This window comes from Panthera tigris, chromosome A1 (genome assembly GCF_018350195.1).
Source record: "Panthera tigris isolate Pti1 chromosome A1, P.tigris_Pti1_mat1.1, whole genome shotgun sequence".
Taxonomy (NCBI): Eukaryota; Metazoa; Chordata; class Mammalia; order Carnivora; family Felidae; genus Panthera; species Panthera tigris.
The window spans coordinates 200619344-200691432 of NC_056660.1; the positions used below are offsets into that span (position 1 = coordinate 200619344).

General features: G+C 37.4%; 1 long non-coding RNA gene across 1 annotated transcript; it reads left to right on the forward strand.

Moving 5' to 3' along the window:
• The first annotated feature begins 19568 nt into the window (after positions 1-19568).
• Positions 19569-35205, forward strand: LOC122231797. Its single transcript, XR_006209044.1, has 6 exons — positions 19569-19639; positions 22753-22814; positions 24612-24768; positions 26476-26577; positions 26926-27029; positions 34988-35205. It is a non-coding gene; the product is annotated as an uncharacterized LOC122231797 (long non-coding RNA).
• Positions 35206-72089: the final 36884 nt, after the last annotated feature.

Consider the following 72089-nt stretch of genomic DNA (forward strand, 5'->3'; position numbering starts at 1 on the left):
ACTTAAAAAAAAATAAACTAGAGCATCTTGTCAGGCCAAGAATTTAGAACATAAATCTATAATAATAACAATCAATATTGGATGATTATCTATTATATGCTAAGCAGGTGTTATCTTGTTCCAACATGAGAACACTATGAATAGGCACTATTATTGTCTCCATTTGACAGATGTGAAAACTGAAGCAAAGAAAGATTAAGTAATTTTCCCAAGTTCACTCAACTAGTAAGTGATAGAGCTGGAATTCAAACTTAGGGAAACTGGCCTTAAAGACCATGTCCTTAATGATCATGCGAAACCTGCTTCAGTGGAGGTGGGTGATAAGAAGTGGAGGGAGCATCAAATGTCTGTGAATAGTTGAATAATATTGACAGAACTGAGGGATAAGAAATTTTTCAAAAGTCATGTTTAAGGAAGATTTAAAGAGGGGAAGAGATTAAAAGTGTAGAAACCAGTTCACAGGCTTTTAAAATAGTTGGCGGTGGGGTGGGGGACACAGTCACAAAGATCTCTATTTAGGTCATGGCCAGGGAAAGTATTGAGAGCAGCCTGGAGCCAATTTGAAAGTAAAATTGGTAGTTGTTTGCAACCTGTTGTTGAACGTGAGGATGAGGAGAGAGAGAGTCAAAAACAACCATGAATTTAATACTAAGAGCCTAAATGTCCATCAACTGATGAATGGATAAAGAAATTGTGGTTTATATACACAATGGAGTACTACGTGGCAATGAGAAAGAATGAAATATGGCCCTTTGTAGCAACGTGGATGGAACTGGAGAGTGTTATGCTAAGTGAAATAAGTCATACAGAGAAAGACAGATACCATATGTGTTCACTCTTATGTGGATCCTGAGAAACTTAACAGGAACCCATGGGGGAGGGGAAGGGAAAAAAAAAAAAGAGGTTAGAGTGGGAGAAAGTCAAAGCATAAGAGACTCTTAAAAACTGAGAACAAACTGAGGGTTGATGGGGGGTGGGAGGGAGGGGAGGGTGGGTGAGGGGTATCGAGGAGGACACCTGTTGGGATGAGCACTGGGTGTTGTATGGAAACCAATTTGACAATAAATTTCATATATTTAAAAAATAAATAAATCAAAAAAGAAAAAGAAAAAATACTAAGTGGCAGAGAATATGGGTTTTCTTTACAAAAATAGAGAACCCAGATGGGGGTGCAGGCCCAAGAAGATTGATGCTTGTCGAAGTTTGTCACCTAACTCTCCTGAAACATAACACAGTCAGTTGGAAATGTGGGGTGTGAACTGTGGAAATCACTTGGTGGGGTATACAGATTTGAGACAGGTCCTCAAAGCCTTGAGTGCTAAAGCTTTGAAATTGAATGTTCTTGCCAATGGATAACATAAAAAAGAAGAAAAAGTCAAAAAGCACGTGGTCTGCCACATTCGAGGAAAGTGGAAGACTGAATGAGGGAGGGAAGGTGCAAGGGAAATGATCAAGAAAAACAAGGGAAGAGAAAATTTCAAAAAAGATCCACAGGAAGGCTTGAAATGCTGTAAAAGGCTGCATAGCACTGGGAGGTTGTCATTTTATTTAGTGACTACTTTGAGGCTTTAGAAGGTGTTGGGGGGGGGGAGGGTTGTAATGCAATAATGCAGACAACGGGTAGGTGGCAAAGGATAAAGGGCAGAGTGAAGGGTAGAGGAGGTCGCAGTGCAGAAGGCAACCCACCATTCAAGGTGGTTGAGAATGAGAGAATAAAAAATGGAGGGCATGGCAAGGTCAGAGGGAAAGGCCTTTTAAGGATGGGGGGCTTGGAGAATTGCAGGATGAGAAGAGGAGAAGTAGATAAACTGGCCTCAAATAAGGGATAGCAGCCACTAATGAGCATTTCCGGGGTCCCAGATATTACTGTGATTTGCATGGATTTCCCCCTTTTCACAACAACCTTAATAGGTTGCATTTAACACAAGAGAAAACAGAGGCACCTTGAGGTTGGGTAGTTGTCCAGGGTCAGTGGGACAGGAGGGCTTGGAGGGCAGAGACTCCAGAGCGAGAGCCTTTCCCCACCTGGCACCCCTCTCCTCAGGGCAGGTGGAGGAGCCCGGTCAAGAGCAAGGAGAGCTAGACAGGGGAAAAAAGGATACTGGAATATTAACCTTGATTGTTTCCAGGTAATGGCGTCGAGACACTCACTGGGAAGAAGGAGGGGGTCCTTTTAATTTTGATGTTATTTTTATTTTACACAATGAACAGAATAATAAACAATATTAAAGTAAAAGTGCCAGCCTGAAATTAAGCGATAAGATTTTAGTTCAAACCCTATCTCATCAGCTATATAAATAAATAAGGTTTTTTGTGTTATGAAAACAACACAGCAAAAAATGTAAACTGTAATGCAAAGAGGAATCTTATGAAAGTAAAATCTTTTGATGGCCCCAGCCTTACTCCTAAAGGTATCTCTGATAGTAATTTGAATGTATCCTTTGGAAATCTATGCATGTGTGAGTGCTGTGCATGTATATACATATTTCTGCATTTTGATTTTTTTAAAAAAGCAAAACTAAAAGTGTTTCGGAACATCTTCCTCATCACCACCTAACTTTTCTGAGAAACTTCATAGTATCCTCTTATATATACAATAATAATATTTTTAGTTAATCCCTTATTACCGGACATTTACTTTTTGATAGCTTTTTTCTTGTTATTACCGACCATGACAATTGAGTCTTTCCCCAATAGTATGTATTTCTGTGGGAAAAATTCCTAGACTTTTAAGTGCATTTTAAATTTATGTAGATACAGTCTACTCCTGAAGCCAATATTACACTACATGTTAACTAACCAGAATTTACATAAACATTTGGAACGAATAAATAAATAAATAGATAAATACATAAATAAATAAAATTTGTGTGTAGGTATTGCTGAATTTCTATCTGCAAAGGTTGTACCGATTCCCATGTCCACTCTGAGATGGCCTGTTGACCTATCTCTTGCCAAGTTTCTATATCGCCAAACTTTTTAATTTCTGATGATCTGGTATGCATAAAACTGTAACATTTTTGCACTTATAAAATTATGAGAATGGTTGAACATTTGTCATGCATTTATAGGAACTGTTGGGTTTTATTTATTTTATTTTACTTTTTAATTTTTTTAATGTTTATTTACTTTTGAGAGAGAGAGGCAGAGAGACAGAGCACGAGTCGAGGAGAGTAGAGAAAGAGAGAGGGAGACACAGAATCCGAAGCAGGCTCCGGGCTCCCAGGTGTCAGCCCAGAGCTTGATGCAGGGCTCGAACTCATGAACCGCAAGATCATGATTTGAGCCAAAGCCAGAAGGTAGACCAACTTGAACCACCCAGGCATCCCGGATTTAATTTTTAATTATAGTAACAGAGGTATAAATGTACTGGTGGAAAAAGAAGAGAGAGGGGGAAAAAACTTGTATGAGTTAAAAGGGGCTTGATATCTAGAGTAGAAAAAGGAATCACACAAGTGTATGAGCACCGACCTACTGAAGTCGACACAGAGGGAATACCTTCAGAGAGGAAGCACAGTCCTTTTTCTGAAATGACAGGACAGGCTGGGAAGACTGGATGAAGAAAGGGTGGTTATGAGGTAGAGAAGAATAAAAGTTAAGTTGCGGTTAGAAAGGGGATTTTTCTCGTGATTGTTAACTCCCATGGAAGAAGTTCTCATACATCTTATAAAAGCCTTGCAACTACTTTAGAGTCAGACTTTCTTCTTGTCCATTTCCTGGTCTTCCCCGTCAAAGACTGGGCCACATTTCTGAGTTGAATATTTGTGTATCTGAGGAGTAAAATAGCTTCTCTGTGTTGATAAACTTCTAGATGCAAAAGGATATGGATGCCTATGTGCACATCTAGTTGGAATATAGTAGAACCTTATAAACATTAGCCCTTATAGTAAATTTTGTTTGTTCCCAAATATTGTAAAAGCCTATAGGAAATTTACTCAATGGATTATTCTAGAAATGCTTGCACTGTCATGTATGTATTGTAATTTGATAATTACAGTCCCATGTGAAGAATAATATGAGCATTAACATATGTTAATTTTATGTAGCCAAGAAACATAAGTACAATATAATTTACCTCTGTTTATTATCCTGCACACTTACCACGTTCCTACCGGTCTGCAGGTTACTGGGAATTCAATAATGAAATGGTCACAGTCCCATTGTGGACAGAAGCAAATAAATGCCTAATTAATACTAAGTGTGAATTATAAGGCCAGATCTTTATAAGAACACATGGAACGTATGACTCTTCCAGTATCAGGAAAAGGGAAATATTCCTGTAGAATCTGAAGGCGAGTTACAAGTAAAAGATAGTAAGTCATTAATTTTTAAGCACTAAAAACTTAATTCTCCCCAATATAAATCACAAGGTGTGGTAGCTACAACAAACCTACTCTTGTACCAGGTACAAGATCTGAAGTTCATTACTGGTCACAAGACCTTTGAATTTTCTGAGAGATTCTTGTAAGTGCTGAAACAGAGAAAATGTGGAATTCATAGAAACCCCACCGATGTAAATATTATGTTCTTCCAATTGCCATTATGCCTCATCAGTAATTTGTATTAATCTCATCAGCTTTAATGATTTAACGAATTCTAGTGCTATGTTACGTTATGTTACTAACGTATGCAGATGTACTGTAGTTGTCCTGTAAGCTCATCTATCTTGTCAAGCAGTACAATCAGGATATAACCTATATTCCCTTGCACTCTTCACACCTGGCATTCTTGGTATTTCCTTTGAATTACAGACATTTCCTAATAAAAGAACATGTATTATCATTCCACGGTTGTAAAGCCTTATAGAGTGTACATTTGATCAAAGCAATTTTTAAATATCAGGCCCAAAGTCAGGTTAGAAAGGGAAAGCCTTAGTGATGAAATCAACATTAAAAAAAAAACACTATTAGAAAACCAGTAAATCTAATTAAGGTGCAATTGAAACTAATAATCTTTATTTTTGGTGATATTGGAAATGGCTGAAGGATATATCATTGTGGAAAAGAAATACCAAAACAAGGGAGGGGTAGGGAGTTCCACATTCTCTGTAAAAATCACCAAAATGATAGATTCAAATCCTAAATGGGATGTTTCAGCTTTAAGTTGCTAGCCACAGATAATGAGAATACACCCAAGTCATTCAGAGGAATCAATTTAAAGAAGTCTACGTCCTGAGGGATGTGAGTGGCTGCAATCAGCGATGACACTGTTAGAAACAAAAGCAGCTTAAAATTAATGATCTTGATTTGACCGGACTTTATTTCACTGGAATTAATGAAGTATACATTTATTCATATGGTATGGGTTATCTATCCCTTCAATTCATGAGTTCTCCATTATCCTGGGGATTTGTGTTGTGGGTCTCCCTAAAAATATGGCCACTTTACAATAAATTTGCTCAGTTTCTTAATATGGCTTTCAAGGTTTTCTCAGGGTCTCATAATAGTCTATAATGACCTTTCCAATTTTCTCTTCCACAATTCCCTGCCCTAAACCAAACAGAACTATTCACCCAATAAACCTGAACTTCCTTCTCCCCGGAAACCTCTTTCTCCTGTCCCTATCTTAAATGTTTTATGCCCTCTCCTAAGTGTCAGTGTCCCTAGGAATACTACCTGAAACAAGAATTCATGTGCAAGGGATTTATTGAGGAAGCATTCTGCTCCCAAGAGAATTCGCTAAGCAACAAGGGGAAGAAGATGAAGTCAGGTAAGATGTGATCTGAGACAAAGTCTCAGCCTCAGCCTGATCCTCCAGGTGAGCTCTGGAATGTGAATTACACCTAGGAGTTTGTCTTGATTTTTCCTCCACCAGTCATTGGCAAAGGACTTGGCAAGGGGAGGGACAAACCTAAATCCTATGAGCTTGCAGAAGTCAAAGAAGCCAAAAAACACAGAAGCTGGGAGAGAGGCACAAAGACATGGTCAAAGTCTTCCAGGATCTGGGCAGAGCACCAACAGAGACAACTATACGTGCCATACAAATGCCACTTTTCAAATAATCCATGAAGTTGTCCTCAGACAAGCTTATCAGGATCCCGGTAGGGGGTTGAATTACTCTTGTGGCACAGTTCTTATTCTGCTTTGAGCTCTGTGGATTTGGGTTACTTGTCTTCTAATTACCTTAAGAGCAGTCGGTGTTTATGTCTTATTCATTATTTCAGTCTTTCAAGTATCTATCCAAGTGGCTTGCATTAAGTACATAAGCAATAAAAAGTCACTGATTTGAAAAAGGGAGAGACAAACACATTTGAATGGGGTCCACGATGGACCCATCTTGTTAGCAAATTCTTCAATGTAACAAATATTCTTATAATAAAATTTCATTATTATTTCTAGATAAGGGAATCAACTAGAAACTAAAAGTAAAGAATCACTTATTAAGTCAATAAATGAAATCATAAGCTCAAAGAGTGAAACTCCTAGAAGAATTTGGGTTCTAAGTTTTTCAGAGCCCAAAAGAAGGATGAGCTGACTTCCTGGTAACTCCCTTGGTAAATACCTGCTCTTTGCATACTTTTCATAAAGTTTACGGAGTGGGAATTGGTCAGAAGGGTTTTGCCACTGAACCACTGCCTACAGGGCTTATTCACCATTACTATGGGATCTGCTGGTATGTCTTTGCCCTAGTGCCCAAATTACCTATCACTTGACTCTCTTTTCTTTGAATCACTATTCTTTTTCTTCATCGGCCATGGGTAAGAAGTTTGCATGTGGACACTTGTGACTATGGAAGGAAAAAAAAACAAAACAAAACAGGTTTAATGTGAGCTAACCCAAATAGGTCATACAGCTAACACTGACCAAAGAGTGGATCAAGGGCCCATATTAATGCAAACTTGGGCTCCAAGCAGAATGTGCTGATAATGGTTTGGAAGTAGCTGCTCTCTGTTTTTCAGATTAGAGACTCTCTAAGCTCACAGCAAAGGTTTCCCACCTGTTTTCTACTGTTTATCCAGGCATTTACCAGATGGGCTGATACAGCAAGTGCAGATTGGAAGCTTCACTTTCTCATGTATCCATAACCTGCTCTGTTCATGGGAGTGATGAAGTGAACCTACGCTTCATAGAACCAGTGGGTTCATATACTGTTAGAATTCATGGAGCTACAGGATGATCTAGTCACCTTGTCCCGTCTCACAATTTTCCGCTGAAAGAATATGGGCCAATAGTATTGATGAGCTATCCAAAACCATTCTAATAATGTATCCTGACTCTCAGGACAGCATTCTTTCTGGCATGCCATACTATTTCTTAAATTATTTCAGGAATTCATAAATAGTCTGATGAAACTGCATCTTCAAAATATAATTGCATGTAGTAAAAGTTCTCACTGAAACAGTCTCCAATGTTAGGGGCAGACAGATCATGAATTATACACAATTTTTACTAAAGCAGTGAACTGAATTTTAATATAAGCTTATATTTCAGATTTAATATAAGATTATATCTGTTTATCATAAACTGATGCCATATTTCACTGAAATTGAAACTTCAATGCTATTAATAGGAAGATATACCATTAGTTTATTCACCACTAAGAAAAAATCTGCCAATTAAATTATGCTTCACAATTTCAGAGAGGTTGCAATGTTTAAAAGAAAAGTTAATCCTAGAACCAATAAAATATATTATATTTTTGTATATATTATGTATATATAAATTCATTAAACCATTCTATCTTTGAAACAGAACCATTAGCGAATAAATGACCAATAAAATTTTTAAAAGAGATAGTTTAGGATTCTGAGACTATATATAATAAGTATATATTAATTTTATTGCTTTACTATTCAGGATGGAAAAGAATTTAAATTTGGTGGTCATAGAACTAAGTTTAAAATTTTACTTTTTAAAAAATGTGCTAGTCACACGGGAAAAGTTAGAAGGAACAAAAGAGTAAATTTTGGAGACAATCTGGTATTAGGAACAAAATTAAAAGCATATTTGCAACATGTTAAGTAAAAAAAAAAAGTAAAACTGAAATTGCAAAGTATTGGCAAAGTAATAATACAGAAAACTCCCACAAATTAGAATCTATGGGCTATCACCAACATTATCCTTAGAGAAAATTCATAGTCTTAAAATTGTATGTAAAAAGCAATGAAAATAACAATTAAGTATTCAATTCACTACCAAGAAAAGATAAAATGTATTGAAAGAATGAACTTAACAGAGATAAAATAAAATTTAAAAAAGTGTGAAAAAAAAGCAACCCAACAGCCAGTTGTTTGCAAGAAAATATGATGTAATATGTAATTTAACAGCCACCTATTCAAAAACTATATGAGAAACCATAACTATACCAAGTTAAAAGTACAATTAGATATGATAAATGCAGCACAAAAGACAATTAAACTAAATAAAAAGGAAAAGTAAAGAAATCAATTGACATAGGAAAATAAAAATATATTGAAAATATAAATTTTGCTCTATGCAAAATGGATAATTTTCTATGAAACTATAAATGAAAAAATAACAAAAAAATTAAGCAAACAAATTACTACGGAAGAAACTGAGAAAATCACAAGTCATTCTCACGTCACCAAAAACATGTTCCTCAGACAGTTTCACAAATCAGTTCATCAATAATTTCAAACCTGCAAGGAATATGTAGTTATCCTAACAATTTTAGATCATACATAAAAAAGGAAAAAAAATTCCAGTCTTCCAAAGTCAATGCCAAAATCTAATAGTGCAAAATAGAAAAACTACAGAATATTAGTAAATTATATTCATGGATCTTAATGGTAAAACGCTAAGTATAGTATTGGACACGTGAAAATGGTAGAATGGAGTCTATCGCAGGTATGTAAAAACGGTTTGACCAGAGAAATTCTGTAAGTCAAAGGAGAAGTATATCATCATCCTAACAGATGATCTTTGCTTGCTACCCCTCCATGTCTACTTGGGTTCAGCCCTCAAGGACACCAAGAAGGAGAACAGAGAGGAGCAGTGAGGATAAGAGTGTTTACATCTTTCATATCCTCAAATATCACAGCTTCTCCCAAGGCCGCCCTCACTACATTATTGTCCCTTTCAGTTTCATTAAATAATCCTTTTCTTTGCAACTCCAAGTATAAGGGGAAACAGGGACTGAGCTCTACCCCGTAGATTTCTTATATCCTGACCCATACTTTTGAACCCTCCTGGATTATCTTGGCTTGTAAAACTCAATATTGTTATCAAATTTCCCCCAAATTAATCTATACATTCAGTGTAATCCCAATGAAAATCTCAGTAGCTTTTCATAGAAATTGGTGAGCTACTTCTTTTTTTTTTTTTTAATTTACTTATTTATTTTAAGAGAGAGAGCACGAGTGGGGTAGGGGCAGAGAAAGGAGGAGAGAGAATTCCAAGCAGGCACCACACTGTCAGCGCTGAGCCGAATGCGGGGCTCAAATTCAGGAACTGGGAGATCATGACCTGAGCAGAGATCAAGAGACAGACACTCAACTGAGTGAGCCACCCGGACGCCCTGACAAGCTACTTCTAAAATTCACACAGTAATTCAAAGGACCCAGAATATATAAACACCTTTAAAAAACATGAACAAAGTTAAAGAACTATTATTTCATTACAAGTCTTATTATAAGAGAGCGTGGTATTGTGGTAAAGACAGGCAAAATGCAGTGAGACAGAATCAAGACTCTAGAAAAAGACCCAGCAAAAAAAAAAAAAAAAAAGTCAACTGATGTCTTCTGATAAAGAAGCAAAGAGTTCGGTGAAGAAAGAATGATCTTTTTGAACTGGTGCTGGACTAACTAGGTATTCAATGGGTTAAATAGGAAATGGACATTAGGGAAGGCGCTTTTACGGATGAATACTGGGTGTCATATGTAAGAGATGAGTCATTGAGTTCTACTCCTAAAACCAAGACTACACTGCATGTTAACTAACTTGAATTTAAATTTAAAAAAATATAACTGAAAGTGAATCGTAGACTTAACTCAAAAACTAAAATTTCTACAATAAAACAAGAAAAAAAATTGTGACCTTGGGTTAGGCAAATATTTCTTAGCTAAAACACCAAAAACACAATCCAACAAACTGACACATTAGACTGTATAAAAAGTAAGAAAAACATATTGGAAGAAACGCCTGGGTGGCTCAGTCAGTTGAACATCTAACTCTTGATTTCACCTCAGGTCATGATCTCACAGTTGTTGAGACTGAGCCCCCACATTGGGCCCTGCACCCACAGTGCAGAATCTGCCTAGGATTCTCTCTTCCTCTTTCTCTTCCCCTTCCCTGCTCTCTCTCTGTCTCTCTCTCTCTCACGGTAAATAAATAAACATTAAAAAAAAAAAACAGATTGGAAGAAAATATTTGGGAAGCATATATCTGATAAAAATTTGTATTTGGAATCTATAGGGAACTTGCAAAACTCAATAATAAAATATCTTGATAAAAAATATGCAAAAGATTTGGACTGGCATTTTACCAAAGTTAAACAAATAGCTAAGACATGAAAAGCTGCTCAATGTCATTGGTCATCAGGACGATGAAACTTAAAACTACAAGGAGCTACTTTTCCACATCTATGAGAATGGTCATTTCTTTTTAACTGCCAGTGACAAGTCAGGGAGAGGACGTGGACAACTGGAACCGTCCTATGTTGCTGGTGGCAATAGAAACTGGCAAAACCACTTTGGAAAACAATCTGACACTTTCCCCAAAAAGTTCAACATACACCCACCAAACTGACCAGCTGTTCCACTCCTAGGGATTTGATCAACAGAAATGAAAATATATGTCCATGCAAAGACTTCTACACAAATGTCCATCACACCTCTGTCTATAATAACCAGTAACTGGAAAAACTTGACTGTTCATCAGCAACTGAACAGAAAAACAAATTGTTGTATATTCATACAATGTAATACCACTTAACAATGAAAGGGATGAACTGTTGATAAATTCCACTACAAGAATGAATCACAATATACCCACTGTGAAAGAAGCCAGACAAAAAAGTATATACTTCATGGGCCCTATTTGTATAAAACTCTAGAAAATGAAAGCCAATCTGAAGTGGGAGAAATTAGATCGGTGATTGCCTGGGGATGGTGTGAGTGGGGTCAGGACAGCAGAGGAATAAAAAGGGGCAAAAGGAAACTTTTCAAGTGAATACATCTATTCTCTTCACTGTGGTGATCATTTATCAGGTGTATACGTATGCCATCTTATCAAACTGCACACTTGAAATATGCACAGTTTATTATATGTTAAATACGCCTCAACAAGCCTATTCAAATGATTTCATATAGACCAAATAGTCAAACAAAAAATAATGGTAGCATAACAGCACTAGATGCAATCATGAGGACATTTCTTTATGTTTCTGCAGCGTGAAAGCAAACCTAGAATTCGTAAAACAAAAGCATTTATAAAACGTAATCTAGAAATAATTACCATTTCCTGTATAGTAAAAAATCAAACCTGGTAAAAAGATAAATATAAGTCAGCAAAATATAGGCCCAATATATATCGCAAAGGCAAAATCTATTAATGCATTCTGACTTACTTCAGATAAACAAGAAAAAGAAAACCAACCCAGAAGAAGAGGCAAATCACAGAGAAATAACAAACTTTGTTGACATTCCCTTTGTATACGTCGCTGATTCTTCACAGCGGCTGTGTGGATTGGCACTGTTGCTCCCATTTACAGATGGGAAACTGAGTCCCAAAGAAGTCTTTTGCTCAAGGCCACACTGTGTAGAGGGAGACAGTGGGATTTAAACTCCGATCTGTCAAGTCCAAAATGCCTGACATTTCCCCTGCCTCCAAAGCTTTCTGCTTTATGGAGGCTTTTTATAGCCTCCCTCATCTTTGATCCTTCAGGGCTTCTAGCTATGATATAAAACTTTATTCGGGAAAGGACAGGACAGACACTGGGTCAGGGGGACCTGAGGCCCCAAATAAGGGAGGGAAAGTTAAGGGTGCCCAAGCCACTCCATGTATGTCTCTTCTGCCCAGTGCCAGGGGGAGAAGCCTAGGGAGAATGCCTCCTAGAACTCCAGTCTTTGCAAAGTCATGGAAGTAGGATGGCCGTGCCTCCTGCTTCACCTGAACAGTTCCGATCCACAGCTGTACATCTCCACCAATACTTGTTACTTTCATTATTCATAGCTGCCCTTTCACTCTCCGGTGTCCCTGTCCTGACAATGACATACGCGGCCATTCTCAGAATAGGAGGGATGCAAGAGGACAGAGATGGGCAGAGTCCTAAACTTGGCGAGGGGGAGTAGCAGGGAGAGAAAAGTTTTCTGCTTCTTAGCTTTGAGTATCCCAGTCCTGAGAAACCCGAATGGGATTCTCAGGCAGGATTAAGAGCAGAGAGGGAGGGGCGGGTGTCACCAGGGGTCCACATGGGTCTCCTCAGAGCTATTTGACGTCACCACCTCTCCGAAGGAGGCGAGTAATGTGAATGCCAAGGGACAGACTTGAACATACATAGAGCCTGGGTTCCAAATCTGCGACCCTGGGCTGCTTCCTAACCACCTAACCACCAGGTCCCTCAGTTTCCCTATCCGTGAGTGTCACTTATAATGGTCTCTCCCTCACTGGGCTGTTAAGAGGGTTAGATGAGCTAACATTTGTAGAAGACTTAAGCAGTGCATGGCACAGAGTCAGTGCTTTACGAGTGTGGTTAAATAAAATAAAATGTAGTCACTGTTCTTGTGGCTCAGGAGAAACCTCAGTAAGTCGTCCACGAATCTGCAAGGACTCCCCACACCTTCCTGGGGTGCAGATGGAAAAAGAGACTAGCAGAGAGGGGGTCCCCGGGCAGGAGAGATTGTCCTGAGGAGCATGGCTGGAGATCAGGGGTCTGTACCAGGAAGGCTGCTTCCTCCACTGGGTGCCTTTCACTGTGCTTGTGATTTGGAGGGAGGGAGGCAAGGAAAGGGGTGTCAAATTTGTGGGAAGAGAATAGTTTTTTTTAAAAAAATATGTTAAAAACATACATTATTTATTTCTTGTATTTAAAGGAACACACACTAAACAAGATGTGATTTATCCTATATTCATTTGACAGAATTGCAAAGTTTTATGATACCTAGTGTTGGCAAGGGTGAACCGGAAGTGATGTGGAAATATGAATATGCACATATGATGCAAATTTGGTAACTAACTTTGCAATCTACATGGTCATCCTAATTTCTCAATGGTCGTGGTTTCCACCCAGAATTTCCACTGCAGGAATTTATCCAATAGAAAAACTGGAACAAGGGAAAGATATGCATAGATGAATGTTGCAGCACTGCCTGCAATAAGAAGATAATTTTTAAAAACTGTATATTCATTCATATTACTACAAAAATTATGCCATAGCCACGAGATGGAAAACTAAGCTGAAAACAAATTACTTAATTTTGGGGGGCTAGCATGAAAATTTTCAAATACATATCGTTAACAAAACAAAAGCCAAGTTGCAGAAGAGTATGAATAGTGGAATCTTAGTATTTTTTTTTAATTTTTTAAAAATTTTTATTTATTTTTGAGAGAGAGAGAGAAAGAGAGAGAGAAAGAGAGAGAGAGAAAGAGTGTGAGTGGGGGAGGGGCAGAGAGAGAAGGAGACACAGAATCTGAAGCAGCCTCCAGGCTCAGACCCTTCAGCACAGAGCCCCACGCGGGGCTTGAACCCACCAACGGAGAGTTTATGACCTGAGCCAAAGGACGCTTAACTGACTGAGCCACCCAGGCAATCTTAGTATTTTTAAGGAAATTTTTATGGAAATTATTAATTATTATTACCTCTAAGGTATAGAACTTAGGTCTTGAGTTTAGGCAAGAATGATATGTATGTGTATATTTTTTGCTATTAAACATTTTTAACGATAAATATGCATTGTTTTGTTAAAGTTAATTTTTTCACTGAAAATAAATACAAAAGGAAAATTGGTCTGTGAAAGTATTTTATTTACATGAAACTTTATGCACTTGCTACATGGATCACGGTTCTCAGTTTTCGGCTTTGATTTGTACTTTTATATTGTAACTACTCATCTAACATTATCCTCGACTTGCACCTACAAAGTGCACTAATTATTTGCATATTGCGCGAATGATTAAAAAAATAAATGAATGAAGCCAAAAAAAAGGGATGTTGAAATACTCCTAGCCTTTTCTTTAGGGTTCTAATTCCTGCACAGAGGAGAGGACCAAGCAAATGTAGGCTTTTTTTTTTTCCCAATGACTCATTTTTAAAACAAAGTGAAACATTATCTGTAATTTTAACTGCAATCTGTTCCTCTGAGGTTTTCAAGCCCCGTTTGAACACCAAATTAGATTCCTCCAATGACTGTATTCCCTTATCCATCCCTCTGATTTTTATTTCAAGGCCATCAAGTCACTAGATAATTGAGTCCATTTTTTTAATCCATCATCTGCAGTCACTTTTTTTCAGTGCTTGCCTCTGAGACCTATAATCTATGGGACTTTTTCCATTACTCTATATTTGGTTTTGAAGTACTCACCCACTTAAACAAACCTTACTCAGAGTGCCCAACTCTTCCATTTACGTATTGAATCTTAGCCTTAACTCCTGCTTTGCCCTTTAATAATTAAAAATACAGATATAGATGATATACGTATAGGTATATTTATATATGGACTTTGATCTAAAAGAGTGACTTGCCGTGTCTCCCTATAATATTGTCTTTGATTCCTTGTACGGTAGAAAATGCTTATGGACAATTGTCACCAAATATGCATTTCCCATTGGCAGTCAAAGCCCTATGCATTGTGTCCTTGTGGCTGGCTCAGAGTAAAGCCTCCTCGGGCCATTCCACTGTCACAAAAGCTCCCTGACGGAATACACTGGCTGTGGAAATGTGCCTCAGTTTCCAGGCTGATTCAGTAGGCTTAACATTTATCCTGTTGCAATATTTGTCCCCTTTGCTCCTCTTGTGATTACTTGGGTTCTTAAGTAAAGGTTGATCTTTGTTCTTTGGGTGTTTGGATGGCATTTCTGTTTAAAGGCAGAGTTTCCTAGAAGTGCACCCTAGAAGCTGTGCTCTTTTTGCTATATACAGATATACACTGATATACACAGACAAGATTTAGCAATTGCCAGTAATGGATTTTTGCCCTCAAATATCTAAACAACTTGCATTTATGTAGTATTGTTCAGTTCAAAGTCATTTTATATTCCTTATGCTCATTACATAATCTTAATTTTACTCATTATAACCCATTTGGTCATCGTAATCCCATGATGAAAGCAAGTCAGGTGTAATTGTTTCCTCTTCTGCTCAAAAAACATCATCAAACAGTCAAGGTCACATGGTTCTTACGTGGCACAACAGATACTAAAACTCAGAGTATCTGACTTTTCACCATATACGAATTCATTCAGGTTAATTAATAATTCAAATGATTCTAAAATTTCTTGACAAATTTAAGATTACTTTTACAGAATATTGGCCTTTAGAGAGTTTACAGAGAACCATCATTTGCTGCAATCATGTTTTTGTAATATAAATTAGCTCATATGTGGTCATAAAAAGGTGAATGGATGTCAGTGTAATGTGGGCACTGAGTCGGTTCAGGCGCTTTAAGCTTTATTTACATTTCCTTTTAAGGCAAATTCCTTTTTTTAAGGTAAATAAATCTCATGTTTACTCTAATTTTTCTGTAATAGAATATTTAGCATGTCTGCTTACCTGTGCTAGTATTTTTATTAGGATTGCTAACAGGTTTGTTAAGCTATAGTTACAAGTTTAATAGTATCTAAGTGATCGATGGTGGTTTAGCCAAAGGTGATGTAATGAGAGAAAGAGAGAACGGTTGGATGTAAGGTATATTTCTGACATGGCACCAATGGGACCTGGTGATGGATTAGATGGGTAGGGGAAAGGTTGAAGTGTAGAGGTTATCAAGGGTGATGCCCAGTTTTCAAAGAGTGGCATGTCCAAAATCCAGATTTAGGTAGTGTGGAAGTGTTGACTGTAGTATATAAGTTAGGGTATGAGCAAGAGAGTAGGTAGCTGAGAGGGGGTAGAGGACTAGGACATTGGAGAGGACTGACTCAAACATGGCGGGTGGGGGGCTGTTCCTGAAGTCAAGGAATGAAGGTAGGGATAAAGAAAGACAGGACGGCTGTGAGTCAGGAGCTTTAAAAAAAGTCTTCAGTTGTCTCGTTGATGGAAGAGGAGCCAAAATCTCCTATACTGGCTGACGGTCTTTAGTAGTCCTGTTCTTCCATTTTCTTGGCGTAACCTGATATTCCCAAGGATTTAAAACTGTAAATGCCCTAACAGTGTGTGACTGCTCAGACTGTTGGTATGATCAAAAAGATTTGTTCCAGGCACTCTCTAATTTGGGGGTCAGTTGAGCACCACATTGGGATCAGGTGCCTGACCCCCATGACGCTAACCCAGCAAAAGATTTCCTTAGAGAGATTCCATATTTCTTTTCCCATTGCTCCATAGGTCAGGCATGACACGATTTTTCCTATTGGCAACTGATACTGTACAGTGTAGTCTTAGATCTATAATGGAAATAGGCTTCTCATCTCTGCTTTCTTGCAATATTTATTCCCCCACCTGAGTATACACAGCTTTGTGTGGTTCTCCAGATGTTTTATATAGAAGTGACTAGTCTGATGTAGGCAGAGTAAAGTGCTCTATCCATGAGTCTCCCACAGCACTTGCTATGCTCTTATATCACTTGTCACATTGTATCATATTCATCTCATCTTTCTACATGTAAATCTCTCTCTGGGCTGTTAACTTGTCAATGCGATGGTCTATTTCTTGTTTGCCTGTTTCCCTAGTCTAGCAGAATGTCATATAATAGCTTCTCAATAAATGTTTGAAGAAGAGAGACAGGTAGTGTAGGGACCATGTCTCGCATTTCAGTATTTCCCTCAACACAGCAAACACGGTGTTGTTCATTTACTCAAAGCTAGACCGTGAGACAGAATGGTAAGTAAGCAAAGACGGAGCCAGCCGCTGCTCCCGTAAAGGTTATTATTTTGGGTCATTTTTATTACAAGCGCTTAATAAATACATTTAATTCATTTAAGTGCTTAGCAAATACAAATTAATTCACTTAGATACGATCACCTACAGCTAATTGAAAAAAATCACCCTTCCCTTTTCATCAGTTAATTTCATTTGAACTTGTTTGCATATTGGGATCTTCAGTGCCTCAACTTAATTTATTTTGGGTAAAGTCACAAAGTTTTCACCTCTGACCATGTCTGTTCTCCCTTGGAGCCTTGTTCAACACCACCTCTTGAAAATGAAAGGGATAATAATTAACAAGTATATAACTGCCGCTTACATGGTGCTTACAAAGTTATCATTGTATTTCATAATCACAGCCAGTGAATAAAGTAGGTGGGGCGTGTGCCACTGTTTCTCCAATATCACAGATGAGAATGCTGAGGCAGAGAGAGTGAGTAAATGATGTACTGTTTTTAATTCTTTTTTAATGTTTATTTATTTTCAAGAGACAGAGAGAGAGAGAGGCAGAGAGAGAGGGAGACAGGGGATCCGAAGCAGGCTCTGTGCTGACATCAGAGATCCCAATGTTGGACTCGAACTCATGAACCATGAGATCATGACCTGAGCCAAAATCAGATGTTTAACCAACTGAGCCACCTAGGTGCCCCAATCGTGTACTGTTTTCAAATGTTTTTTTTGCTTTTTTTTTTCTCTAAAACACTAGATATCTGTAAGGCACTGTCTAAATTCACTGAAAGGCCAAATTTGTACCAAGACTTCTGATCCTGAAAAAGGAGTACTTTTCATCACAGTATGTTGCTTCTCTATATTATCCGGTAATAACCAGTGCATATCTTTATCAACTATTTAGTGAGTATGTAATAAATGCCAGGCACTGTGCTAATCACTTAACATGTATCATCAATCACTCACTCTACCCTATAAGAAAAAAAAATCCTCTTTAACAAATAAAGAAAATTGGGTATGGATGAATAGTTTGCCTGTGGTCTCACAACTGCAGTGATGTACTTGCTGACTTAGACCTCTTGCCCTCGATAGCCATGGGTTCTAATGTTTTAATTCTCTTCATCCATAACATGTATTGTTCTTCATGTCTCACACCACAGTGGGTCTGAAGGACATGCCCTCTGTCAGAATTCACACCATCCACGAATGCCTGTGGCTTCTTGTTGAACTTGAGTTATCAGCCCTGCTGTGGAGAGTAACTTTTAGCTCTTGGTGCCCTTCCTGCCAATAGACCAGGGTAACGAAACACACTGTTCTCATGTCGAATCTCAGGATAGCCCGCGTCTCAATGAGGTTCCTTCTTTCCCAGAACCCTCAAATAATCCCAACCCTGCCCTGCAACTCTGAAAACCAAAGTGATAGTATTCTTAAACTACGGGAAACCACAACAATAAAATGTTTTCAGACCCTTTCCAAAGACAATTGAAACTTACATTAAACCTGCATTTACATAATGGATGCAGGTAAATTAAGTGGCTCGTAACAGAGTAGAAACTAGCTTTGCGTGACTTTCTTAGAGCTTGTTAGATCCTTTGAATCATGACATGATTTAAATATGTATTATACTACACACCCAACACCTTACTATATATTAAAGTCATCAATGTCCTCCAAGATGCTGCCACTTACTCTAATTATCCACGAGTTGCTTTGTGTTCACACCCTTCACATCTCCCACCGTCATAGAAAGGGCCTCAGCCAAAACTGATGTGGGAATATTGAGTTTGGCCAGAATAATGTAGTTGAAATAAAGTACCAATGGGGGCAAGGAAATCTTTTTTTTTTCATAACTACTTCTTCATTCTTGCTAAAGCAAGCCATATCTGTGTCCTTGATTTGCACACACCCTTGACATTTTGCAATATATGTGTATGTGTGGATAATTTTTTTAATCCATCAAAAGGGTTTCTCTTTTGAAAGTCTAAGTGAACAGCTGCCTTCAGCTGAGACACATTTAACTTTCTGACAGGTACAAGAATTCTGATCCCCAGAGACTAGCACTTTTCTTTTCAGAGCCATCTCCTATCTTTGTGACTCTCTGGTAGAAACCGGCAATATCCATGCATTCGTTATGGATAAACTAATCCAGAAGATTCTACTCATTTCCTTCCTAAAAGAGCAAAGTTGGGCCAGTAATGAATGAAATCTGCTTCTCTTTCTTTAGAAGTAAAGAATCTTGATAAGGAATCTGAGAAGTGTTCTAGGCCATCCCTTATAAACTGGAAGTAAAAGATTTGATAAGCAATTATAAAAGAAAAATACATTTCCACTTTTCTGTTTGCCATATAAAGGATATTTCCTTAAAAACTGTTAGAAACACTTTGTAAGTAAATAAGTATGTTCACTTCTAACCCCTAATAGAAAACAAAGTAAAAGAAACGGGGAAATAAATGTTATATTAATTGTCTGTATATTAAAAACTGAAACTATTCAGTTGTATGGTAGATGTTATAACTTGGCTTCGTGGGCTTAATCCACATCCTTATGACGTTATCTAAAAATAAAGTGTCATGCAGAACAGCAGTTAAGTTAGTATGTCTTTAGTTATTATGATGCTTTTGCAGATGGAACTCTGCCTAAAATCAAGCTTCTTAGAATTGGACTTCTTCAGTGATGTTAACATCGCTGATCATAAAGAGAAACCGCTTGTTTACTTCTGTAAGTTTTTTGAGGGGATATAAAGTTTTTACCTTAGTAAATTTTCTATATTCTGATATTTGATTTTGTTTTTAAATTCAAATAGACAAACTGATTTTGATATTTTTCTTCTTAGCAGATGAACGGGATAGTTCAATAAAATGCTAGTATATTTTGAAGCTTGAAATAACACTCCTGACCTTCTGTCCTTAGGGCATGAGTTTTGAGATTTCCCCTTTATTCCTCATGAAGAGTTTTATAGCTTCCATTCATATCAACTTGTTCCTTCTCCCAAGGCCCAAGTGTATTAGAATACCTCAACTAGACACAGTAAATTCATAAAAAATGTTAGTGTGAGCATGCCCCACCAAGAAAATGTATATTGAGTGTTTTTAATTAATAGTAATAATTCAGTTGGATATTGATTAATAATGATATTATGATGATATTAATATGATATTAATTTGTGGGACACTTATATTATTTCTTAGTTAATAAGCAAAAGTAGCATGTTTTGAAGACTGGGAACTTTTAAGTCATTTAGACTATGAACTGAATCAATCCACACACAAAAAATATTATTGATATAATTTATTTTAGAAATCCCTCTTTAAAATAAATGTCGTGGTATGCCATACCATAACTAAACATGCATAAATCTGTATTGCTTTCTATATATAGATAGCATTTAATTGTTTCTAGATAATTTTTAATTGCTTTCATTTCTCACCTAATTTTTATTCTGTCTATTCCAGTATTTTGGTAACGAGGATAAAGTTTAAAAAACAATAATTTTTAAATAACAATAACATGTTGTTTCTATATTCTTTCTCTGAAGGTATACAAAATTAACAGAAAAAGTTGAACCTAGAAACCAAATTAACTGATTTTATGAAATGTAAGCTTAATAAAAATGGAATGTTTTAAATGATGAAACCCTACATCTCTGCCTTCCTTAATATTCTTACACTATCCCATCTTTCCATTTCTTGGCTGATGCATAGTATTAAACTATGTAACTTACTAGGAACATAATTTTAATAGATTTAGTTTAGTTTAATTATTAGTCACAATATGATATTGGCTACACAGCCATAGCTATGGTAACTACTTTTGAAAATATGAAGAAATGCAGACTAAGAATAGAGAAATGTATGAATTATCATGCATTATCATAAACACAATCATGTTTAATGTTAATTATAATCTATGAGGTGATGAAAAGGCAGCAAAATTGCTAAGTTTAATCCTTTACGTATGAGAAAGTGAGAAAGGGAGAGAGGAAGCCTGAGAGAGAGACATGGGGTAACATTAATGTGCCCATAAATGCGTATAAATTGTTTAAAATATTTGTATCAGAAAAATGTGATGAACTTTCTCCATGAGTTATTATATCACTAAGATTTCATTATTTTGATGAAATGCACTATGTTAATTCAAATGCAATATAATCATAAGTAACACTTTGAGTATATGAACCACACTTGTCAAAGTAAATGAACAAAATATTATTTTGATGTAGGGCCCTTGAACTCCTTTATGGCATTGGTTTTGTTTACGTTGTAATTTTCAAAATTAAGTAAGCTACATGGTTCCCTAGTGTGAATTAACAAGTAGCTCTCAATCAATGTTTTACATTTTCTTCAGCAAACCCATGGAGGAAAAAAATGCCTGTTTTCTTTCTTGTGGTATAAAATTATTGTAGTCTATAACTCTTCGCACTTCGCTATGGAGAACATATTTTCAAAGTATGTATTATGTCACCATTCCAGAAGTTCTCCTGTATGTATTCAATAGGAAAAAGCAAAACTACATTCAGAATAATTTCATAATCATGAAACACAGATTAATACACTTTAAAATGTAAATCCTGTTGGGGCGCCCAGGTGGCTCAGTCAGTTAAGCGTCCAACTTGGACTCAGGTCATGATCTCACAGTTCGTGAGTCCGAGCCCCGCGTTGTGACAGCTCAGAGCCTGGACCTTGCTTTGGCTTCTGTGACTCCCTCTCTCTCTGCCCCTCCCCTGCTTGACCTCTGTCTCTGTCTCTGTCTCTCTTTCTTCTCTCTCTCTCTCTCTCAAAAATAAGTAAACATTAAAAAAATGTTTAAATGTAAATCCTGAGGTCTTTCTATTGAAGCTGTTTCACACTGCCTTTAATTAGTTACTTACTAATACAGTCATGTGAACAAACTGAAGCTATGTCATTGGGCTGCCTGAAGTTCCCTTTCACTCTCACCAGAAAACAATCAAACACTCATTTCCAGAAGTCTCCGTCTCCCATATTTGACAAACCTAAAATCCATTGTTCTCCCTTGAAGGTCCTATTCTTCATAATATAAGTAAAATTTGATTAATGATTTTGAAAATAAAAACAAGAGAATTAAAAATAACACAAATCCATAAAGGCGAACTACATAGAAAATAAAACAGAACATTTAAAAAGAGACAGTAATTTCAAGGATAAATGTCATGGTTGGTTGTCACTATTTATTGGAAAAGCCAAAATGTGTGCCAATGCAGCATTTCATTGGTGACTGTGACTTAAGAAAAATTTTGAGGATAAACCAAAAGAGTAATCAGTAAAATATGTAAGAGTGGGAGGAAGGACACCTGTTGCCATAGCTTTAAAAAGCCGTGTCTTCAAAGACGGCCTACAAAGAACCCACACAAGTACTAATCTATTGCCTGATTCTCAAAGCCACCAGAGAGAAGCTAGAACTAACAGGAGTGATGATCCTGAACTAATTGGATTTTAAATCAAGATCAAAATGCAGCATGCATTATCCAGAAATGGAACAGTCTAATTTAGTAATTACGGGATTCACTGCAGTTGACTCAATCCCAGCTCTCACTGTTTCGGGCATCAGGTCCACCCCCACTCCCCCTGGGATGGCACAGCCTTCTCATTTGTTTGCCGTTAGGAAACTTCCATCAATGCTGCGTTTCAATTTCTCATTCTCTCTTATCTCCTTTGTATGAATCCCTGTGCCGGGTACGGTTTCCAATCAATAGAACAAAATGGTATCCGTAAATACAATTTGGAAATTATTACACATATTCTCGTTTCCAGTAAATTCTACTTTGGGCCTAGGAATTGTAACCCTTTTATTCTTCTTCACAATCTAAATCACAGGAAGAAAGAAAAGAAAAGTAATTCATCAGTCATCACCTCATGTGTGGAGAAACATAATAGAGGTAGGCCACCACTGAACTTCCAGCAGAATGGAAAACTTGAACTGACTATAGCTGACCATAAAGTAGGGAAGTGGAATTGTTGGTTGCAGCATTGTGAGTTAACAGAACATAGGAAATACTGTTTTCTTTCATTTCCGACTCTGGTGGCATTGGAAAAAGGCATAGCAGAGGTTAGAGAGCATACACAGGCTTTGGAGGTGACAGAGCTCAGATCTCCACACTAGCTCCATGAACTTAGGCAAGGTATTAAATTTCACTCAGCCTCAATTTTCTCTTCTGCAGAATGAGGCTCATAACAGGATCTACATCACAGGGCTTTAATAAGATAAAGAATATAAAGCTCTTAGGATGGTGTCTGGCTCATGGTAAGTGCTAAGTGTTAGTCCTATGGTGATAATTCTGAATATTCATTCGAATCTTCAAAACTGTATAACTTCACTAGAAAAACAATGGACCAACCAAATAACACTCCTTTTCCCTTTGGCTGCAACAGTGGGGAGAGTAGAAGTGTAAAGAATAGTGTGCAGTTGTAGTCAATATATCGTGGCTTGAACCCACGAACCGTGAGATCATGACCTGAGCTGAAACCAAGAGTCAGATGCTTAACCGACTGAGCTACCCAGGCACCACTAGTTCATTGTATTAGATAGCGAAGACTAAAAATAACTAAATATCTGAATCCTTTAGGTAACTAAATTATGGTACCCAAAATTTAATTTCTATTGAGGTATATTTTACATCCCCTGCCCAGCATCTTCTTTCCACACACGCAACCAGATTGAAAAATAATCGTGAAGAGGAAGTTGCTTAGTGTGCATGATCCTAATACTATAGAAATATAGGATTTCATTTTTAATGATTTAGCCCAAGGGGCGCCTGGGTGGCTTGGTCGGTTGGGCGTCCACCTTCAGCTCAGGTCATGATCTCATGGTCCGTGAATTCGAGCCCCGCGTCGGGCTCTGTGCTGACAGCTCAGAGCCTGGAGCCTGTTTCGGATTCTGTGTCTCCCTCTCTCTCTGCCCCTCCCCTGTTCATGCTCTGTCTCTCTCTGTCTCAAAAATAAATAAACGTTTAAAAAAAAATTAAAAATGATTTAGTCCAAGAAGGTCTGAGGCATCTACCTTTGCAATAAAAGGGGATGCCTACCTCTGAGAATAGCAACTTGCTCTTTTGAACCAAGGAATCGTCTTCTCTTCTCTTGACACCAAATGTAGCTATTCAGTGCTTTCATGGTTGAACAGTATCTTCCTTTTTAGACTTTTCTGCTCTTTTTTTTTTTAGGGATATGTTAACACACTCAACGAGAGTATGTCAAGTAGTGCTGGCTTGAAGGATATCCTCTTGAGCACGACTTTCATACTTCTCCATGTGTTGTTAAATTTACAAATTAACTTCCAGAGGAATCGTTCTTACTTTCAGTGTCGGCGGGCTCGTCTACGTTTGGTCCCAAGTACAGAGAGCCAGCACAGCCCTGGGGTTAAAATTGTGGGCACTGGAGCCATCCTATAGATTTACAACCTGATTCTGCCACTAAGTAGCTGTGTCACCATGGGTCAAGTTCCTTATTATCTTTGTTTATCTAATTTATAATTATCACCTCAGTTTCTATAATTATAAAATGGAGTTATAATATCCACCTCATAGTGTTGTACCTGTAAAGATCAATGAGGTCCACATACAAAGTGCATAGAACAGTGTTTGGTGAATGGAAATTATACAATGAGTGATTCATTATTCATTCTTTATTATTACTATATATAATTCATTCGTTTTCCCCCTTATTCTTATTCTTTCCAGAATTCTTATGAGAAGCCTGTCACTCCATCTGTATGTTTAAAACCAACCCTTCAGTGCCTTCGATGCTAAAGGAGTAACACCGTCCTTTACGAAAAGATGCAACACCTCATCTTTTCTTGTCACCCTCCATTCATCCGGTCACTCAATTTATTTCCAGGTTAAATTCATACTACTTCCTTGACAATATATTTTACTTTTGCATCGCTTCAAAGTAAGTATTTACAAGATCTAGAATATTTTTACTGTGTCTTAATCCTTGAGGAATACATAGGTTGGTTGTCTTAGAAATAGCCTTTTTGCTTACATATCTTGACAATTGCTTAGGTCAATATATACTTTTCCTATTGGTTGCAAGAGTTACAGTTCAGGAAATAGAAGTATAGTATTGGAGTTTATCACGTTTATAGCTTTCTTTTCTCCCAGGAAAAAACAAAAAATCCATTTTTTTGACCTCCAAGACATGGTGCTCTGCCATGCTGAAAAACAGTGTTTCTAAAACAGGAGCTAAATTTAGATTTAGGAGGCATGAGTTTCTAGCCATAAGGGAATAGCAGGATTTTGAATTAACCTCCTGCCATAAACAACTAGAAAACTGGGCAAAAATATAGGAAACAACTATTTTCATACTTTAAACAATAGACAGAACAGCACTGTGATCCCTGAGAGAAAGGAAACAAAAGAAATAAGACCTACAATTTCTTAGGCTCTCTGCCTAGAGATTTCTATGCTGTAGCACAGCAAAAGGAAACCCAAATAGAGCCTGGAGGCCTCTCTGAGCGAAGAGGGCCTCTGAGCGAAGAGGGCACTAGAATTTGCAAGGCATTTGCAGGAGGGAGTTATGCAGCAAAAGGGCTCCAAAAAATGTGCAGAGCAATCTTTCTGACTCTTTAGCATAACACAAAACTTAGTATGCATAGAGTGAGGCTCCAAGAGACAAGGCAAGAACAACTTCTGAGAACAATTTTTGGGCAGCTAGAAAATGAATAATTTCCTGAGTTTACACTAGTCCAGAACTGTTGAAATTCCCGTTAGCCAGAGTAGAGTGTTCTCCTGAAATACTCAGAACATTCAATAGAGGCCACCTAAGGGTTATACCTTAGAAGTGAGGCTACAGGTCATGATCTCGCGGCTCATGAGTTCGAGCCCCATGTCAGGCTCCATGCTGACAGCTCAGAGCCTGGAACCTTCTTCAGATTTTGTATCTCCCTCTCTCTCTCTGCCCCTCCCCCACTCATGCTCTGTCTCTCTCTCTCAATAATAAATAAGCATTAAAAAAAAGTTAGGGGCGCCTGGGTGACTCAGTCGGTTAAACGTCTGACTTCAGCTCAGGTCATGATCTCACAGTCCGTTGAGTTCGAGCCCCATGGCGAGCTCTGTGCTGACAGCTCAGAGCCTGGAGCCTGCTTCAAATTCTGTGTCTCCCCCTCTCTCTGTCCCTCCCCTGCTCATGCTCTGTCTCTCTCTGTCTTAAAAATAAATAAAAACATTAAAAAAATTTTTTAATTAAAAAAAAAAGAAGTCAGGCTAAATTAGCCCTAGGAAAAAAGGCTATTCTGAAGCTACCCTAAAAGAACTTGAAAACAGGTCTCAGAAGGATACATTTTTTCCACAAGTAATCTTATTGGCTGTAAGAAAAAAATCCAATGCTCTTGATTGGAATACAACAAAATCCGGCATCCAACGACATCAAAGCCACCACCTTCCATTAGATTTAGTTTAACTGTGAAATTGCTTCAGGAGGTAAATATGGAGTCATTAGTTCTTTCGCCAAATATCTGTACTCTTTCCAAGTACATGTGAAACATATACTTCCAACTACATCTTAAAATTAGGTCACACTGGGCTCTCTTTCCTCCTGCCACAGCAACTGGTGATGCCCTAGACTGTGACGGCTTTGCCCACGGTGGACTGCAGTAAGAACACGGAAGAGAGGCTGAAGCCAATCCCCAGTGAACATGCTGCATGAGTAGGAAATAACTTCTTTGTCTTAAACCCTTGATATTTTCCATAGTTGTTAAACTCATTATAACTTAGCCCATCTCTATTGATAGGATGGCACTAACATCATAGAAAAGAACAAAACACTATCTCCAAATTGTAGGAAACATGAGCCTTTATGATTTATCTGAACTTTTTGCAGGTCTGTTGATTTAGATTAAGATTTAGACTTAAATGAAGTTTGTGGTTCAATGGGCTTCTTTTATTCTGTACCTCCTCAGATCCTTTAACCTGCACTGGACTCTCCAATTAGAGTCTGTGTGATAAGTGACGTTTTCATACTTAGTTGACCATTAGTTGCTTTTTTTTCCCAAAGTGTCTCCAGCACCAGTGATCTGAGGAACACCCTTTTGGAAATGTTGAAGTCGTCCAATGCTCTGTCTTCCAAATAAGGTGAAACTTCCACACTGAGGTTAATAGGTGTGTATGAGCCATACAACTAGAACCCAGGTCTCTTAATTCTGTTTTATGCTTTCTGCTATATGTATCACTGCATTACAATAAAGGACTAAGGTTATATTTTTCCTCATGGGGTAACTGTTTTCATAGAGAAATGACAATTGTTAAGATTTAAAACAACTAATAAATATCACAAGATTTTAGATTTGTGGTCTTTCTTAGATAAGATGTAGGACAGTGGGAAATGACTGTATTTTGCAATATGTACTTTATGAGAGTGAATCTACATTGATAGAGGTAAAGAATCAACTTAAATGAAACTCATGTAAGTTGCATTGATATTTGAGCTCATATGAGATCATTGAAAAGCTTAAGGCTTCTTTTGAATGCCATACATAAATCTGTCCCGAGCTTCTTCGCATATGGCATAAAAGCCACCTTTTCAGCAAGGCCTTCCTTGACCTTTCTAGAGAAAAGTGCACATCTCCACCCCATCTGCCAGGTTAAGAACTCTATCTTTTCTCCTTGTTTTATTTTCTTCTCTAAACTTATGATCCTTTGACATTCTAGGTATTTTCCACGCGTATTTGCTTACTGTCTCTCTCCTTCTTCAGTAGAATGTAAACTCTGTGAGGTCAGGGATATTTGTAAGCGTTCTCTAAAGTAGCCCCAGCACCTGCAAGTATGTGTGGCATATTGTAGTTACTCAGTAAGTACTTGTTGAAATTATGGATAAATTGTTTCTTTATCTCATATAGCTCATATGAATTTGGATATGATCTTTGACTTTCAAAGGGACACAACTTTCTGATGCTGTTTGTGAAGCATTGCATAAGATAATATGTAACTTCAGATTGCTAAATCTAACCAAATGCCAGGTATTCGGAGAATATGAAATAAAAATGACCACTAAGTAAAGTTTCCTAGAGCAAGTTCTGGGAAGAGATATGAAGTAGGTAAAATTGATCTCTAATTAAGTACAATTTTCCCAGGACTCTCACCTGCCTCCTTAGTTGCCCAAATCCCCTATTTCTGAAAACCACTCAATCAACCATCTTTGGAAATATTCCATTTTCTAGCACATTACAATACTCCACGCTGCTCGACATTTTGTCTAACCAGTTCAGGTCCTGGCCCTTTTTGTTACTCTTTTCTCATAAATAGACCAGAAAGTCTCATCACCCCGATCCCATAGTCCGTGCAGCTGTGCTGGGTATCATGACCTTACTCTTCCTTGGTAGACTAATGAGGATATATTTATGAGAATGGAGTGACATCATTATCCTTCAAACTACTTCAATGGGGAAGAACATCTACCAAAAGATGATTTTTCTTCAACTCTGCTCAATTCAATGTTTAGAAAAGATTGGAATCAAGGAGGGTTATTTCACTAGGAGATTGGGGAAAGCACCTCTATCTACAATTATCTTTTATCCCTAACTCTAGTTTCTAATCAAATAGAAGTTTGATTATCCAAAAGAAGCTGGAAAGGAAAAGTTCCTTATTTTAGGTCAACTCAGAATGTCATTCTGTTTATCCTCCTTGGTTCTAATACATGTTCTAATAAATATCTATCTGTGTCCGGGTACAGTGTCTATACTAAATGTAAACCTTGGAAATTCTGAGGTTGAAAGAAAGACTGGAGACAAGGCGTAGACCCTTCAGAATGTGTGGTTCTCCAGTGAGTTCCATTACCATGTGAGTTAACTGTTGAATATGTGGCTGCAGTGATATGTCAAAAACTCATGACTTCCTTTATGTCTTTTTAAGATTTTTCTCTTTTCTAAAGAACCTCTTTTCCTGAATTAGAGGAATTCTTTATTTGATGTAAATTTCTGTTTCCACTACCAAAGCTGAGTTTTAATTAATTCATTTTGCTGACTGCACTCTTTAGAGAAGATCATTTCCTTTTTGAATGCAAGCAGCAAACGAAAAGATGACACATTTTGTCTTCTTTCTATGCCCAAATGTAAATAATTATGATAACCTCTTGCTATGTGGGAGGTGGCTGTCTAGTGTGATCATTAAATTACAGCTCCTGTATTGTGTTCTCTTTGGTTAATGTTCATCCTAATTCGATAGACTGAATTGTATGTGATGCAGAAAATTCCTATTTGTACTTACAAAATACAGTTTAGCAAATTGCTCCATGACACCATTCATTTTATTTCGTGAACATTTATTGTAGAAAATGAATACAGTTCTTTTTATTAGTTACACTGTGTTCTTGCAGAAAAAGAGACCAAAACCTTTTATAAATATGTCTTATTAAAAAAATACAACTAAGGGAAATAGTATTATTTTACCCACTTCACTATGAAAAGTTAATATATAGAATCATATATATATATATATATACACAACACACATATGTGTATATATATATGCGTGTATATATATATATATATATATGATTGATATCCTTCTTTAACATCACATATCATGTTAAGGACAGAATCAAAGACAGAAACTACCTCCTACAATTCCATAGCTCCCTCTTTACCTGCTGGATCACACTTGGATCCAGCTACAACTCTTCCAAATGGTAGTTTTCTGAGCCAGAGTGGCTCTGAGACATGGAGAATATCTTTTATGTCATTTCTTCCCTTTTACCTCAATGTCTGCTCAGTCCTCAGTTCGCACATGCCTCCCCTTACCCCCTGAAGAACACTACAGTTGTTAGTGTTGTACCCAGTGATATGTACATTCTGACAATGCTACTGATCCTGGGAACCATGATTCATATTTTATTGCCACCTTACTGTGTGGTTTTTACAGCTGGTTTTATTGTCCCCATCTATTTATTCAGAAGGTGTCATTTTGAAAATATAAACCTAAAAATAGGAAAACAGTTGAGGAGAAAAAGAGAATGTGTGCTTTTTTAGAATGAGTTTAATAAACTGTATATTTCAGAAGGTTTCCACTCTCCCAAATTTATTTTCCTGAATGTCCTCCCACCCCCACCTCAAGAAATAAAGACGTCATAAATAGAGCAGAGACCATCAGAGCTAGAAGGAATCTTAGAATTGGGGTGCCTGGGTGGCTCAGTCAGTTAAGCATCTAACTTTGGCTCAGGTCATGATCTCCCAGTTGGTGTTCAAGCCCCACATTGGGCTCTTGACTGTCAGAGTGGAGCCCACTTCGGATCCTCTGTCTCCTTCTTTCTGCATGCACGAGCGTGCTCTCTCTCTCTCTCTCTCTCAAAAGAAGGAATCTTAGAATTAACCTGTCAAACACTTCCACTGTACAGATGACAAACTAAACTCTAGAGCAAGTAAGAATATGACTTGCTCAAACTCATATGGACATATCACTCGTAGAGAAAAGCCAACTCCTTCTCTACTCAGGCCTCTGTCCAGCGCTACTTTGCACATTATGCTACTCAGTGAGTCCTTTGTGATTGATAGTGAGCCCTTGACTGTTTGCACTGCATTGAGGAGGGTGCCATAGGGAGGAGTTCAGAGGAAGGAAAGATTTTTATCTGAAGTGAGGTTTGCTGATCTCAAGATTGTTGGGCTTGACCCGTGAAAAGTTGGAAAAATTTGTTCTGTTTTCTTAGACACAATTGTAAATATCTCCCAGGACAAGAATCATGGTTAATAATAATTGATCAACCGGGGCGCGTGGGAGGCGCAGTCGGTTAACCCTCAGACTTCGGTTCAGGTCATGATCTCACCGTTTGTGGGTTTGAGCCCCGCGTTGGGCTCTGTGCTGACAGCTCGGAGCCTGGAGCCTGCTTCCGATTCTGGATTCTGTGTCTCCGTGTCTCTCTCTGCCCCTCCCCCACTTGTGCTCTGTCTATCAAAAATAAATAAAATGTAAATAAATAAATAAATAAATAATTGATCAATCAAGCTATCATGAGGTATTTATTAAATATATAATGTGTATGCAGCACTATATTCCAGAAAAGTGAAGTGTGCCAAGGAAAATAGTGATCGAAATGAATGTTTTGGTTTTAGTATTTCCACTATGTACACAGACTTCTCCTCTACAAAGTGGAATAATAACCTCACAGTTCTTTGAAAGAACCAAAGATAAAAATCAAGATTATGTAAATTAGGTAATTGTCAAACTGTAGTTGCTATATGATCACATTTTATTATTTTAAAAAGATTTTTATGTGTAGAAGAAATGCATATTTATAAAAGTGCCAAATACAAAAGTGTCTAAGAAAAATGAATGTATATTTGAATTCTAGTTTATGTGCAGTGAATTTGTTCAGTCTCCTTACTTGTGTCTGGGTTACCTTTGAAAACGAATTGCCCATGACACTTTTGGGAAAGATTTCACCATATTGTAAACAACTCATTTTCCTTTTAGAACTTCAGCTCTGCAATTTTCGTTCCATACATATCTTCTCTTTCATGTCCTGTGAAACCTACAAAAAATAGATGCCTACATTTTTGCTTTTGTTAAATATGGCCATTTTTTGTCCATTGATCTTGATTCTCTATTCCATGATGCTTATGATAGGAATTAGTACCTTTTACTATTCAGCCTAATGTACATTTCTACTTAAGTCAGTTGGTTACTCTTTCCCAACCTAATAGCTAGAACATAGCATCAAGAAAATATTATGGCGTTTTAAACAAATACATATTTTTAGATTACTGAAGTAAAACTCAGTGACAAAAGGCAGGCTCTTTTAGTTTTCTGCCGGAAAATTGCTTTTAAAATTACTTTATATTGAGTTTAAAGTCATTTTAAGAGTGAAACGTCTCCATTTTAATCAATGTAAGTATTTCAAACTAGATGAAAATCGAATATGTTTCATTTTCATTTTTTAAAAATGAATGTTCTATTAACTTAGTTTTTAAACTCAATATAAAAATCTTTTAAAATTTAAAATTTCTCTTCAGACTTTTTTTTTATTCTCCAGGAGTTCTCATTTATCAGATCATAAATGGTATAGATACATATATATGTATATGGTGTATATATGCATATTCAATATCTTATACTGAGTTTCAAGTAAGTTAATTTTATATAATACATATGCATATATATAAGCATAAAATACATATATAACCACACACATAGAAAGAGAAAAGACTCTCACAGGACAATCTCAAGGCTACAGAAATGGATCACAGAACACAGCAACCAATATTTTCAGTCAGTTTCCAAACGATAATTGCGATGTTATTACAACAAAAATCATTAAAAAATAATGGATATTATGTACATTATATTCTCACTTTTTGTTCAGTATTTGGGGGTTATTTAAAGGACTTCATTTGCTTATTCCATTTCATTTGATTCAATGGCAGGTATCTGGTCCTTAGCACACAATACAATCCCCTATCTATGTTACTACTAACAAACACACAACAATGAAACAAAACAACAATGTTTTTATCACATCTATTCTACATACACAAACACATTCACACATATTTTGTTTAGCTTATTTCTTCCTTATTTTTGCCACATCGTCTCTTTAGGTGTAGCTAAAGCTCTGTATCTCTGCTTTGTTTGGAGATTTGCTTTCTTCAGACCCTCCTCCGATATTTCTGGATCTCACAGCCCCCAGTGCGGTGCTCTTTTCTTTTGGAATAGTTCACCAAACTGTAGCTGTGTGGGAATTGATTGGGAGTGCCTCTGTAGCTTGGCACTCAGCGGGGAAGTACTACCAACCAAGTCATCGATATGTGTTCCCACATGGCTGGCTACTCTTATGTCCACTCGAAGATTCTCTATCAGAAACATCTGAGTCAGAATAAATACTCTGGAGCTGGGACCCGGTCTTCCTGTATTTTGTCCTTTTCCTCTGATGGTACTGGAGCAAGCCCCACAGAAAATAAATCTTAGATACAAGGGAGAAGACTAGAAAAATTAAACCATGCTCTATCATCACCAGTTGAAGTGCCTATAAAAATTTGGAGCAATTACTTTGTTAATGACTTCGCTGAGGGTAAGCCTCCAAGAAGCTCTGGTCATAGAATCACAATGGCTGCAGCTGCGCGAGGCTGGGTGCTTTCAACTTTCAGGCAACTCTTTGAACATAGTATTTTTATTTCAGTTCATATCTCCGGAGTTTCCATATGAATAAACTCTAAGACTCAAAGCAAAGCTCAGCACACTGAGAGTTAGTAACAGTTCAATCTGAAACCAGGAATCACAGGCAATGTGTGCAGAAGGTGACCCAGGTTGGTGGAGGAACATATGGACCTCTTCAAGCCATTTAATAGGACAGAGCTGCATATTGCAGGGTATTTCTTAGAAAAAGTGCTGAGTTTTGTCTGCTTTGGGGTTTCACAGCCATGGTCGTGCACAGATGTGACAATGACTATGGATTTTACTAAGGGAATATGTTTGCTGTTCACCAGTTTGGGCCATACCTACCTTAGAATCGAACGTAAGGGAATAAAACCCATCATGTCAAAAACGCTGGGGGGGAAAAAGTCAGTGTACACATTAAGAAGAAAAAATAGTCTAATAGCCCTTGCAACAAATAAATTCTTTGGTGAAATCATGAGCAAAAGTTGAAAAAGAATCAGATAGCCTGGGTTTGTACTTCCGTACATGATATGGTAGAAATTAAAAAAAGAAATTAAGCCCTAAGTTTCCTCACAATTTGTGTTGCTGCTTATTTAAACTCATAAAGAAACGAGAAGATGAAAGGTCAAATTACGAGCTTATCACTGGAAATCTACCAATAGCATTAAAAAAATTAAATTTCAAGAAAAAAAAGAGAAAGTGTTGCTACTTAAGTGTATTTTCATGGGCTTTGTGTTGTGGTTGTTGTTTTATCGACATTGATGTTGCTGTTTTCCAAAGTCCATGTATGAAACCCAGACATGTAACCCAAGAGTCTTTCAAGTCAGTGTTTATCCAAGGGTTTTAAAAGAGCAGATTTTACGAATCTTATTTTATTCAAGTCTAAATATTTTAAGTTCCTCTAGTTCTCACAGCTAAGAAATAATTAGTTTAACAGATTTCTGCCATCAGTCTAGCTGTATGCAGTAAGGGCAATTATGAAAGCACGAAATGGATATTTGCCTCCTTTAAAATTTGAAATATTTTTATAAGAAAAATGATTGAATCCAACATAAGTCTTGTCAAACCTCATCTGTTCTTGAAAGCTGAGTACACGGCTTGGTTTTAAAGATAGCAGCGAGGCATTAAATAAAGGAGATGGAATCACGAAATTTAAGATGATTCCTAACGCTTAAGCACTCGCTAAAGTCATGACTAAGGGGAAAATGGAAGTATTTTAGTGGATATTTAGAGTCAACCTTACAAAGCCCTCTAACAACGGAGAGAATTCTATAAAACTAAACATTTTGTCTTTGGACATAAACACATTTTGAAAATTTTAAGTATCCTATACGGAGGACAAACACATTGATTTGGATTTGTGAAAGGATTATGTTTGCAGGATGACTAAACAGCACACTGAAGGATGAAGTAATTCATAAGGAAACACTTTAGAATATAAATACTATATCCAGTTTTAAAACATGCATAATGCATGGTACTTGTGATTCCATGATAATCGTATTCACTTGCAGCTGATTCTTTTTTCACCCTGCGTTCTCCTAATCACTGTACCATAGAATGAGAGGAACAGAGCCCAACCCCTTCACATTACAGATGAGAAAATAGAGCTAAAATAAAATTTAAAATACAATAGGGCAATCCAGTGGGAAAATTCTCTAAGCAGTTAAGAATAATATGCTTAACATGGAGACCTTGATTTCTGTCATTCTCCTTTGTGGTAAAAGTAACTCTGCTGTGCTGGAGATAAATCCAAAAGCACACCCTGAAGGTACAAAGACAAGGAAATAAATAAGGAATTGCGAATCTAAAGGCAATGCAGAGACCATGCAAGTTATATTTTCGCTGACCTTTCTTCAGGTTAAGAGCAAGAAGTTTGGTGTTAGTAACCTGAAATTGCAGCCCCAGGGCTATCTGCCATGTATTTGTTGATTGACTAACCTGTGCTTTCTTCGTCTCTGTTTCCTTGTCTCCAGAATGACATATTAATATCTACCCTGCCTATGTAACAAGGCCATCGTGAAGAACAAACGAGACAAAGGATTTGAAAGGCTTTGTAAGTTCCCAGGCATCACGAAATGATCGTGCTCTTAGTGTTGGTACCACTTACGAGTCTGCATTGCTTCGGGTCAGACTTGTTGCCAAATGACACCAAATTGAGTTTCTGGAGGACAGCCAGTTGATAAACATTGAAATGAAGGTATGCTTTCAATAAGTCACACCTGTAGCCATCTTTCACTGTTCAACTGACAACTGGGCCTTGCTTCATATTACTTGGCAAACCTCACTTCTTCAGAACCCTCTCTGGAACAATGTAAGGCTGCCAGTGCCTCTGCGAATCCTCAGCAAAAAGAGCAATCTTCTTTGCTTTCTCATTTGCATATTATTTTTTAATATCATCTTAGCCTTGCAACTGTGCACTACACGGGTCTGGATTTTTCAAACAAAACAACAACGTAAAAGAGTAAAGGCAACAAGTTCTATATTGAAAGAGCTACCATGGAGTAGAGGAGTAAAGCTTGCAAAAAGCAGGTATCCAATGCCTGTTCGAATGACAGGGAGGAGAGGCTAACATAACTGGATTCCTAGCTTCCAAAGGAGTTAAAAATGAAACAGCTCCAGCTTAAAATCAATATGAAATTCTATAGGCAGCCTTTACAAAGAAATCAAGGCAAGCATAATATGATCTCGGCGCTCACTCTCGGGAAGAAACGATCACTCCTTCGTGCAGCTCTAGCTAAATGCAAAAGCCAAGTCCTCCTAAAAGCCCCCCCAAAATGGAATTACTGCAATCAGGCACTGTGGTCAGGAGGGCATGGCTGAGATTGATGAGGTTATCAAGAGACAAATAAGGAGCGAGCCTATACAAATTGCCGAGCAGAAAAAGAAAACAGGTTCACGTAGCATATCATTAACAGTTTTCTTTTGAGGGATAGAATCATATTTCCACTTAGCCTATCAATGGGCTTCCAAATATGCAAACTCAATTAAACAAGAGATGGAAGGAGCCCCACCATCCCACTCAGAATGGCCCCCATCAGTCAGATTTGGTTTTCTAAGTGCTGATCACAAGTGGCCCTCCCTATCTGACTTCAGTGAGTTACAGTGGACTCTCCATAGCTCTATGGATGGGGCAGCCCTGAGTATAAAAAGCAAGGAAAGAAAATATAAGCTTCACCTCGCTGCACATACATGTATATATTTTTTAAATGCCTCAAGGTAAATCAGAGACATTGAGTAGTTCAAGAATTGACATTTTTATAATCTTTTATCAGGGGATTCATGTTGTAGACCCTTTTGAATGGTTGAATCTGCTACTTTGGATAAAGTCTTTCAAACATAGACATAACACTAGGAGAAACCCCAGAGAGTGCTCTAGTTTGGAATCCTCATTTTACAGCTGGGGAAACACAGTCCACTGACACTGTGTACCTGATTTCAAAAGTTGACCCTGGAGTCCAGCCAGGATCCCATCTCCCTCAGGTACCTTTACTCTTAGCTCAAAGCTTTCTTCCTCTCTTGCCCCTTGTTCAGAGTTAACTCATTTCTAGGTTCACCAAAGCAACAAATTATGACCGCAAAGCCTTCAAGTAATTAATACATCTCTAGATGGTATTTATGGAAATGATTGGCCTGCACCATATTTCCAAAGTAAAACTTATGAGGCAAAGGCAATTTTTTTGAAGGGAGAAAGAGGTGGCAATCTCCCGATATTAAATTTAACTCCAGGTGAGAATAATTTTAAATTTGTTATGGAGGTGCTCCAAGTTTTATTTTATTCCTTGAAAATGTATGCTGTAGTCAAATTTCCAAGTGCTTTAAAATATTTTTTTGAGAATGACCTTGGGAATCCATGACTGGACTGCCTATTATGTTCATCTTCGTGTTTGTTTATCAATATAGGCATCAAGAGGACCTAGAGAAGTAGCTTTTGCTGGTACCTGAATTAAGAATATGGCTTCGGGGGCACCTGGGTGGCTCAGTTGATTGAGCATCCAACTCTTGATTTTGGTTCAAGTCATGATCTCAGGGTCTTGGGATCGAGCCCCATGTCAGGCTCTGCACCTAGTGTGAAGCCTCCTAAAGATTCTCTCTCTCTCTCCCCCTCTGCCCCTCTCCCCTACTCACACTCTCTCTCTTTCTAAAATAATTTTTAAAGTTTAAAATAAAAGAATGTGGTTTCTTTCTTTACCAATAGTTACCCAAGAAGAATGCCATCTTAGGGGAAATGTTGAGAATCAAATACCTTCATCTGTTGCCTTGACGAATTAGGCAGTGTCAATATCCCTGGAACCCCTTTATTTCTGGGGAAAAAGTAGGGAAAAAAAAGAAGTCAATACAATGTATTGTCTCTGCCCTTATAGCAGAAGAGCAGAGCAACAGATTTCTGTTTCTTCCAAGTCCCTTCTGTAGTAGCCGAGGCCTTCTTGGAAAGCAAGGTGGGGAGAACTGTTGTCAAGGGGAGAGAGTGCACATGCACTAGGACCACATAAGCCCAGAGAAGCTCACTGTGGAAATGAGAGCCCGAGGAAGATAATCAGGGGCCTACTGAATAAGATACTGCCCATATCAGATATTGAGGATTCGTTCATAGAGGGTTTCCCACGATTTCTCCTACTTTCTTTTATTTTCTCTCCTTTAAAACCTCATTTTCACCCAAACCACAAGTTTTGGGTATTATATCGCTACTATTTTGGAAGTGACATATTATATATAACACATTAGTGGAGTAAAGCCAAAAATCAAATTAGCTTAAATTGAAAAGCAAACAATATTCATTTTTACACATTTTCTAGAACTGAAGAACACATTTATTTTAAGTCTTTATTCTAAAGGCTGTTTATATCATAGCTAATAATATTTGTGATATATGACTTAGGAGAGATGTCTGTGTGTTTTTTTAATTGCAGCTTCATTTTTTCCTGTAAAGACGATTTTGATAAGTGATCTTCTCTGAAAGTTGGGAACGTAGGGGAAGATTAATCTAGCCCAGCAGAGAAACTAAAGTGGCAAAAATTGATTAAGGCATTAAAATATCTACAGTATGCCTAGAAAATATGAGCTGTCTCTAAATGGTCCCAGTAAATCACAAACCAAACTCGAAGGAAGCAGTTAAGAAGAGCTTCCCTAGTAATAGAAAAGTTTTCAAGGTAAAGTATTTGGAAAGTGTCATTTTATTTTTATATACTGTGCGATTAGAGAGAAATATTTACACAGCTACAACCCAGTCTTTTCTCCCTAGTTTTTCAGGAAAGAAAAATATCCCTAATGCACAGGTAATATTTACAAGGTAGATAATTGTGTAGATATGTTATATTCCTCCATATAAACAAACAAATATATTTTGTACTACCTGTGGCCAATTATGTGATGTGATGGAACGGGAGAAATCTCTCAAAATCCACTGTCCCATAGATTGACTCATAAGCCCCCTATCCTGCCTGAAACTCCTCCAACTTTGTATTTCTCTTCTAAGATTTAGAAATATTTTCTAAATTACTCTGTCAGAAAATAACGTTACTTGGGAAAGACCTTGTGAGGAGGGGCAAAGCCATTAGCATTCCTGTTTATATTTGCACATTTACCACATTAGTTGACTTTGATCTAAGAAACTAATGAAATTTGTTTCGGGAGGTGGGAAAGAGTTGAAACATTTTTTTTTTCCATGAGGCAAACAGGTCAGGTATGACCTCACAATGGTGGTCCAGGGAGAAAGCAGCAAAGTTGTGAGCATTTGGGAGATTTCAAAGTAGGTCAAAGCAGCCTAAAAATAGAACTGAAATCGGGTTTTCTCACTTGAACTGGGCTCACAGTGGCTGTCTCAAAATTCTTGATTTAACTCTTTTGGTCTCGTTTGCATTGTCTCACATATTCCTCACGAAAATGACACTAAATATTTTAGCTTTCTTCAGTCTCTGCATATCTCTCCTCTCCCTCTGAACAGATTAGCCCATTATGTTTACTTTCCTTTGAAGAACAAAACCACTGCAGTGAATTTCTCCTCGATACTTTGGGCTCAGCCCCACTTCCAGAGCAACCCTTGCTCCCTTGCTATGAGCTGACCCCCTAGTGCCTTTTGGAGAGACACTGCCTATTACCACCTCACTCTTCCTCATGGTGAACTTCTCCCCTCTTTCCACTGCCCTCACTACCATACTTTGGAGAAACATTATTCTATTACTCAATCCTGAAGTTCTCTTTTCCACCATTTTTTTTTTTTTTTTTTTGTCTCTTCTTTCCCTGTTAGACTTTTATCGTAGTTATATTTTCTGCCTCCACCTCCTATTGAAGTTTTCCATTCTGGCTTTGAAATCCTCTTCACCCACCTACTAGCCCAAGAGTGCTGAATAATATCTGTGACCCATGAGCCAATTGATTGAATATTTAATAATTACCTTTTGTATTAGGAACTTCTTCATAAAGTGCATATGTTAAAATTCCCCCATTACATTTATTCTGTTGCTTAGCACTGATATTCCTGAGTTTAAACATTGAACTGGTGAGGTGCCTGGGTGGCTCTGTCGGTTAAGCATCCGACTTTGGCTCAGGTCATGATCTCACGCTTTGTGAGTTCGAGCCCCACTTCGGGTTCTGTGTTGATATCTCAGAGCCTGGAGCCTGTTTCAGATTCTGTGTCTCCCTCTCTCTCTGTTTCTCTCTCTCTCTCTCTCTCTCTCAAAAATAAACAAAAGTTTAAAAAAAGTAAGAAAACAAAAACAAAAACACTGAACTGGCACAGTGAGCTCAGAGGTTTCATCAGGCTGAGATGGAATGAAGTTTTTCTGTTATACTATAAGTAACCTTCTATTCTAGTGCAAAGAATTCAAAGCACTCTGCTCCAACTGTCTTCTGAGAGAAGCTTCCGCATTAACCACATCTCAACAGATCTAGACAGGTCCAAACACGTCCCTAATGTTCTGTTTCTAAGGTTGAGATAGAAGACTGGTCATCCCATCTCTTGACATCAGCTGCCAAGAAGCCAGAAATACTGTAGAGTAAAATAGGCAGACTATACTGTCAGTTAGACTCAGCAGAAAATGCATTAAATTTTTTAAAGTAATGTATTTTTTAATGGATCATAGAAAACCTCACTAGAAATTCCTGGGATTCAAAATTATTCATCACAACAGTGAAGACTTGAAGCCATAGTTACCTAAAGAATAATTTCAGTAAAAGGACATATGGAGGCACAAATTTTCCTGGATGACTAAGTGAATTATTTTCCTGGATCCATAGTTATATGACAATCTCTGTATGCTCTACAAATGAAAGAATTATCCATGGCTAGAATCAGGGATTCACATGCTGTGTGTGCGTGCGTGCGTGTGTGTGTGTGTGTGTGTATTTAAAGACTGTCAAGAAAAAAATCCTTTGCTTTCTGAACTATTGAGATTCTCTTCTGAGTAATAGATACCTGTTCTTGCAATCCTATTTGCTCTGCCTCTTCAGGAATAATTTTTTAAAACAGCAATAATGTATAAACAGATCAGTTAACGAAAAGGAAATTCTTTATGTCTCAAACTACATAGGTAAGAGCTCACCAGATTCAGCATCAAAAGTATTTACCAACTTTCTTCTCACAGATGGGCACATCCATGTAGGCAGGCTTCAGGCACAATTAACATACTGATCATTCAACTGCCTTTTTCATTACTGAGAAAACGTTTAAGAACAATTTAGGATATTTATTTCTTCATCACCAATCTTTTCTTCTCTTTCTAAATTATGGATGAGCCAAAATATTGATAAAACTTACATTCTATTAATTTAATTAAAAACTTCCTCCCTTCCTTCCTTCCCTCCTTCCTTCCTTCTTTCCTTCCCTCCTTCCTTCCTTCCTTTCTTCCTTCTTGATTTGAGAAAGAGAGCATGCACGAGCAGGGAGAAAGGCAAAGGGAGAGGAGAGAATCTTAAGCAGGTTCTATGCTCAGCACAGAGCCCCACAGGGGTCTCTATCCCTCAACCCTGGGATCATTACCTGAGCCAAAATCACTAGTCAGATGCTCAGCTGGCTGAGCCATACAGGTGCCCCTTCTTGTAAAACTTTCATCATAATACCAACATTGTAATTAAAATAGCTAGAGATCAGTAATCACTGCTATGTCAAATTCTCTCAAATCACTAGCCAGAATATTCTTTAGTATTCCTATACTAGAACTTTCCTGAAAACAGTTTAATAACATATTTTTGAACGAGTAGGTACAAATATTGCTATCATAACAAATATAAAAGTAAATATTCTCCTCTGCACTGGTAATAGCACAGAGACGTGGTTTGTGATCCAACCGCCATAATTCAGAATCCTCCTTAAAAATTAGTTCATGTGTTAGTTAAGTGGGGTTAAAAAGAAACTTTCAATATCAAAGATGCCAAAATCACAATAACTTTATCTTCTTCCTCTTTATCTCTTATCATCACCGTCATCATTATCCTCTTGCTTTTGTTTGTTTTTCATGACAGGTTGTAAAGAATACACTGTTATTTGGGCTATATTCACACTTTCGGTCCTACCTATTTTACAAACCGATCTGTTACAATTCGGTTAAAATAGGAAAAGCACATGCGTTCTGAGAACCAGTTAGGAGCATATATAATATTTTAGATATTATAAATTTTTAAATCTGTTGCATGATAAAATTATTTTGTCTAAGTATATTTCTTAATTATTTTAATGCTGAGAGTGGAGAGTGTAAGCTTCTAATAGAATGTTCTATAAAACTAGAAGAATATTTTATAAAAATCACCACTTCCAAACCCTCTCAAGTAGCCCTCAATTATTATAAGAGAACATACAGTGATCTTCCATTGAATATGAAGTAATTCTAGTAAGGATATGGGAGGAAGTAGCAAAAATTTCTTTATTGGTCATACTTTGACTCAACTGTCTTTATAAAAGTAATCTAACTATTATACTTAATGTTTTATCCATTGTTCCCTTATGTGTGTTCTAACTTAAAGATACTGACTTTCCATGAAATGTTTTCTATAATTCACCTCAAAGCCCTTTTAGATAAAGGTATGTAACTAAATCACATATAAATTATCTCTATAGTATCTGAAATATGTTCCAAGACGAATCTGGGAATTTTGGAAGTCTTTGAAAATAACTGCCTACCTGATTTGGTAGCAGATATTTCCACAACAAATGTGAAGAAAAATACATTTGTTTTCACATATAAAAGTGTCTGCTGAATATATACATGCAGCCCATTAGTAAATATAAGAAATTACTATGGTGAGTTCTGATTTGCTTGATTAAAATACAAATTCATTATTCCCTTCAGCTTTCATATTCTAATAACATAAATGTTAGCTATTTGGTGTTGTCATTAGTATATTTTAATATTGCCACAGACTGTCAGGAAAAAATAAATAAGTTTTTGCTGAGGATGACACGATCGAACAACCGTACATCCTGAGAGTGATGCATCTAAGAAGTCCTTGAAGCAAGTTGGACAAGAGTGCCAATGGCTCATGAGGATATTTTCCTTTCTCTTGTCAGCACGTTTTGTTTATTTTCAGAACAGATGTTTTATTACCATGGGAGGGGGTGGTCTTGTTGCAACCCCGTCATAGACAAACAAATCAAGGGTGTTACACTGTCAATTCCTGGAAAAAAAGTGATTCTTTTTTCCCTCTCTAAAAGACCTTCTGGTAACCTAATAGAAAATGTTTAACCAAAGCCTTTATACTTCCTACTGGGTAAGTACCCTGCTTGGAGGCAGGCAGAGGGTGTCACCTCACAGGAAGTGCTACTGTTATATTTGATTGTTTCTCTACCTTTGTCTATGGGATGGTTCTGGAAGTGCACTGTCACATACCGCCATATGTAGAGCATATCATATGCCATCAAAACAACTGTTGGTACTGATCAATGAGAGACAGATACTTAGTTGGGGTGCTGAGGCCTTTTTGTCTGCTTTTCAGTTTGGACTGGCCAGCATTTTATTATATAAGCAGAATGCTCCATTAGGCAGATTTGCTCCCATTTTCCCAAGCCCACCTCCCCACACCCTACATCCTGTTCCCCCACCCCACCCTCTGTGCCAGGAGACTTTTGACTATATTTCTGTAAGAAATCATTTGGGTTTGGCCTCTCTCACGGCCAAACACTCTCACTTCTGGGAACCTCTGCAAATAGCTAATTTTATTAAAAACACATTAGGACAAAATATAAGAAAAGTTAAGGAAGTCACTGATGGGTGCTTTTACGATGTTCGGTTGATAAGTTTGACCTACCAACTGACAAAATGAAAGCCATCTCTGCAACTCCCATTCTCCCCCATAACTACACTTCCCCCCCTCCCTTCCCCCCCCCAGTGAATACAAGAAGCAGTCTGGTTTAGAATGCATAGTTTTATTTTAGCTTAATAATGAGAAAGACTTTGATTGAGAGATGTTTTGGTTTTTTTTATTTTTTTTAGCTGTTGATTTGTTTTTTGGTTTAGTGTAGATTTTTTTTTGTTTTGATTTGGGGTTTGTGAAGCTTTTTGGGTTTTATTTTGTTTTTGGTTTTTTGTTTTTGCTTCTGCCACTGAGCTGCCTGCACGGTAAACAATCTTAGTGCAGAGACTGAAAAAAAAAATACAATAAAGCTTCGAGAGTGGAAATTGCCCAAATGCCTCACGAGAGGTTCAGGCTGGTAATGACAAGAAGACACAACCAATTGTTTATTTTTTCCTGCCTCCAGCAATATTTTTAGCTTACCACATATCTTTTTCATATGGATGTGATTTTTTCCCCCGATGAAAAATATATGCTAAGAAGGAGAATGTCTGCAATTAACTAAAATAAAAGAGCAAACTACAGCATGTGCTCTATGGTGCAATAAAGGCAAAGGGCTCTTTGTGAAGAGACATCGCTCCAGGAAAATTCCTTTCTCTAACTGTGATGCATTTGCTTCTATTCTGCATCGTGAACCTCCTGAAAATAGAAACTTTATGTTTAATTGATTTATTTGTAATGAATCTGGCTCGGGGTAAAGACTCTTTGAAGCTGATTGATTACTGCAACAAGCTTAAGATTTCATACCACAACAAACCTTTTTGTACTAATAAACAGTGGGACAATAAAGCTCTGGGGCATGGTGTTTCCCTTCACATTAAAGTGAGGATTTGCAACTTAAGTATGTGAGGGACATAGTTTATGTGCTCCCAAGAAGCAGACATAATGAACTATTTCTTTTAATGGCAGATTATCCCTGTTTCTATTTCCTGGAGTGAAGACCTCGCAAATTGATGTATCTGTCCTCTGAGGTTTTCAGAGAGGCATTATGGCATTTTAAAATATTAATATGAGAGTACATTTAGCTGAAAGTAGCTAGTCTAGGAGTCTCATGTGGCTGCAATGCAGGTCACCAGAGACCTCCTGTCTCTCAAGGCAAATGATTTACTCTAAGTGTATCATTAAGATACACTTTTTGGGAATTTATGATGGTGCTTTTTCACCAAGTTATACCTTTTCCATAAAAATTTAAGTATTTTATGCTATTTTCCCTCACTCTTATTCCTTAAAAACCTGGTCAGTGTCACAGGCAAATTGTAAGTGCCACCTCTTTCAGTGCCACCGTGGGTTTGGGCTGAACACTGATTAACTAGGACTGGATGTCACATCTTGTTACAACTTTGCAGAGCAGAAGACTCTCCTAAGAGATTTGAAAAGAACGGCAATTATTCCTCCAATGGGGAAAGAGGGGAGGGGGTGGAGATAAATCCAGATTCAATGCATGAATTGGACAATAAACACAGAAAAATAATAATCCGATATATAAATGCCAAAGAAACCACTCAGGGAACTGCCTGTAACTATTAATTTTTTAAATAATTACCAGATACTTTTAAAGTTTCCTTTTAAATAACAGGTGACTTGGTTTAACCCCCGGCTTTTCAGATTTTAAGAAATCAGTCGATAGCTAGGCATATCTGATGTAGAAAGAGAAAGTAACTCAACCTCAGATTCTCCTGTGTTGTTTCTTATCATCCCCAATGATCATTACATATTAAGGCCTGGCAACCTGACTTGCTAACAAAAAATAACCTTGCTCCTCTGCCGTGAGACAGGTTGGGGCTGTAGCCTATAACTTAGTTATTTGTTAAGTAAGTTTTTGGTCATCTAAAAGGTGGACGCAAATGTGATGCCCTTTATTGTGTGTGCCTGTGAGAGGCTGCCCACAAATAGACTTCAATTATTGCCCTCAATCTGCCTCTGATGTGACTTTGGCACAAAAACACCCCAGATTTCTCATACCATTCCCCTACACGTTGTGATATTCTTATGGCAGGCTAGAACAGAAGCTTCTGTAGTGCATTTGTCTTTATGTGATTGTGGAGGTTAGTTTTAAAACTTCTGTCTCTAAAGATATGATTTGATTTAAAGACTAGACCCAAAAAGGAAAATCGTTTAAAATAGTAATGAAGACTCCAACTCACAAAGTCATGATTTTTTTTTCCTGACCAGAACAATGTAATTAATTTATTTAGTTTGGAAATCCATTGTCCATTGGAATCATGCTAATGTAACATCTCAGCAGTAAATATTAAACTCCTTAAATGTGACTTTACAGGATTCTCCGGGAGGAAATGATCCTTTTGCTAATGATAACCATCAACAGTGAAGGAACTAGTAAAAGCAGCAAAGGATTACTCTTCAAGCAACATTTCTTAAAATAGTCTGCCTGATTCTATCAGCAGTGTCTCTAAACGCTATTTTCAAAAAAGTATTGCCAACTTTCTTGAGTATGGAGACTGTGCCTACCATATATGCACTGTGAAAATGTAGTTTAGCTCACCTGTAAATGGATGCAAAATCACAAGTGTGATAAATAAAGAAGAAAATCATCTTAGAAAATCTGTTCTATCTGCAAACTTAGTGAACCGGTCAACGCTTTCTGTAGAATATACTGTATACATGTGTCATCAAATATATTTTTAAATGATTGAAGGATATAATTACATTCAATGGCCATAACCTTTATTTATACAGAAGTTGCCTTTTTCATATAACATAGGTGTAAGATAAGCTGTATTTTTTTAAAATAGGTTGTTAAAGATAAGCTTACTCCGCATAGAATATTCAAAAGAATCACATTTAAATTTTTAATTAAAGCTAATATGATCTTAGGAAAACAAAGCTTTATATTTTAAAATTTACAAAGTGGTACCCAATCGCCGGCATTGTTTGCCAAGAGCTCTCAACTTCTACTTTGCTAACCAAATTTTATTACTTTCTGTCTAGACCAGGTTCACCTAATACTTTATTGATAAAAACATTTTGTATTTATATCTTAATTCTCATCGAGAGACCTTATAAGGCTTTGCAGACATTACCTCATTCAGATGTTCACAATGTGTCCATGAGGTAGAGAGGTGACAAGCATTATAAATGTTAATGATGTTAATAATACCAATATTTATATAGTGGCCTTTTGTAATGAAGTTCAGAGAATTTCTATTATATATGCTATCCTGCTTCATTCTTCACAGAACCAAAATGATGTTGATTGAAAGCAAGAATTATTGACCCTAAAGTGGATGTGGTTTTCTTGATGTATGCTACTTTCTAAAAATGGTAGAAAATTAGGAGACACAATGAGCCTGTGGAGTTAACAATATCGGGATTTGGTGGGATTTATTGATATTCATAAATACCTTTATGAATATATTTTTAATCTTTCTACTTCTAATGAGGTTTTAATGACACCTCCTTCTCTCATTTAGGCTGCTTTCTTGAGTGTCCCTTGTTCTCCTAACCCAGCACCTTACATTATTGAAGTCAGAAGACTCAGGAGTCAGTACCTACTAGACCATTTTAATTTTGCCTTAGTGAAATCACTGAATTTTTCTTAGCCTCAGTTTCCTCACATAAAAATAGGAATATAAAATTTGCCTTAGTTCTTAGCAAGGTTATTTGGAGACCAAACAAGATAACATTGGGGGGGAAAGTTGTGAAGTATAAAACGCCTTTCAGGGGCACCTGGGTGGCTCAGTCGGTTAAGCGTCCGACTTCAGCTCAGGTCATGATCTCACGGTCCCTGAGTTCGAGCCCCGCGTCGGGCTGTGTGCTGACAGCTCAGAGCCTGGAGCCTGTTTCGGATTCTGTGTCTCCCTCTCTCTCTGACCCTCCCCCATTCATGCTCTGTCTCTCTCTGTCTCAAAAATAAATAAACGTTAAAAAAAAATTAAAAAAAAAAACGCCTTTCAAATGAGTTATGTATATATATGTGATATTATCCAGAACAACAACAACAACAAAAAGTCTTGCTTCTACAGGTAATGAACCTGTAATGGATATCACTTCCATTATTCGTGTGATACAGTTGATATGACAAAGGGAGCTAAATGGTTGAAAATAGGCAATAAATAAGTCATTAAAAATGTTTTTTACATTATGATATAATAGTAATAGTAACCTATTAAAGGACCTCAGTAGAGTTTTGCAAGAAACAACTGATACCGTGCAAAACAAAACAAAATTTGTATTTTGTATTCGGAGTTTCTACTTTAGTCTTAATTATATTAATTTATTTGATTTCTATTTTTCTCAAAATACTATAAAGATTGTCCCCCAATAGAAAATATTTCCATTGGTATTGTATTTCATAACCAACATTAACTTCATCAAAGTTCACTAAGGAAAAGAACAAAGTTCAAGAAATTTTTAGAGAATTTGGTTGAGTATTGCTCACTAATTCTCATGATAGAAAATTTTTAAGAGGTCACCAGCAAAAAAAAAAAGAAATTAAAATTTGTGTTTTTCTTACTGACTTAGGCAACTCAGTGAGAAGGTAATATAAATCAAATGTAACTAGAAAAAAGAACCCAAGGAAAAGTAACTTTCATAATTTACTGTGTTTAAAATTCTTAAAAATATAACCAAGTGGCCTGTTTTGAAGCTGGATAAAATGTTCTTTCCCTTATATTCTCTCATGGTTTTCTACTAGGATATATGAAACAGCTTTAAGTCTCTGATTGTGATACTGTGTTTCATCAGAAGAAGAAACTGTGAAATAAATTCTATAGCATAGTCTACTCTCCTATTTTCCTTACTTTTATTGTAAATGCAATAAACCTTAAACTTTTGTTTTTTAATAAACTACATCAGATCTCTGGGTGAATGAACCATCTAATATCTTCCCCACAGTTTCCTTTTACAAAATAAATATTCTTTAAAGGGTAGTTTCACTTGTGTCTTATGTCATTCAGCTTTTTATGGTACTACTCTGTAAAATCTAATAAAATGTTCAAATATAAACACATATGCTCAAAAGGAACTAGGAAAATAGTTTAAAATGGTAACATTTAAAACAAGTGTAAATTTAATGGTTCCTAATTCACTTTCAAATACTTAGGTACCAGTGCTTACTTACTATAACATTTTTTGTGTTTCAATGAATAGTTGCTTCATCATTGTAAAAATTATTAAATTGTCTAATTTCTTCCATTGATGACATATAAATTATTATAATTAGCATATTCTATGCATTAGAAGCAATAAAGTGGGAAAATCTTAGAATTGAATCACAATGATAAAGTGTTACGGGGGCACCTGGGTGGCTCAGTTGGTTAAGCGTCTGACTCTTGGCTCAGGTCATGATGTCATGTTGTGAGATCAAGACTCTGTGCTAAGTGTGGAGCTTGCATGGGATTCTCTCTCTCCCTCTCTCTCTCTCTCTCCCTGCCCCTCCCTCATTCACACTTTCTCTCTCAAAATAGATAAATACAAACTTTTTAAAAGATGATAAAGTGTTACAATTGCAAAAAGGAAAATTTCTGATTTTGACATTCATTTTTAGCCTAAGCTTTTCAATAATACTATTTGTGGAAAAGTAAGCCATAAATAGAATTCCAGTATCCTTTATGATCATGTACCTATTAAACCAAACTTTGCCTGCACAACCCCTACTGGGGGATTTAGAAATCGCTTTGTTTACATTTGAAACTTGCCTGTTGGAATCTATCATGATTCATATCCCTTTTACAGAGCCACCTAAAAGTAAAACAAAAAAAGCAATTATAATCATTATTGGTAAATGGGTTCTCATGAATTATACCTGAACTTCTTGGAATTAAATTGTTAAACAAGAATGATTTAAGATAATTTCCAATCAAATGAGACAAATGGTGAGCTCATTCTTACCAGCCTGCCACATCTAATAGCAACTTTGGGTGCAAATCAGAGAAGGCACATTTCAGTCATTTTTCTCATACTGGACAGAAAGCTCAGGTGAAAAAAAAAAAAGGTTAGTAGTTTCTGTTTATTTCTGAGCCAGTTAAATTAATGTTACCCAAAAGAGAATCTGGCCATGACAATCTGTCATCTTAGTTCTAAAAAGAACACCAAAGACAAATGTGCAAGGGGACAAAAATACCTTCTTCATTCATAAGACACGGATGGGGGTGGGGCAAAGCATCCCCAGATCAAAGTGGAGTTAACATCTAGAGCTTATTAATAAATCTTATAATTCTGTATAGAGAAATATTTCTTCACAAGGATTGCAGACCCTAATTCAAGAATCATTACATGATAGATAAAGACCAAGTGGCCAGAGAATAAATATAGAAGAAAGAGTGACAATACCTAAGTAATGTATTCATCAGATACTCTTAAATGCCATAGGAAAAATAAATCTTGCATTACTAATTCTCAAATATCTACCCATAGGCAAGTTGACTTGAAAACACCATAACTGGGTCACTTTTTACTATTTATTTTAACAAATGGATAGGATTGCATTAGCATAGGGAAAAGTATAAATATTGATTTGAGAACCTAAAGCATACAATAAAATACCAACCTTTCTAACCCTTTTAAAGAAATCCAGTCATAAATAAAGTTCATCTCCACTATTTTTTTTTTCAGGAAAACAATTGATACGTAATTCATCCATAAAATATCTTCGTTATTCTCTTTCCTGATCACCACCCGCATGTCCTGGTCATCATAGCATTACAGCATATAGATTACATTTGTCCACCGTCCTAAAAGGGAGTGCTGTACCATATACAGCAGCCCTTTTTTATTTATGGCACAATCTATAAGGGCAACTTTTAATAGTTCCACATGAGCTGAGTGCTAAAAGACAGAGATGACAAATGTTAGTATTATTCTAACCATGATAAAAACAAAATCAATAATTGTGCTTTTGAAATCAGGAAAAATAACATTGAACTATTTCAGGTCATGTCTTGTTCATTTATCTCCTATATTCCCATACAAAAAAAATCAAGCCGAGAATATTAATGTTCTACAACTATAAATAATTACCAAATATTTTAATGAAGTGATCTCTAAGTGAGTCAAATACATTACACTATTTGCCGTGGCAACACTGCGAACATATATGTGTGTTAAAGTGCCCTCAGCACTTTCTTTGAGGGCTTACTGTGCACCAAATATTAACCAAGGTTCAGAAGGCTTAAGATGAATAAGATATGATCACTGCTTTCTAGAAGTTTACTGGAGATGTTACTTAATCTCATTGCTGGAGATAATGCTCAAATATTTACACTAATATTTTGGGTTGGGTAACCTTGTTGTCCTCCTTGACTCATCTTGGTCTTTTACAAGTCCCATCCCTTTAATCCCCAAATCCCGTTAGCTCTATCTTCACAATGTGTTCAGCCACTTCTTGCATCTTACTTTTACTTCTACCATCTTGGCCCAAGCTACTATCAAGCTTTACTTGGATTATTCATAGTCTCTGTCTTACATGAGGACACATCTAACACCAGATTATAGGCCCCCAGATGCAGGGCCACTTGAAATGCAGCCTGGACCTGAAACAGAACCCTTTGCTTTTCTGGTTTCAAACTTGGCAGCTTTTGCTTTCAGCCAAGAAATACCCGGGAACAATATTCCCAAGAATAGAATATGCTGTCCCACGAATCTGCAGAGGCTGGCCAGGGGTTGTGCTTCCTTCTTAGAGGTCAGAAGTACAAGATAAACAGCCTATGATTTAAAGAGAATGTTCTAGTATGCATCAGGCCATAAGACTCCTAAAAAGTTTACCGATGTTTAGAAGGTATATCAGCACCCTGGTAGCACAGAGGTCTTACTAAGGCTTCCGAAATAACTTGCTACTTTTTATTCATCTTGTCCAATTACCATAGTGTTATCAACATAGTGGAACAATATGATGTTCTGTAGAATGTCCAAAGAGCCCAGATCCTGACAGAGAGGAAGAGAGATAACATACCCAAAGGGCAAGACCTTATACTGCTGTCTGCCCCAGATGGTTGCAAACTATTTCTTCTCTCTGATAAAACTATCTCCTTCCTGATAGAAATAGAAAGGAACACATATCATGTGCTTGAGGCTGTGTTAATATATTTTTAAGTAAATTTGATGCAGCAACCACAGGATTTCCAACTAGAACTGGTTAAGTTTGTGGTAGGCCACTGTCATCCACCAGAATCCATCTGGTTTCTGTAAGAGCCAGCCTGGTACATTTAAAGGGATATATGATAAGAAACACCTCTGCATTCTGATGTACTAATCTCTACTATTCTCCTTGGAATATAATAGTGATTTTGATTCACTATCTTAGTTTGAAAGAGAGACAGTTTTAGAAGCTTCCTCTTGGCCTTCTCCACAATGATAGTTCTCACTTCACAGGCCAGAGAAGTAATAGTAGGGTCCTGCCAAATATCAAATCCATGTTCATTATATATTTAGGACAACAAAAATGATCTACATGTGTCTATGAATCCACTAGACCCAGTGTGAGAGAGGCATTGGCCAGGACTCCACTTAATACCCTGACCCAAATGCCTCCACTCTAACAGGATGATGCTTTGGGTCTCTAGGTATCACTACCAACTCAGACTTAGTATCCGAAGTCCTAGAAATACTGAGTATTCTCCTTTTCTCAGTTGCCCAAGTAAATTGGAAAACTACTGGGAAAATCAATAGCATACATACTTGCCACGATATTACAGGATACTTTCTCTTGGAATCATTCTTTTCTTCAAAGTAGTCGTGTTCTAAAAATTATTTCCATTTCAGAAACTGGAAAAAAAGACTGCAACTTTTCACTGTAGTGACTGCCCTTAGACTCCTAATCAACAATTCTTGATTTCTTTTGATTGTGTAGATTGAGTAATATCCTGTTGGTTACCCATTTATCTTGTCCCTAGTGATGTTGTATGTAGCTGAGCCCCCTGATGCCACTGCACTCTGGTCACTCATGATAATAATGATTACCTTGATTCTGATGGCTAAGTGCCCCCAGTGGTCCCCATAATTTGGGGATCCTATCATTTCTCTTGCTAATAAAGAACCCAGTTCTGTAATGGTATCTGCTACTGTCAGCCATAGTCTTTGGAGGAAAGGCATCATTGAGCTTCTCAAGGATGCTAGTGATCTTCTCAACAGTGCATTCCTTCCTACCAGCAATTCTGCTTCTAGGAAGTTAACAAAAGATAATTTTATGCAAAAATTATATGTACAAGAATATTTGTGGTAACACTGTTCATAAAAGGACTATTTTAAAACAAACTAGATGGCAAAATTTAGGGGGAAAAAAGGGTGGTGGTGCCTGGGTAGCTCAGTCTTTAAGTGGCCAACTCTTGGTTTCATGTCAAGTCATGATCCTCTGATTCATGAGATAGAGCACCACATCAGGCTCTGTGTTGGTGGTGCTGAGCCTGCTTGGGATTCTCTCTCCCCCTCTCTCTCTGGCTCTCCTCTGTTCATACTCTCTCTCTCTCTCTCAGAATAAATAAATAAACTTACAAATTTTTAAACAAACTAGAAGGGCTGAGAAATAATATTTTAGTTCGAGAATAAATCTCAAAAATTGAAAAGTAAAAACAACAAATACTAAAAGAAGAAAAAAAGAAAAAGAAAAAACACAGAATATCCAAGGACTGTGGGACAACTACAAAAGGTGTAACATACCCATAATGAGAATACCAGAAATAGAAGAAAAAGAAAAAGTGATAAGAAATATTTGAAGCAGTAAGGAGAATTTCACCAATATTAATGTCAGACACCAAACTATAAATAGAGGAAGTTCAGAAAATACCAAGCAAAATAAATGCCCAAAAAACTACATCATGACATATCATTTTCAAATTTTGGAAAATAAAAGATAAGGAAAATATTCTGAAAGAGGCAGAGAAATAAATAATAAATAAATAGATAGATAGATAGATAAATAAAATATAACTTCTCAAAAACCATGCAAGCCAGATGGGAGTGGAATTAAAATATTTAAAGTGTTGAGGTAAAAATACACCAATCTAGGATGCTGTACCCTGAAAAACTATGCTTCACAAGTGAAGAGGAAATGAAGACTTTTTCAGATCAACCAAAATTGAAGGAATGTGTTTAGTAGACCTACCTTATAATAAATGTTAAAGGAAGTTCTTTAGAAAGAAGAAAAGTACTATAGGTCAGAAACTTGTATCTGTATAAAGAAACAAGGACACAGAGGAAGAAGTAAAGGTAAAACAAAAGTTTATAATTTCCTTATTCTTAATTGATCAAACAGACAATCGTTTGTTTAAAATAATAGCAAAAATGTACATAATTAAGTACGCTTATGTATACGTTATATATACTTATATATGTTTATATATAAGTTAAATGAATAACAGCAATGATAGAAAGCACAGAAAGAAGAAATTAGGATTATATTGTTGTTATTAGAAGGTGGTCACACTACCCATAAACACTAGTATAGTGTTCTTTGAAACTGGACTTGAATTAATTGTAAATGTATATATACAAATTCTAGGACAACCACTGACAAGAGTAAAAGGAAAAAAATAACTAATATGCTAAGAAAGGAGGGAAAATAGAATCATGTAAAATGCTCAATTGAAACCACAAACAGCAGGAAAAAAGAGTGGAAGACAAAAACAGGATCAAAAAATAAGAGCAACAAATAGAAAACAGTAATTAACATGATAAATATTATTAACTCAACCATACCACTTAACACTTCAAATGTCAATGGTCTAAATTCACCGATTAAGAGACAGAGATGGATGGAATGGGTCAAAAGACATGACTATATATTGTCTACAAGAAACTCACTTTAAATATAAAGACACAGATAGATTAAAAGTACAGTTGACCCTTGAACATGGATTTGAACTGTGTGGGTCCACTTCTACAAAGATTTATATATATATATATATATATATATACACACACACATATGTATATGTATATATATATGTATATATATATGTATATACATATACATATATATATCAGTGTAGTACTGTAAATGTATTTTCTCTTCCTTATAATTTATTAATAACATTTTTTCTTTAGCTTACTTGATTATAATAATACAGTATATAATAGATATACCAAACAAAACATGTGTTAATTGACAGTTTATGTTATTAGTAAAGCTTCTGGTCAATAGTAGGCTATTAGTACTTAATTTGGGGGGCTGCCAAAAGTTATATGCATATAACTCATTCAGTTAGACCAGCATTACCCTAAAAGCAAAACAAGATAAAAACATTACAAAAAAAGAAAGAAAGAAATTCCAATATTGCTCATGAATATAGATGCAACAATCCTCAACAAAATATTAGTAAATTGATTCCAAAAAAAGTATAAAAAAAAGTATATACCACGACCAACTGTGACTTGCCCCAAGTATGCAAGATTGGTTCAACATTTGAAATCAATTAATGTAATCCATCACAACAGAGTAAAAAAGAAAAAAAAACCACATGATCATATCAAAAAATGCAGAAATATCATTTGACAAAATCCCATATCTATTCGTGATAAAAACTCTCAGTAGGGGAGCCTGGGTGGCGCAGTCGGTTGGGCGTCTGACTTCAGCCAGGTCACAATCTCGCGGTCCGTGAGTTCGAGCCCCACGTCAGGCTCTGGGCTGGTGGCTCAGAGCCTGAAGCCTGTTTCCGATTCTGCCGATTCTGTGTCTCCCTCTCTCTCTGCCCCTCCCCCGTTCATGCTCTGTCTCTCTCTGTCCCAAAAATAAATAAACGTTGAAAAAAATAAAAATAAAAATAAAAATAAAAATAAAAAAAACTCTCTGTAAACTGGTAATGGAGGGGAATTTTCCCAAGACTTGAGACAGACTACTTACAAAAGAACCTTCAACTAGTATTATATTTGATGATAAAAAACTCAAAGCTTTACCTCTAAGATCAGAAACAAGACAAGGATGTCCCCTCTTACCATTTTTTTCAATATTATTCTGGAAGTCCTGATTAATTCAATAGTCAAGAAAAGGAAATAAAGATTATACATGTTAGGAAGGACACACAAAGCTGTCTTTGTTCACAGATGAAATGGTCATCTATGTAGAAAATCTGAAAGAATTGAATAAAAAACTCCCCTGTAGCTAATAAGTACTTATAGTAAGGTTGCAAGATACAAGGTTAATGTACAAAGGTCAATTTATTTCCTATATGTCAACAATAAACAAGAAGAATTTAGAATAAAAAGCACAATAGATAACATCTAATAAGTGACTGGGCAGACTCATCATAAACATTCTCCAAGACCATTGACTCCAAACACCTTGATGCCAGGAACCCTGACTTCAGGGGATGAATGACTTGTGAAGGACATCTGGATCCTGCCCTTGTCCTGACCAGTTCCACAGTGCCCAACAGAACACCTGCACCAGACTGCAATACCAATAAAAACTCCAAACCCCAAGCAAAGAGGAGATTCAAGTCCTTTTCCTTTCTGAGTCTCCCAGACACTCTGTATCTCTCTATGTAGATATATGATATAGATATAGATAGATATAGATGATATAGATAGATATATAGATATAGATATAGATATAGATATAGATGGTATATAGATCTTCAATAAACTCTGTTTTCACTCCAAAAAAATTTACATTAGTATCCAAAAAACTAGATATTTAGATATAAATCTCACCTTGTATAAATATATGCAAGGTCTATGTGAGGAGAACTTCAAAACTCTCATGAAGGAAATCAAAGAAGAAATAAATATATGGAGAGATATTCCATGTTCATTGATAGGAATGAATACTCAATATTGTCAAGATGCCAGGTCTTCCCAACTTGATCAAGAGATTCAATGCATTCCCAATCAAAATCCCAGCAGTTATTATACAGATATCAACAAACTAATTCTAAAGTTTATACGCAGAAGCAAAACTGCTAAAATAGCCAACACAGCATTGAAAGAAAGAAAAGAACAAAGCTGGAGAATTGACACTACCTGACTTCAAGACTTACTATAAAACTACAGTAATCAAGATCATGTGGTATTGGCAAAAGAACATACAAATAGATCATTCTAACACAATAGAGAACCCAGAAATAGACTGCCATAAGTATAGACAGGTGATCTTTGACAAGAGCAAAGGCAATACCACTGAGCAAAGATAGTCTTTTCAATAAATGGTGCTGCAATGCCTGAACATCCACGTGCATAAGAAATAAATCCAGACACAGATCTTATACCTTTCATAAAAATTAATTCAAAATTGATCATACACCTAAAAGTAAAGGCAAAACTATAAAATTCTTAGAAGATAATAGGAGAAAACCTATATAACCTTAAGTATGATGATACCTTTTTAGATACAATACCAAAGACATGATGCATGAAAGAAATAATTGATAAAGTAGAATTCATTGAAATTAAAAATGTCTGCTCTACAAAAGACAGTATCAAAAGAATTAGAAGATAAGCCACAGACTGGGGGGAAATATTTCCAAAGGGTTCATCTGATAAAGAACAGATATCCAAAGAACACTTAAAACTCAACGATAAGAAAACAAACAACCTGATTAAAAAATGATCCAAAGATTTAAACAGACACCTCACCAAAAAAAGATATAGAAATGGAAAAAAAGTATATGAAAAGATGCTCTACATCATATGTCATCAGGGAAATGCAGATTAAAACAATGAAATACCACTACAAACCTATTAGAACGTTGAAAATCCAAAACACTGACACCATTAAATGATCACAAGGATATGGAGCTACAGGAACACTCATACATCAACAGTGAGAATGCAAAATGGTACAGGCACCTTGGAGGACACTGTGACAGTTTCTTACAAAACTAAACATATACTTACCATCTAATCCAACAATTGAATTCCTTAATATTTATCCAAAGAAGCTGAAAACTTACGTCCGTGCAAAAATTTGCACACAGATGTTTAAGCAGCAATTTATTTCCATATTTTTTCATAATTGCCAAAACTCGGAAGCAGCCAAGAAGGTGAAAGGATAAATGAATTGTAGCACATCCATACAACAGAATATTATTCAGCTCTGAAATGAAACAAGCTATCAAGCCATAAAAAGATATGGATGAATCTTAAAAATGCATATTACAAAGTGAAAGAAGCCAATCTGAAAAAGCTACATATTATATGATTCTGACTCTCTGAGATTCTGGAAAAGGTAAAACTATGGAGATTATAAAAAGAGCAGTGGCTGTCAGAGATCACAAGGGTGGCAGGAGATGAATAGAAAGAGTGCATAAGTTTTTAGGGCACATTGAAAATATTCTGTATATTATAATAATGGATAGATGTCATTATACATTTGTCCAAAACCCTAGAAGGTACAAGAGTGAACCCTAAGGTGAACCATGGACCATGTATGAATATGATTTGTCAAACTAGGTTCATCCTTGGTGAAAAATGCACCATCCTGGTAAGTAATATTGATAATGGGGAGACTATGCATGTTGGGGTCAGGAGTGGGTATATGTGAAACTCTGTACTTCCCCCTGAATTTTATTGTAAACCTAAAACTTCTTTGACTTCTCTAAAAAAAATCGTCTTTAAAAAAAACCTAGATGTTGTTTTGTGATTTGGCTCACAGTACAAGGTATCTATTTCCATAGATGCTGTGGTAAACTTCCCAGTTTCCTCTTTGAAGACCCGGTCACTTACTCCCCCAGTTGCAAAGGAAGTTGCCTACCAACAATTTACAAAAATGTGCCTCTTCAATAATTGCCCTTGGTTAAAGGAGTTGCTTCACCCAAAGTATGCCCCTTCACCGAGGACACCTCTCATCCAATAACTGGCTGATGTGGGGCTACGGAGACCCAGCCTTAGCTGGGGAACATCCCTGAAGGGCCGTGCCAGCTCCTGAGCAACTTTTGTGGTTGAATCAGACCTTGGTTGCCACTTCATTGCAGTTCAGCTCTTTCCTGTGACCGGTGCTTCTCCCCTCACTCTCTCATAGGTGTTCACAAAACCACTCCTCTATAACCTTCCTGCACAATAAATCTGCCTCAGACTCTGTTGACCAAGGCACACAACCTAAGACAGTCAGTCAATAAAAGACTACACAGTCGTAGAAAGCGATTCTTTATATTTACTGAAAATTAAGATGGTCACAACCTACTGTTCCTTAAGAAAAGAAAGTTGTCGGCAGTGAGTTATACTTTTGTTCTTTATATAAGATATAAACGTGCATGGTTATGTGTTTAAGATATGAGCACATGCTCACTCATAACAATACCCACAGACAGATATCTGGAAAGTTGTTAGCCCAAATATTAAGTAGTGCTGCTCTTATGATTGCAGGTAATGTGCTCACTGTTTTATCCCCAGAACCAACCATGAATTCTTTGGGCATAGTAAGTCTCAAAAGATATTTATTGAATAAAAATGTAAATAATCAACTGAAACCTAGACAATAGGATTTCAGATGACTATTTTTGTCTTCACACATCCCAGAATTGTTTCAAGCTGTTACAATAACGATGAAAAAAATTAACATTTTAATTATATATGCATATATATATTTAATAATCATATATATTTCAGTTTAGTCTTTCTGATCAAAAGGAAATGGTCTTGAAAGGGAAAATGCCAAAGGATCATTTATTGGCAAAATGTCTTGACTTTAAATGCCCAGTAAATACCTTGTCTGAGAGCCCACATTCAATATTCTTCCAATAATGCAGAGAAATAGTCAAAGTACATGTAAAGAATCAGATGTTTTGGGTAATGCATGATATTTTACAATGGAAAATAACATTAATTATCTTCCTCTACACTCAGGAATTTATCTAGTCTGCATTAGAGCTCATAATCTACCTCCTCATCCCCACCCCCCACAGTAACAGGTAGTGCTTGATGCTTAAAAGATACCGATCTGTTGTCAGTAACTTAGGGTCAAAATTTTATTACCAGGGACATTTTAATCATTTTATGGCTGCATGTTGTGTTCACAATGGGTCTTAGTGTTCCCTATAAAGCAATGCGTTTTAACAAGATTGTATTTCTTGGGAATACTTGCCCTTCACAGCTCAATTGGAGCTTGCCTTGAGAATTTTATGATACAGTTATTTACATAATAAAAATAATGAAATGAGGAGGAATAGTCATGCCAGGATGAAGAGGGTGTCAGCAATTTACCATTTTGAAGGAGTTCTTTTGTAATGATATAAAAATAGCTAGGGGGGAAAAGCAGTTATAAGATTATAAATAATCTTGGTACTCTGAACAGAAATAGAATCTGAATCATCATGAAATAACTTCAAAAACATTAAAAAAAGATTTCCAACCTTCCAGTCTCCCTATAAAGAGATCATTGGGAAATCATCTAATAAGAAAATGATTTGAATTTCAGCCCAAGCCACACTCTGCATTATTTAAGCAATTTTAGTTTTCATTAGCTATGTCCTTCATTGGCTTCCCTTGCACTGACCTGAGGCCAAGGCTAGTGCTTCTCTGAGAGGTCAGGTCATCTGATGAGTAGTCATTATGTTCAACCCAAAGTGGGACATTTTTGGAAAAATCTCTGTGTCTTATTGTCATATTTTCCAGCAAAGATTAAAAAAAAATGTCTATAACTCATCCTTCGTAATCACCTTGCATTTTTCTCCTTGGCTAAAAAATGATTAATCCAAATTAACCCAATCAAAATTAATCACAATAATACTTATGAAAAGTTGACTGTAAGCTGTCACTTTGTGAATCCAGAAGGGTGATTGACATTTTTCTTCAGTCTCAGAAATCTTAAAGTCCAGCGTCTCACATCTGTCCTTGCTCTTCTGATAATAGAGGTTTCCTTCTCTTTTTCAAATGTTATTTCCTAGGCCTAGCTCTACCTTTTCATGGTCACTTTGGTAACTCCATCTGTCCATTATACCTCTGTTTCCTTCATCTTCCAATTCTCTCTCTGTGTTAACTCTTTACCCCATGCTTAGCCACGCTTAGTCTCTTCCATGCTAGGAAGAAAATATCCACGAAACTTTCTCACGTTTAAACAATACTTTACTTGCCTTCCTTCCCAGGACATCAGTTATGCTCACTCTTTCCAGTTTCTCAATTTCTATTCATTTCTTTGGCCACTATGATTGCCATTTCACGTTTAACATGACATTAAATCTGGTGTTCCAATGATTACCCAAACAGCTGAGCCAGAGAACACTGCATTTGAATGCCCTATCCATCTTAAACAGTCTCTTTTCCCTTCACATCTCTGACACCACTCCAATGGAACTATTGCATTGACTCACATATTTGATCATTTTGTTTTACGCAGAAAGGCTACCAGAAGTTTATATTTTCCATAGTATAAAATTTATTTCCTTAACACGTCACTGGTTTAACTTATTTATCATCATCTGTGTCTACTCTATGTAGCTGGTACAATGGATGGGCTTCTTGTTAGACTACCTCAAAATTTAGAGGGAGGGACCCTCTAAATTAGAGGGACCCTTGAATCTTCTTTTAGGCACCAATGTGAGGCCCATGGTAGCAGATTCATGAACTATTATGTTAGATCAATTCTGCTATTGGTGTAGAAGCAGGAAGGCTTCGCGTCTTGGGTTCTCTCCTCTGTGCCTCTTGTAAACATTACACCTTTCAGAGTCACACAACCAATATTAGGATTTGGGCATGAGAGAAAAGGTCAGAAACACCCACCTTGCCAGCATCTAGCCTAGGGCGTTTTTTTTTCCTTTGACAGTATTTTATTTTACTCTTTATTTTCAGATTTTATTCTCTCTTTAATTATAAAAAATATATAACATAAGAATTTACCATCTCAACCATTTTTAAACATGCAGTTCCCTAGTGTATTTATACTGTTGGACACTACATCTCTAGAACTTTTTTATTTTGCAAAACTGAAATTCTATATCCTTTGAACAACAACTCCTCATTTCTCCCTCCCTTCAGTCCCCGGCAACCACCATTCTATTTTCTGTTTCAATGAGTCTGACTACTTCATGTACCTCATATAAGTGGAATCATGTAGTATTGGTCTTTTTGCGACTGCCTTATTTCACTTAGTATAATATCTTCCACTTTCATCCATGTTGTATTATGTGGCAGGATTCCTTTATTAGAGGCTGAATAATATATTGTTGTATGTATATACCACATTTTCTTTCTCCATTCGTCCATTGATGGACATTTACTTTGTTTTCACCTTGTGGCTATTGTGAATATGTTGCAAGTAATGTAAGTATACTATCTAGTCTAAGTCTTGATCGTAAATGGGCAAAAGAAGTCCTTTTGTCTTACAAGTGGTCCAACCAATTCTCCCAGTTAGAATTGGGCTTCAGAATCTAATAATGAAAACATACATTCACCTCAAGTTGTTTCTCTGTCTCCCTCAGCACTGCTATCACCATCGATATTTCCAGGGATAGTAGAGGAAACCAATCTATTTGCTCATAGAGTTACAGCAATATGCAACACCTGATTTCATCTTGCCTTGATTTTTTTCCTAATATGAATAAATGCATTGCTTTACTAATTAATGTATATTGAGGCAGTTAAGGATCCAAGTGCATGATAAAAAAAAAAAAACCTGGATTTTGCAAATTTTTTGTACATTATTGCAGTCGTCATGCATGATATGATTGCCTAGTCTATGCTTAAATATTAGAAATACAAAGAAGAATAACACATTGTTCTACCCTCAAGAAGCTCAAAATCCAGTAGCAGAAATTGAGAGATGAACAAATGATTATAATACAACATGCCAGTGCACTGACAGAATAAAGCACTGAATGTTATAGGAGTACCTAAGGGAGGTACTATCTAAGAGGGCAGAGGAAGGTAACACACAAAGGTTTCCTGAAGGAGATGACATTGGAACCAAGGACTACAGGGTGAGTAAGAAATAGTGATAGGTAGGGATATACCAGCAAACCAAGTGCATTAGAGATTTCCAGTAATTTAATGACTAAAAAATGGACGTTGAAAGATTGGTCAGCATAGGAAGCACAGGAAGAGCTCACTCTTGAGCATGAAGGTGAAACAGAAATATGACTTTTGAGAATTGCATTGGAAGCAAATTAAATGGAGACAACTAGGGGAAAGCATCTAAAATCCAGATCATTTTTAACTGGGTATTTTAGTGTACGCAGTTTGGGTCAAAATTGCACCAGAGAGTTAACGAAACCAATCTAATATGTGGAGGATTATCCTTCCAACAGCAAAAAGTCCCAACTTGCCATAAATTAGTAACATATTCACATCAACCCCAAAAGTATTCACTATTTGCCTTGCTCCCTTCAAAATACTTCTAAAGTTTACTCAGGCGAACATTTCTTTTCTAAGGTGTAGCCATTTAAAATGAGCCTTTACTGACTGAAGTGAAACAGAATAAGAGAAAATTAAGCAGAACATTAAAGTGTTTCCTCAGATGATCAGAGAACAAGGAGAGACTGAGACAGAATAGTCCAAGCAGCTGGGGCCAGGTGACTTAGGCCATTTAAAAGCATGATGGGTAAAACCTCAGGAATGTATAAATGAGGTTAATCTTGCACTGGCTAGGAATGGATCTGATAATTTAGCAGGTCTTCCCATTAGGCAGTTAGTAAAGCTATAGTTCTCACTGGGACTGTGGGGATGGATGCAGTTGTTGACTGGCTGAGAAGGCGGATGGCCTCATCCAACCAGGTCACCATGACAACTAGGTGATCATTTCCAGTCACTGTGAGTGTTGCAAAACTGATTCCTAATAATTCTTTCCATGTTGTGGAGTCATCCTAGGAAGAGAATTGAAAGAGAAAACAGAATTATTTGTGAAATGTGTTGTGGCTGCAAAGCCCTGTGTTAAATATGGAGTTTTGTTTTTTATTACCAGAACTTTAAAAATAATGTCCATGGTCCAGAAATAGAACTTAATGAATAATAAGTCAATAACAGATCTGGGGGGCCTGACACATGAATATTACCAAGAACCTTTCTTCAGACATCACAAAAGACCTTCTTTACACTTAAAATTTTTTAATGTTTATTTATTTGGGGGAGAGTGTGAGTGGGGGAGGGGCAGAGAGAGAGGGAGACACAGAATCCGAAGCAGGCTCCAGGCTCTGAGCTGTCAGTACAGAGTCTGACAAGGGGCGTGAACCCATGAACCATGAGATCATGACCTGAGCTAAAGTCGGACACTCAACCAACTGAGCCACCCAGGCACCCCTGTTTTTTATCTATCTATCTATCTATCTATTTATGCTTTTATTCATTTTTGAGACAGAGACAGAGCGTGAGCATGGGAGGGGCAGAGAGAGAGGGAGACAAAGAATCCGAAGCAGGCTCCAGGCTCTGAGCTGTCAGCACAGAGCCTGACACGAGGCTCAAACTCACAAACCATGAGATCATAACCTGAGCCAAAGTCGGACACTTAACCGACTGAGCCACCAGTCAGACCCTTAACCAACCGAGCCACCCAGGTGCCCCTCTTCTTTACATTTAACATTTGATTATTCAGAAAAAAAGAAGCAATGACTGCTTTCTAGTGGCATTAAAAATAACACATAAATAATATTGGGTTTTGTTTACTTTAAATGTTTTTATATCAAAAAAATAAAATTTAACCAAGCTAGATTTGTCTTTTTCTTCCATCCTCATCTTCCACCCAGCTAGGACATAGCTGACCATGGCTTGAGGATGCAAATCCAGGTTAATGTGATTTTAACGCCAGGCCTTTGAAATCTCTCACCATGTTGTTCGTTTTCTAACCTTTAAGGAATGTCACACTCACATCCCAGATTTCATCTCTAATCCACCCTGTAGCTAATTTCAACATTATAGCTGATAACTTTTTCAACATCCTACACCTTCCTTTCTTCCACTTTTTCCACTAGCATGACCTTTTGCTTCATTCTACTATGGAAGCCATATGTTACATCCTATATCACCTGAACGTTTTCTCTTTTACCACCAGGCCCACAGATGCTGAAACTGACCACTCTGGGAGTAATGCCTGTGCCCTCGGCCACTTCTGCTCCTTTCCACACCTACTCACGCTGTTCTTTGTCCTTTAGACTCTTGTTTTGTCTCTAGACTCTCTCCTCCTCATTCTTTTCCCCTGTTCTTTAGTCAGGTTCTGGCTTTAGCGGGTTCATTTGTTTATCTGACTAGCCTGAACACCATGGTCACCCATTTCTCCTCCATTCTTGTCTCTCACTAGTAACCAAGGATCTTTAACCCATCTCAGACTTCCTCTGCAGCTGTCCTGCCAATCCCCAATGTTGGACAAATCTAACCATCTGTTTTCTCTGCTTTCGATATCCCACTGCCAAGTAATCCTGGAAAAAGTCAAGAAACTGCCAGTTGGCTCCACTACAAATTTATGATATCTAATCTCAGCTGGCTCCTCAGGACGGCTTGGAAATCCTTTTATTCACAGTGGATTCTCCAAATTATTCCAAACTTCCTCCACTCCCCTCAAACCCTTTAGATCACTCCTTTCACTCGGTTTGGGCAAATGACCTCACCTCCTACTTCCCGTAGGAGATTGAGGTCATCCAACATACACTTGTTTAGTTATCTTCATAGATTATTTCTATCTGATCACTTTCCCTTAATGCAGAAAATAAGACCAGAGGCAGATCAAGCTACTGTGTCCCATCAGGGATGGGGGAGAAAATGGAAGTGGTTCTCACATGGGGCGACGGAACACAGACACAAAGACTGATAATAGAAGAAAAACTCAAACGGGGCCTCAGTACAAGGGAATCAAAGCACCAAGGATCTTGAGAAAGATGACGAGCTTCACCAGTGGGAAGTAGTCTAAATGAACTCCATGAGTGATGTAACAAAGGCCTCAGACAAGTTTTTAATACCACTGTTCATTTGCATGAATCCTCGGAGATTAATCAAATTAACTTAAAAAGAATAAAGTCGGTCCAACAACCCCTCAATTCCTGATCTTTCATAGCAAGATGGGTTAACCCTTTTAAAAAACAACAGTTTCCATTTTAAATTAGAGCCGATATGTATCATCTAGAACATGACTAGATGGTGTGTTACCTTGTCTTTCTGTTGTATCTTCATCCATTTCATCGTTTGCTGCTCCTTGTGGGCCTCCTGCTTTATTTGTCTCCAAAACACGTAAAAGAAAAGCAAAAGTAAAAACCTCCCTTAACTCCCAGTCCTCCCCAGCTTTTTCTCTCTTTTTTCTCTCTTTTTCTACTTTTTCTTCTCACCGTTCAATGGGTACAGTTTCAGTTATTCTCGATGAAAAAGCTCTAGAGATCTGCTGTACAACATTGTGCTTATAGTTAACAATACTTTACTGTACACTTAAGAAATTGAGGGTAGATCGCATGTTATATATATTTTTTTACCACAATTTTTTTTTTTTTTTTTTTTGGACAGAGAGAGACAGAGCATGAACGGGGGAGGGGCAGAGAGAGAGGGAGACACAGAATCAGAAACAGGCTCCAGGCTCCGAGCCATCAGCCCAGAGCCTGACTCGGGGCTCAAACTCACGGACCGCGAGATCGTGACCTGGCTGAAGTCGGACGCTTAACCGACTGCGCCACCCAGGCGCCCCCACAATTCTTTAAAAAAAGCAAACTTTGTTCTTACCACCCACCTCTGCACCTGCAACGTGTAAGTCAACCTATCGATCTCCAGCTTCTCTCCAGAACACTCATCTGGAACTGTCTTCTGCAAAGATACGAACTCCTCCTCAAATGCCAAACACCATGACCTTTCATCAGTCCTTGATCATCTTGGTCTCAGTGCTGGGAAACACATCTTTCTTACTGGCAGTATTTCTGCTCTCAAGTTCTACATTCCCACCTATGTCTCTGAGTGCACTTGAGTCTTGCCTTGACTCACAGGCCACTTCCAAGCACTGATGAGGAACCTTTCATAAAGTTCATTTTCCCTCCTTATCCTCTGCCATTGAACTTTCACCCACCTATTCCTCTACATTACTGACTCTTATTTTTGTAGCTCTACCTTTGGCCTCTCCCCCACACTTCAGAGTTTTACCTCTCTACCAATGCAGAAAGTTCCATATGTCCAAAGCTGCATGCAGGGATAAGCAACATAAAATCAAGAATGCATTTCCTTGAAACATACTGTCTGGGTACAAATGCTGACTCTGCTTCTTACTAGCGTGCAGCCTTGGAGAGGTTATGTTATCTCCCTGTGCCTCAACTTTTTCATCTGCAAAATAGAGGTAATGAGAGTACCTGTTTCCTTCCTCCACTATGAGGGTTAAAGAGTTAAATCACACAAAGTACCACAGTGAGCCTGGTATATAAATGCTCAGTAAATATTAGCTGTTATTATTCTCTCTTACCCTTTCTTGCATAAATCCTGTTCTTCAGGCTGTATTTTCTTTCTCAGTTAATGGCAGCAGCATCAGCTCAATCATCCATACTAAAATCGTCGCAGTCACCTTCTAACCTCTTTCTACATTCAGCTGTGCTTTATATCCAGTTTCCACCAACTACATAAACGTTTAATCTTCCATTTCCTTTCCCTCTGCTGCTGCCCAAGTCCAGAGCTTCATTATCTCTAACCTGAATTATTGCAACGGCTCCCTTCTGAATTGCCTGCCTTCCATCTTTACCCTCCGTTCATCCTCAGCTCAATGCTCCTTTGCTACGCACAGACATCATTTTAAACCCTTTTCTGTTTTATTATCACCTTCAGAACAAATTGAAATGTTGGGCACGATGTAACTAATTTTCCTTCTTTACCTCCGACTAGGCACCTGTGCTGCCTTCGCCTACTGCTCCCAAAACACACCGGGTGCTTTAGTTCATCTGTGTGTCTGCAAAGCTGTTCTGTGTGCCTCCATAGCTTATCTACCCCATCTTATTTATCAAATTTCTGCCTATCTTTCAAGCACCAGTTTAAATGGCATGTTAGTAAGCCATCTCTCTTGTAGCTCCATTCCCTGAGAAGGTAAGAGATAGATGATGGATGATAGACAGATAGGTAGATAGATCTTAATTAATTTGTTGTATTTATTTGTTTATATTTCTATACTTGACTAGATCGTGAATTTTTTCTTTTGGACTATACTTTTTCTATTATTTCTAGCCCCCGCAGAGCTCCTGACACATATTAAGTGCCCTATGAAGTTGCATTGAATAATTCAGTCTGCTTCCCAAATGCCCCATGCTTACCTGTCTCTTTTTAAGCTTACAGAATCTAATACAGAAATCCCTTTCCCATTAACCCTACTTTGCTAGTCTCACTGCTTTCTCTAGTTCAGGACTTCATCACCACTGGCATAGATTATTACAAGAACCTCCCATTCGATCACCAGCTTTAGTTTCTTTTCCTCTCAAAGCCACCCATGATATATTGCTGCCAGAGGTATTTTCATTAACAACAGATTCTATGGTGTTATTCCATTGCTCAGAACCTTTCAAAGTGTCCCCTTGACTACAGAGCAAAATGTAGACTCTTTAGCATTGCTCCTTCTAACTCTCCAGCATTACATCAGATATCTCCTCCCCACCCACCACACACATGCTATACTCCAGCATCCTGAACTCTCAGCCATTCCTTCAACCTAGAATGACCATACTCCAATATATTGATATCTTGTCCATCTGTCAAAACCCAACTTGAAAGGCCCTTCTTCCATAAAACCTTTCACAGACCCCTTAGTCAGAAATAATCTCTTCTTGTCTTGTTTTTGCAAAGCTTAGGTAAAGGCATTTGTTTGAGCATGTCACATTCTCCCTACTATCTCAGTGTATGGTCTTCACATGATAGAGTTTTAGACAGTATTCTGTCCCCTTCAGTAGACTGTAAGTCTCAAGTCTCTAGGCAGAAGTTTTGTCTATCATTGTTGAATTTTCCACAATGCACTATACAGAGTAGATGTCAGAAAAGGTTACTGGTTGAATTAAGAAGGCATACCAGAAGGAATGAAGTTAGAATGTGCAGAGCCAGAGAGAAGAAGGCATCTAAACAGTGGCCCAGAGACGGGGTCATGTAAATGTGTCTGGGTCTGAGGACTACAGTCAAAAATTAGTGAGAAGTAGAAAACAAATCTGTAAAGTTGTTTGTGTAGACCTCAAATGCCAAGCTGAGAGGTTAAAACATTATCTGTTGTTACTTGGGATTCTTGTAGTTTTGTGAGCAAGAGCACACAATTCAGGGCACCCTGAATTGTGCAGACCATCATTCCAGAGTTTTGAAAGCACAGTTGCCTGTCTCAAACAGTGTATAGGTAAAAGGAAGCTTAGTTGTGGCCATGGATTGAATGATGGTGACCAGAGGTGGCACAGAGTATAGTCAGAAAAGAATGCAGAGAACGGTCACAGAGACAGAATAAAGCCAGAAAAGCTTTATATCTTTCTTGGTGGGGGGAGAACGTAGAAGATTTTTTTAGGAGTGCATAGTCAGAGCTCTTTTTTACCAGTTTTTAAAAGATGCTTCCTTGAGGGGTGCCTGGGTGGCTCAGTTGGTTAAGAGTCCAACTCTTGATTTCAGCTCAAGTCATGATCTCACAGTTCCTGGGTTCGAGCCATGGCAGACTATACTAACAGCACGGACCTTGCTTGGGATCTTCTCTCTCCCTCTCTCTCTCTCTCTGCCCCTTCCCGACTCACACGCTCTCTCTCTCTTTCAAAATAAATCAACTTTAAAAAATAAATAAATAAAAATAAAAGATGCTCCCTTGAACACAGCAGAAAATATAAAAGGACAGCCTTTCCCAAGCAGTCTCCACCCCAGGTTCATCCTGCCTTGTGAGTGGAAAATAGTACTCCTTCCTCTGGGTAGATACATTCCTAATATAGAACACCTGAGGAGCTGGGGTTCAGCCTTCCACTGTTCTCTTGGCCACGTGCCTTTGGCAAGGGAGCAAACTGCACGCTTCTACATGGCTCATGTGTAGTCAACTCTTCCGAGAAGTCCACGGAAAAAAAGTACAGAAGATGGCAATGAGAAGACCTTTGGCATTTATGTGGCTTAATCCTGCCATTTCATTGGACAGGTACCAAGCACTGGGGGCACATTCCTTCCCACCCATTTCCATGTAGAACCATTTCCATTTGTGAATCACTCTAGGCCTCCTTCTGGCCCGGCGTGCACACTTGCAGCCCATTTCACAAATGAGTAAGCAGACCCACATACAGGGTGGGAGCCATTGTGCATCTCAGAGTGTACATCAAGATGTAGATGAGGCAGTAGCGTCTGGGGGGCTCAGTCGGTTGAGTGTCAGACTCTTGGTTTCCGCTCGGTCACAATCTCACAGTTGGTGAGATCGAGCCCCATGTCAGGCTGTACGTGGTGCCTGCTTGGGATTCGCTTTCTCCCTCTCTCTCTGCCCCTCCCCCGATTGCTTGCGCGCTCTCTCTCTCTCAAAATAAATAAACGTTAAAAATAAAGGTGAATATGAGGCAGATGGAGTATCTCATGGTGAAGAGAAGGAATGAAAGTGTGATGTGAAAAAAAATGGAAGAAGCCTGACGCTCAACGATTGTGAAGTTAATCTACGCTGGATTTACAAACCACTCAATCTGGCTGTGTATTAAAATCACCCTAAGTGTTTGTTGACGGTAGAGATTTTTGGTCTCCCCACCCAGTAATTCATATGAAGTAGATCTGAAATGGGAAGCTGAAATCTGTATTTTTATCAAACATTTAAGGCAGTTTAATGCAGACCGGCTTTGAGGACTCCGCAAAATCACCGCTTTCCGCGTATCATCCCTTGCTTACCAAACTAGAATGGCTTCCATCTTCACACTCTGTTAAATATGAAACCCTCTCCCTAGCTTAAGACTTTTCCTAGTTTGGTGTCCCATGACACTGCTAACCTTACCTCAGAGCACTTTCCAACACAAACCTCATTGCAAGCAGAAGGCCTTCTCAGTATCCAGCTAGGCCCCCTTCCTCCACACATATCAAACTTCCTCATATTCCTCAAAGTCCAGTTTAATTAATACCTCTTGTCCACAGACACCTCCAGCTAGCATCGCCCTGAAGCTCTCTGCCTTCTCCAGACTTACTATATTTACGGCCTGTGTCTTAGCATTTACTTTTTTTTTTTTAATGTTTATTTATTTTTCAGAGAGAGAGAGACACAGAGCGTGAGCAAGGGAGGGGCAGAGAGAGAGAGAGGGAGACACAGAATCCAAAGCAGGCTCCAGGCTCTGAGCCCGATGCAGGGCTCCAACTCATGAGCCGTGACACCATGACCTGAGCCCAAGTCGGCTGTTTAAGCGACTGAGCCACCCAGGTGCCACCCAAGTGCCAGCACTTATGTTTTAAATATACACTGTTGTTTGCTGCCTTCTGGGTCCTGGGTGTTGGTCTCATCTACAAAATCAGTTTGTAAGATACTTCTTTGTATACACCCCACTTTCTACCGTGCCCATGGGTCCGTAATAATATTCATAAGTCAACATAGCAACAGAGAAAGGAAGAAGAAAAGAGAGTATGTTTTGGCAAATGTAACTAAAAAGTCAGGCACATCAGCTCTGCTTTCCACCTCAGTACACAGAGAGCTCTTCTTTTCCAATTGTTGCAGCTGAAGCCCCCTATCTCACCCTCATTGGCCAGGTTGGGTACATGTCTGTTACTAGAGCAAGGGGTGAAATTAGCCCCACCCAAACCACAAGGAATGATGTGAGGAAGGGTGATTGCTCAAAGGAATATTGAGTGGCTGTTACCAAGAGCTAAGGGGAACTAGTCACTGGGGAGGGGAAAATAACAGATATCTGTGTCTCCAGGGAAAATGTCTAGGTCACAGAAGAAATGAAAACTCAGAAGTGTGTCAAGAAGTAAATCCTTCAAAAGAGACTGGATAGGAAAGGGGAAGAAAAATAAGAAATGTAGAGTTTTAGAGAGCTTGAGTTTGAAATCACAGGTGCTTGATGAATAGCGTGGGTAAAGAAACATTTCTCTGATATATGCCTCCCATTATAAACCACAAAGAGAACATCTAGTTGAGGGAAATTTGGGAGGCTAAATATGAGAAAGCTACCAAAACTGGCTGGAATTTCTAGAATTAGACTCCAGATCACAATAACTTTACCCCCACATGGTCCAGAGGGGCAACCAGAGAATCTCTGCTAGCCAGACACATGGGGACTGGTTAGAACTTGGAAAGTGGAGGCGAATATAAACCTGATGTATTAATCCAATATTAACTACAGGGTACATCGTACAACTAAGTACGATGAACTTCTCTAACGTTACTCCGGTAAAAAATATCTTACTTGGATGCAACTAACATTTGACCAGAGCTTCGATGTAATGTTCACTGGTGTTCAACCCCACTGATAGATAGGCTTATATGGACGGAATACCAGAATAGTCTCTTGCATTAACCAGTAGAGCAACTTGTATTTTTTTTTGTACAAAGGCTAAATATATTTTAATTACACTAGATGAAAGTAAAAGCTAAATCTCGATATCTTCAGGACTCGATCTTTTTCATGTTTACATGATGTTTTAAATCTGTGAAATAATAGGCCTAATTCTCCAAAGTGGGATGGAAAATATCTTGCATATGGTACATATTCAAGGCGGGTCAAGATGGCCATTTAGCTGACCCTCACATTCATGAAGGATCTCAGATTTAGGTTTTTTGACGTTGTTTTCACATAAGGTTACACAAATATTCCCAGAGACAAACTGCTAAGATTGAAAGAAATCAATGCTCTTCACACAACTTTAAGTGCCCATGACATTATCAGAGCACACAATTCACTGCGTATTGTAAGTTAACACATTTGCAAAGAATCTATAACTATTATTTTATAAATTGCCTGATTAGGTTATCTTGAATTTGAGTAGTTAAAAGTATTGTTAAATGTAAACTTTTATTTAGAACAAAAACTTTATAGAGATTGACTTACAAAAGGCTGTACATACTTAATGTACACA